Source organism: Lactuca saligna, chromosome 9 (assembly GCF_052625555.1).
Source record: "Lactuca saligna cultivar CGN05327 chromosome 9, ASM5262555v1, whole genome shotgun sequence".
Classification (NCBI taxonomy): Eukaryota; Viridiplantae; Streptophyta; class Magnoliopsida; order Asterales; family Asteraceae; genus Lactuca; species Lactuca saligna.
Genome location: NC_136425.1, coordinates 143,375,406 through 143,447,494, shown reverse-complemented (window position 1 = coordinate 143,447,494; position 72,089 = coordinate 143,375,406). Strand labels below are relative to the sequence as shown.

Here is a 72,089-nt window from a genome sequence, read left to right as displayed (position 1 = left end):
CCCCTTATCATCATTCCTCTGAGGGTAAAAGACCATTTTACCCTTCCTTGACTCAAAGTCTTCATGTTGACCGAAACCCTAAAAGTCAACAAAAGTCAACCTTTTGAGTACGCGGGGCGTACTGCTTGCTGTACGCGGGGCGTACATCGCCAACCCATGGATCGGGGTTTCCACCCAGTACACTGCGCGTACTGGGAGTTACGCCCAGTGTAACCATCAGACTTTAGCAAACATCATTTCTGGTCTTAATCGGTTAAGCCATTACTCCAACTTCTAGATCCGGCTTTATTTATGCATTTATATCCATAAAGTCGAGACCTGTAAGCCTTGGCATGGCTGTAAAGGCTCCAACACTCCTTAACATCATTCTATTCCAACTCAAGGACCTAGATCTCATGCATGGTGCAACATTCACGTCCAAGATATCATTTTTATGAGTCTACAACTCTAATAGACCAGAAATATGATGGATCTAAGCTTATGGAGACCATTTGCTCAAAAAGTCTCCACCTTTGGGACTAAAACCCTAGAAAATGGTACTTGAAGCATATTACATGAACTAAATGTCAAGATCTGAACTTTTTACCATATAATGAAGCTTCAAACTTTGCAAAGCTCAGATCCACACTTGAACACCACTTCTAGCCTTCCTAATGAGATCTTCTTCTCCTTTGCTACCTTGAAATGACACCACCAAGCTTAGAATACTCACAAATGGCCTAAGAACGGATGCACACTTGAACACCACAGGAAGTAAGGCTACCCTACCTACCCTAGCAATTACCCTGAAAGGTCTAATATACCGGGGTCCCAACTTGCCCCTCTTCCTGAATCGTATCACTCCTTTCCAAGGAGAGACCTTTAGGAGCACAAGGTCACCAACCTGAAACTCGAGCTCGGACCAACGCCTGTCCGCATAACTCTTCTAGCGACTCTGCATGGTCAACAATCTCTGCCTGACCTGTTGTATCTGCTCGGTCGTCTGAAGTACAATCTCCGTGCTACCCATCACCCGCTGCCCCACCTCTCCCCAGCAGATGGGGGTGCGACACCTCCTCCCATACAACAGCTCAAAGGGTGGCATGCCAATGCTCGAATGATGGCTGTTGTTGTACGAAAACTCTTCTAGGGGTAAATAGGTGTCCCAACTCCCTCCAAAATCCAAAACACATGCTCGAAGCATATCCTCAAGCGTCTGAATCGTCCGCTCGCTCTGTCCGTCCGTCTGCGGGTGGTATGCGGTACTGAAATGCAGCTTCGTACCCAGCTCCTCATGAAACTTCTTCCAAAACCTGGAAGTAAATAGTACATTCAATCTGAAACGATCGACATCGGAACCCCATGCCGCGATACCACCTCCCTCACATATAATTCTGCCAACTTCTCCGCAGAAGAGCTCTCAATGATGGCTAGAAAATGAGCGCTCTTCGTCAATCTATCCACAATCACCCAAATCACATCGACCCCCCTCGCAGTCCTCGGAAATTTGGTGATAAAATCCATGGTAATCTGTTCCCACTTCCATTCGGGAATCTCCAGCGGCTGCAATTTACCGTGCGGACGCTGGTGCTCGGCCTTAACCTGACGATAAGTCAGGCACCTCTTGACAAACCATGCAATATCCCTCTTCATACAGGGCCACCAATACTCCTTATTTAGGTCCAAATACATCTTATTAGCCCCGGGATGAATCGAGAATTTCAATCGATGCGCTTCCTCCATCCAAACAGTACGCGTACCGCCCACAAACGGTACCCAAATCCGACCCTGAAAAGTCATGAGTCCCCATCCATCCGTAACGAATTCCGATACCTGACTGACAACCCGCTCCCTTTTCTGGTTTTCTGGTCTCGCAGCCTCAGCCTGAGCTCCTCTGATGGTGTCCAAAATCGGAGTCATCACCTTCAACCTCATACAAATGTCTCGAATCGGGGTGCTTTCCGCCCTACGGCTCAACGCATCGGCCACTACATTCGCCTTGCCCGGGTGGTACAGGATCTCACAATCATAATCCTTCACCACATCCAACCATCTCCTCTGTCGCATATTCAGATTTGGCTGGTCCATCAAGTACTTCAGACACTTGTGGTCCGTGTATATGGTACACCGAACCCCATAAAGATAGTGCCGCCAGATCTTGAGGGCAAACACCACAGCCCCCAATTCCAGGTTGTGGGTGGGATATCTCGACTCATGAGGCTTCAGCTGCCTCGAAGCATACGCTATAACTGTTGGGTTATGAGTATTCTAACACTCCTAAGTGTACATGCAACCATAAATACCTTGGATCTATGTTTTCTCTATTATACATGCAAATATGAACATCCAAGGTATTATCCTAATCTAGCATACAAAACTATCAATATAACAAGATAGAATACATACCTCTTTGATGTAGAATGTCTTCATGAAGCTTGAGTGCCTAGTGCCCCAAGTGTGACACCTCAAATGGTTCACACAACACCAAATACACTTGGAATAACTTGAGAGAATTCTACACTTCATGAAAATCGGCTAGCCCTTTGTTACTCTCACTAGTGGCCGATTTTCCTCAAGAATAAGATGCTTATATAGTTATACAATTAGGGTAAACTCTAATTGTCATGACTTTCCATTTCCTTGGATCCATGGGTTCAAATACACCATGGAGCATCATATGGGTTTTGGCCCAACTAGATAATCCATGGAGCATTAGCCCACTATATAAGTATGGATGATTTGTACAATCAACCCATATATTTAATTAGTCTTCTTTTGATCACTTAATTAATCCTAGATTAATTCTTGATCAATACTAATTAAATAATCTTATTATTCTTATTATTAATATACTAGAACTTATAATATATTAATAACCATAAGTGTCTTATTTCTCTCATTATAGTCTATCCAAGTGCATGATGCCATGCAACCCAAATGGACCATGCCGGGTCGGGTCAAGTCTTACCAATTATAGTTATGGACTTAGACATTAATCCAACAGTCTCCCACTTGGATAAGTCTAAAACTATTATTGCGTATGACTTCAGGAACCAACTGGCAATCGTAGCTCTCAAAAGCTTCTGTTGAACTTTGACCTTGTCGATAAACGCTGACCTTTGTCAATGACTTTGTCCATTAGATAAGGGATCATATATTCCTCCATTCTAGATATCATATGGACTGACACATGGATTATAATCATTCTCTCTGTCCATTTGTTGTTTCCCGATTTCCGATTTATGACGACTGACTAATTGAACAAATCAAATCAGTCCTGGCCCGGCTGAGCACTTCCATTTGTCATCATCAAATCATCGAGGGGCCCACAGATATCGCTTTTATCCCGAAGGTAAAAGGAATGGATAAACTTCGACTCATATGGTTTGTTCTACTACTTTTTGAATCATACACAAAGACACGTTTTATAACATCGAGTTACCAATGCGTTTTCGTGCAATCAATGTACAACCAACTCATAGTAACAACTCATATCTCTAGGTTTGAAGAATATAAGATATTATCGTCTCATGATCACTCGTGATAAAATCCATGAAGTGATTCTAATGAGTGCGGGTTGAATCCAATACTCATAACTTATGAGCACTCATGAGTGTTGTAGTCCTTTGTCCAACACCTTAGACCTCTACAAGCCAACCCATGACAGTCTTAATTCATATCTACTTCCAACATATGACCGACTGTGGATGGTTTGAATAACTTAGTCATTCCAGAAGAATAACCTAGTTTATTCGGGAAGTCAAAACATGCAAAGTGAAACACAATAATAATTGAATCCAATATGGTATCAAAACCTATGAACATAAATAAAACACCTTTTATTTATCACCATATGATTACACATTATTCATTGTATACTGTTTCAGCTATCAACTTTATTCTTGAATTTAAAACAATAGTTGTCCCATTCTCCAAGCATGTACACTATGTTTTTCTAAACACTAGTCATGCCACACACCAAGTATGCATACTATGTTTGTCTATGATCTTTACTTTGTGAACTAGATCAATTGAACATAACTTCAATGATTCTCTTTTCACACTCCCAAATCCTTACTGCAAATTCAAGAATTCCAAATTCATGTCATTTACTGAAATCTGTTAGATTCTAAACTTATATGCATTGATCCTCTTGTACTGATTATGCACAAAGTCAGAAAGACTTGGCAACAATCATTACAGAGTATTCCAAAGGAGATCAATTCCTTGGAAATATCCTTCTTGCATTAAGTTTCCTTAATCTTACACAGATTGAAATTTCTGACTTTGAAACATTTCCAGATTCATTTTGACTATCACTTCTGAACAAGAGTTGCCTCCTTATAGATTATGTCAATATGGTCCTTCCAGAATTATCACTATACTTCCAATTGTCCTTGAGAAACCAATCTTTGGTAAACCTTAGATTGTCCTCGACAATTGTTTAATCCTTTTAGTCATATCCAGTTCTAAACCTTTTCCCTTCTTAATGCCCCAGGCATTTGGAAACTTTTAGAAAGGATGAATATAGCACATGTAATCGATCCTATATCCGAAGCATATGGGACACGATTCATGATGTCTCACATAAAGACTAAACCAGTCTTTTGCTATAACATTTCCATTTCTATTTTCCAAGTTCTCATAATTCAGATTATGAAAAGAGATGCCGTAATCATAATCGAATTTTAGAACGCAAATAATGGACCCATATACAGAATTTCCTTATGTTGAGCCATTCCAACATGAAATTCATATATATCCTTGACTAAATGATTAAAACCTCACGATCTAAGCTTATAGATTTGAGATGAAGTATAATTTCCTCTCCCTTAATTATAGCAAAACAACTCTTTCCCAGTTGAAACTTTTTTTTTCTATAATTAACATTCCTAACTTGCAATACTTATCATAATTATCATGCTCCCACTAACATGATGATTATTAGCATAACACTTATGCTCCCACTAGCTTTGACATGTACTCAGAAAGCTCGACTTCTAGAAATCAATACTTTATTGACTTTCTTACCAAGGTTCGGATTTCTGATACTGGATTGTTTTGATAGAACTTTATCAAAATCATACACCTTCGCTTAGATAGCACACTTGTGTTTCTAAACAATTATGAAGAGGGATGCCGTAATCATAATGGTTAGACCTTTTTGCCACTTCTCACAAGTCCAGGTTAGTGTGCCGGTAAACCACACAGGCTCCACTAACGACTTTGAGAATGCAAATATCACAATTGCTATCTAACTAAAATCTACTTAGTGAAAGTGTTTCCTCACCATCATTTTCATGAATCGGAGAGAAACCTTATGACACTTAGATTTAATGGTGTATGTGCTCTTATCCATGTGAATTGTCAAAACCATACTCACAAGACAAAGATAATGACAAATCCAAAACCATATGGATTGAACTCAATCTTAATTTCTTGCCACCTGGCAGCTCAAGGGCCTGCCATTGCTTCCAAGTTGTTGTGCAACCAATTGAGAACTCTAAGAACTCAACTTTAACTAGAATGGGCACAGACTATGTCAGCACGATAGGTTATAAACCTCAAGTCGTGTGCTAGTGAAGAACTTTAGGTTTTATTCTTGATTAGTTCTTGAGACTTTCAAGACCTTTAAGACTCCCACTGTCCTCTTGACATATAATACTTCCTTGTCAAACATCCAAGAGATAGTGCGGATTCTAATCAAGACAAACACTTCACACAATTGGCCTTAGTTAGTCTTTGTTTTATCCAAAACATCACAACTTACCAATTTCAAATGTACAAGAGTAGAAAACTTTTACTCTTACATTTGACACATGTTTTTAAACCTTCTTAAAGACATGTCACTCAAATTACAATCTTGGAGTATGACTCTAAGACTTGTATTGGAACGAAGTATGACTCATCTTCTTGATTTAACCATTTCAACAATTCAAGATCCCTTCTTCTTAGTCATAAGAATGCACTAAGATTTTCCTTAGAGAACTAATTTTGATATGGTTTCTTAATCATTAAGATGATCACAAAGTTGATACTAAAGTACTCTCCCATCTTTTTAGATTTGAGAAACTTTTATCCTTCTGCCTAATTTGATTATTCTTATTCGCTCTGTCATACATTGGAACCTTTTTCCGATGTCTCAGAGTTACACTTAAGTATGTAAGTATAATCATATTTACTGAGCTTTAGTAAACTATGACGAATAGTCTTATCGATCTTTTGTGGTGGACTTAATCAGTGCACATGACTATGTAATCGATCCCTTAGTCCATTACTTGACTCACACATCCATTTGAACAAGTAATTAGTCTTAATTTTTCCAATACTTGAAAGTTCTCATTCATCATGCTATACAACTTGCATGATTCCAAGTCCTGGTCCAATTGAGATTTTGGATGATGAGAATCTTTCCTTATTTGGTAAATTTAGACATTACCACAAATGAAAGAATCAATTTCATATTTCCACTCTTGCTATTAATGGAATCATATAAGCAACAACTTTTCCTCAAATGCCATTGTAAGGATATTTTAAAATAACTAAAATCAAAAATTTTCTTTTATTTTAAAACTTTGCGGAAAAACTTATCCTTACAATCCATATGAAAACTTGTTTTTATCTATTCCTAAGCAAGATCTCATAACTCCTAAGAAGTAGCTCAAGAATCCGATTTTCAAACTACGCGATAGAAATCCATCTATGCGATCAGATTCAGCATATTCTTTCTTTAAGTTCCTTTACTTTTCTTTGATTCTTAAAACATTACCATGTGACCCAGTCACATCATGTATCAGGAATCTCAGAATAGAAACTTAACAGAGTTAGATAGTGGACTTTACCTGAAGTAGAGTCAAACTTATTGACTTTAACATCCTTAGGTAAATTAGGCAGCTTCGCAACTAATGACCCTTCCTTTGGCAATATAAACATATGGACCCTTTGATAATGGTACACGGGACTATCACAAACTTAGCTTTTCTCTTTACCATTTGGTCAACCTAGTTGACTATGGTCAATCCCTTTCCTTGGGAAGAGAATATTTTTTTCTGTATTTCCAGTGTCACCATTGTCAATGTCCATAAAGTTTCAGGAAGTTGATCTTAACAAATAGATAAGATCATTAAGGATCTTGTCATAGTCTGTTTCATAGGTGTCCCAAAGGAACTCACTATGTGACTTAGAAAGTGATTGAACCACCAACTTTCTCAAGACTTTGACACCCAACTCTCCCGGCTTGTCAATATGTGACTACATCTCCAAGATGTGAACACCTAGACCTTCACTTGCCAATAGGGTTCGAGTGACCTTAAACTTTTCAAGAACTTGTGGGGTAGGGAGAATAATTGGACGAGGTGAAAGAAGTATGATTTCCATGGAACATCATCTTCATTTAGGAAAGCTTGTTTCAAGAGATTTGGGAAGATCATAAATGTCTAAACCAGACATCTTTTGGGAGATATTCAAGATAGTTGATCTTAAAGTCCTTAATGTGACACCCAATATGAAATATTAAGGCTAGGACCCAACAAACTATTTTATAACTTAGAAGAGGTATGCCGTAATCCAAGCTATAAAACAATTTGAAGGTAGGTGAATGACGATTCACCAATTTCCACCAAGATAAACGAAATGTATTATTAGGTTTTAATTGGTTTTTGAAACTCCTAGATCTTTTGAGATTCATTGAACTGTTCAATGGCATGTTTCAATCTCAAGTGTGCCCTTCAGGTTTTGTGACTGGGATGCCGAGGATCACAAAACAAGGTGTGAAGTAACCATGCAAATTACTTGGTACCCTTAAGTGTTTACCCCTTAATCGATGTGCCGGTTAACCACACACGCTCCATCGATACTATGATAAATATTAAGTCACCCTTTACCTACCTTGTTAAGTCCAAGTTAGTGTGCCGGTTAACCACACACGCTCCACTAACGACTTAGACAAAGTGTAAAGTGTAATTTCATGGATTAGCACCTTATTCACATTTTCCTAAGTAACTAAGATTGGGTATTATTAAGAGTTTAGTTACTTAGTATTTATCATTAATACTTTTAATGAAGGGGGAATTATAGTCCTGTCAAACCCGTTCGGCTAACGACCCTCCACCAGTCAAGCAAGTGGTGGGTGAGAGTGGACACCCATTAAGTTGCCATTTTATAGGCAACAACCTTATACCCACCTTATAGACCGGCTTCGTGAATGAGGTGTACTAGCGGTAAGACTGACTTTACTCTTATACAAATATATATTATTAACTTATAATATTATAAAGTATAAGGGTTGAATTTAAACTTTTAAAATTCTAAGGGCTAACTTGGAATTAAAGTATTCATAAGAGAAAACTTTACAAATTCCAAAACTTGAGGGCAAGTTTTGAAACTATTCAAAACTAATTAATTCCATAACTTATGTGTTTAAAGTAGTTTTAATCCAAAAACTATTCAAGTTCCATAAGTTATGGAAGACTTTAAACTAATAAAAGAATTAACTTTTCTTTATTTTATAACTTATGGAATTAATTAAGGTTACACTTTTTTTATTTATTATTTAATGAAGAGACTCTTGGTCCTCCATAACTTGAGGACAAATTATGGAGTCATAACTCCAATTAATTAGAACTATACTCTTCATTTTTGTAACCTTTGCCAACTTTTATGAGTTTTATGAAACTTAAATGTGACTTTTCATATAACTTGAGGACAAGTTACAAAAACACATTTTAAAATCAACTCTTAGATTAATTTGGATTGAAAACAACTATTTCATTCAACTTTTCTATTAATCTAAGCAACTCATAAGAACAAGATAATTCAAATCAAACTTTTTTCATGTAATTAGTCTAACCTTTAAACTAATACAAAACATGAATCTATTGACAATTATCTTTGAAATTGGATTAGCATGAACATTACCACATTAAAAACAAGTTTATAAGTTCAAAAACACCTTAGGGTAATGTTCCTAGTCCAATTCCATCCAAAAGGATCGAATTTATGCTGTCTGGGGGTCCAACTCGTCGAGTGCACTAACTACCTCAGCGAGTTGGATGCTTTTTGCCTTGGACTCGTCGAGTCCCTTCATGGATTCGGCGAGTCTGCTGGGTAGACAGCAACAAAACTCGATTTTTCAGCTTGTATTGCAAGTATAACAAGAAAACAAGCCTAGGCTCTGATACCACTGTTGGGTTATGAGCATTCTAACACTCCTAAGTGTACATGCAACCCTAAATACTTTGGATCTATGTTTTCTCTATTATACATGCAAATATGAACATCCAAGGTATTATCCTAATCTAGCATACAAAACTATCAATATAACAAGATAGAATACATACCTCTTTGATGTAGAATGTCTTCATGAAGCTTGAGTGCCTAGTGCCCCAAGTGTGACACCTCAAATGGTTCACACAACACCAAATACACTTGGAATAACTTGAGAGAATTCTACACTTCATGAAAATCGGCTAGCCCTTTGTTACTTTCACTAGTGGCCGATTTTCCTCAAGAATAAGATGCTTATATAGTTATACAATTAGGGTAAACTCTAATTGTCATGAATTTCCATTTCCTTGGATCCATGGGTTCAAATACACCATGGAGCATCATATGGGTTTTGGCCCAACTAGATAATCCATGGAGCATTAGCCCACTATATAAGTATGGATGATTTGTACAATCAACCCATATATTTAATTAGTCTTCTTTTGATCACTTAATTAATCCTAGATTAATTCTTGATCAATACTAATTAAATAATCTTATTATTCTTATTATTAATATACTAGAACTTATAATATATTAATAACCATAAGTGTTTTATTTCTCTCATTATAGTCTATCCAAGTGCATGATGCCATGCAACCCAAATGGACCATGCCGGGTCGAGTCAAGTCTTACCAATTATAGTTATGGACTTAGACATTAATCCAATAATAACGTGTCCCCTCTACATAAGCACCGCCCCTAATCCAGATATAGATGCATCACAGTATACCACAAAATCCTCCATCCCTTCCAGAAGTGCAAGCACCGGGGCCTCGCACAATTTTTGACGAAGGGTCTCGAATGAGGACTGCTGCTCCAGTCCCCATGAAAATGCAACACCCTTCCGGGTCATCTTTGTAAGCGGCACAACGATCTTGGAGAAATCCTTGATAAACCTTCGATAATAGCCAGCCAATCCCAGAAAGTTCCTGATCTCAGTGGGTGATCTCGGCACTTCCCATCTCATCACCGCCTCGATCTTGGCCGGATCGACCAATATCCCTTTCTGGTTAACAAGGTGCCCTAGGAACTGGACCTCTCGTAACCAGAAATCACACTTGGAGAATTTGGCATACAGCCTCTCCGATCTCAATACTCCAAGAATTTCCCTCAAATGCTCCTCATGCTGCTCCCTAGACCTTGAATATACCAAAATATCATCAATGAATACGATCACCGACCGATCCAGCATCGGCCTGCACACCCTGTTCATAAGATCCATGAACGTAGTCGGGGCATTGGTGAGCCCAAAAGGCATCATCACAAACTCGTAATGTCCATAACGAGTTTTGAATGTAGTCTTCTGAATATCTTCATTTCGAACCCTCATCTGATGATAATCGGACCTCAAGTCTATCTTAGAGAACCAAGATGCCCCCTGCAACTGATCAAACAAATCATCGATCCTAGGTAACGGATACCGGTTCTTAACCGTCAACTTGTTCAACTCCCGGTAATCGATACACATCCGCTGTGAACCATCCTTTTTCTTGACACATAGAATCGGCGCTCCCCAAGGTGAGCTACTCGGTCGAATAAACCCCTTTCCCAACAGCCATTAAAGCTGCAAGGATAACTCCTGCATTTCTGGTGGAGCGAGGCGATAAGGCACCTTGGCGATGAGCGCCGCTCCCAGAACCAGATCGATACGGAACTCCACTTGCCTTTCCGGAGGCACACCTGGTAATTCTTCGGGGAACACATCCGAAAACTCGCATACTACTGGAACCTCATCAACCGAATTTGGCCTCCCCGCGACCACTCAAGTGTCCATCACATAGGCTATGAATCCGCTGCAGCCCTGCTGCAAACTCTGTCTCGCCCTAGCAGCCGAACAAAACGTTGACCCACACTGGGTCCCCTCGCCATACACAGTAAGCACTCCCCCACTAGGGTCTTGTATAGTCACCAGCTGTCTCTTGCAGTCAATGACTGCCCCAAACTTACTCAACCAGTCCATGCCCACGATGACGCACACATCCCCCATCGCTATAGGAATCAAGTCTATAGGGAACTTGACACCAAAAATCTCGAGCACACATCCTCGAATCACGTCAGTGGCGTATATCGATTTCTCATCCGCTATAGAAACCCGCAGGGGTCGACTCATCACCTCCCGATCAATATCGATGTGCTGGCTAAAAGCCAAAGATACAAAAGACCGACTCGCACCCGAGTCAAATAATACCAAGGCAGGTACAGAATTCACAAGAAAAGTACCTACGCATATCATAATATAAGCACAATATCTCAGCATAAAAGTAAATACACGAAAGAATACATACCAGCTACGACATCGGGCACCACGCGGACCTCCTCTACAGTCAACTGGAAAGCTCTCCCACAAGCCTTCGGAGCCTCGACTTTCATTGGCCGAGTCTTGGTAACCCTAGCAGCAGGCGCAGATCCCTGGTGAAACTGAGGGCACTCGGCCTTCTGATGGCCGGTCTGGTTGCAATGAAAGCAAACCATAAATCCCTTGGGGAAATCCCTAGCAATATGCCCCTCCTTGCCACACTTGTAGCAAGCACCTGATCGACATGCCCCCTCATGACCCTTGCCGCACTTTCCGCAAGTGCGGCCCTTCTGACATCGCCCTCTCATGAAACTTCCGAGTGATCACAGTAACCGAATCATTACCCTACTTGAGGGTCAAGAACTCCTGAACCAACCGTTCCCTCTCCACCGGGGGAACATACTCGTCTCTGAACATATAAGTAAATCTCTCCCAAGTCACGGCTGAAATCTCCGCAAGACCGAAGTTCGCTGTCACGAACTTCCACAAATCCTTTGCTCCCACGCGAAGCTGGTTCAAAGCGAACCGTACCCTCAGATGCTCCGGACATGAACAAGTGTAGAAGCATCCCTCAATATCAACAATCCATATCATCGTAGCGATCGGATCCTGCGTCCCGTCAAACTCAGGTGGCTTCGTGTTGCTGAACTCCCAGAATAGCAACGAGTCACCTCCCTGTGGCCTGGCAGTGGCCACAGCTGCGGTAGCTGCAGCGGCTGCAGCCTCAGTCACCACGGCGTACCGCTCATCAAAAGTCTCCATCAGTGTGGTCTTGATAGACCCAAACATCTCCGGAATCTCGACCCGGATCGCCGCAGCCACCTCCTCGTGAATCATCTAACGAAGCTCCTCGTCACTCACACCGCTCGTACCAGGTCTGTGGCGTGGTCCAACCATAATGCCTCTGAAATACAACATAAAAATAGCAGAGACTCCATCGAGCATAATCGCACTCGATAATGCAACCCTACTTGGTCTCCGATACCCAAGGATTCTTACTTGGGTTGCCCAGTGACCCGGTGTCTTCAGTAGTACGGGCCCAATACTACCGACTACACCGCATCAGCATTCACCCAATGTCCTCTTCCCCGAACCCCGGATCATGAGTACTCTATTCTTGCTATGCATTGGCTACCCACTCGCTCTCAAGTATCTCATAGCAGCAGGTTTCCCTAGACTAAGGCATCACAAATCAGGCCACTCTAGTCCTAATATGAATACCTAGTCTACTATCATACGTATCATATCATAACATATCTCATAACATATATTGTAAGGGTATTTTGGGGATTTTACCGTTCGGATGCTGGCTGACCGTACACACTGCTTCTCCTTTGGTTGTTTCGAAATCTCTTATCAAATTTTTTATTGCTTTTATTAATTAGAATTTTTCCTCAAATCCCCGGTTTGAGTTCAGTTACGCCCGAAGGTGTATCCGAATCCCTCAAACCAAGGCTCTGATACCAACTTGTAATAACGTAAATTTCAAAACAAATTTTTTCATTTTTGCAAACGTCAAAAACCATCATTTAATATTCCAAATTCAAACGTGAACAATGTTATCATAACAAAATACATCCCATGATCATAAAAACAGTTCCTCCGTCAGTGTGTACAATCACACCGGCGCCTTCCCACGGTCCTCGCTAGTACCTGAAACACATAACACAACAACTGTAAGCATAAATGCTTAGTGAGTTCCCCAAAATACTACTTACACACATACGCCTTTCCAGGCCCTGACCTTCCGGTCCATGTGTCTCAGGGGACTTTCATCCCGACTCGGTAAACCTTCCGGTCCTACCTGCGTCAACCTTACAGTCCACATCATAACGCCTTCCGGCCCATAACATATACGCCTTCCGGCCCATAACATAATGCCTTCCGGACCATATCAAGCATACATAGCACATATAACGATTAACTTATCATATACAATGCATATAACTCATAACATATCCGACCTTCCGGTCACTCAATAAAAACCCTTCCGGGTACAATATAGTGAGAAAACTCACCTCGTGGAAAGTCTACAATCTCGTATACAGGCTAACTCCAAGTCCCAACGACGAATCTACCTCGCCTAAACATAATAAATATCATTTACATTAATAAAGACTTCCACAACTAGACTTTACCCCTTATCATCATTCTTCCGAGGGTAAAAGACCATTTTACCCTTCCTTGACTCAAAGTCTTCATGTTGACCAAAACCCTAAAACTCAACAAAGTCAACCTTTTGAGTATGCGGGGCATACTGCTTGCTGTACGCGGGGCGTACATCGCCAACCCATGGATCGGGGTTTCCACCCAGTACGCTGCGCGTACTGGGAGTTACGCCCAGCGTAACCATCAGACTTTATATCCATAAAGTCGAGACCTTTAAGCCTTGGCATGGCTGTAAAGGCTCCAAAACTCCTTAACATCATTCTATTCCAACTCAAGGACCTAGATCTCATGCATGGTGCAACATTCATGTCCAAGATATCATTTTTATGAGTCTACAACTCCAATAGACCAGAAATATGATGGATCTAAGCTTATGGAGACCATTTGCTCAAAATATCTCCTACCCTTTGGGACTAAAACCCTAGAAAATGGTACTTGAAGCATATTACTTGAACTAAATGTCAAGATCCAAACTTTTTACCTTATAATGAAGCTTCAACCTTTGCAAAGCTCAGATCCACACTTGAACACCACTTCTAGCCTTCCCAATGAGCTCTTCTTCTCCTTTGCTACCTTGAAATGGCACCACCAAGCTTAGAATACTCACAAATGGCCTAAGAATGGATGCACACTCTCTTTAGGGTTTCTTTCTGAGGGATGGTGGTTGAGAAGTCGAGCAACACATTCCTTTTAGAGCCCTCCGAATGAATTAGGGTTTTTAGGTCTGGACCGGTTACGCCCAATGTAACCTTGGATACGCCCAGCGTACCCGAGGGTGAACGCGTCCAAATGAAGCGCGCGAGTACGCGCAACGTACTCCTTGTATGCCCAGCGTACTCGCCTAACATGCAAACCCTAAAATGTCAATATATCAAAGATGAAGGGCTAAATAGAAGGGTACCTGGATTTCGGGCTGTTACTCCCACAACCAAACAAGGCACAGGAAGTAAGGCAGAAAGCACACATCCAACTGCCTATCGGATATTAATTATATATCACCCAGATGTATAAACTAAGGTATTATAGAATTAACCACTAAAGGTCCCTTAGGTTGTATTGGTTTAATAAAATAAATTAAACCTTTTACTGAAAAGTTTCTAGTTTAGCCTACTAAATGTTCTATCTGAAAAGTATGTTTTTGTACTCGAAAGCGGTATACTGAATTTGTATGTTATGACTTAACCCATACTTCTTACTCCCTATGATTTCTAGGTGTATATATATATATATATATATATATATATATATATATATAGCTAAGATCGAATAGATAGTAGACTAGGAGAATCTGCTCTAAGCCCACAACCAAACAAGGAACACGAAATGAAGCGGAAAGCACACATCCTACTGTCTATCGGACCCGATTAATATATATCCTGATTTATTTACCGAGGAATCATAAAGTTAGCATTATAGGCCCCCTTCTAACTGAATGTACTAACACTCGACTGTTCTGTTTGCCTTTTGTAATGATGTATGTTTTCCCAAGTTTAAGACTATCTTTACTAGAAAATAGCTTACATTACCTTTTCTGTGAGAAGATCACTATATGAATGTAATGGGAAAATGAAAGTGTACATTATTGTTGTATAAAGTAATTACTGAAGCACTAACTACCTTAAAACCAATTTGTTAATTAAGGTTAAAATGTGAGGTGCTTATAACCATACTGATCGACGAGTGTTTAACACGACGACCTGCTGGCACCAAAGTTGATGTGACATTTGTCACCCCTTGGCTTGCCGGCCAAACTGTAGCGAACAATCGGGATGCGCGATTGTCAGTCCCGTATAGATCTATACACACAATGCCCACTCTCCCTCCAGGAGACTCTGGTTACAAAATGCGATGTAACAAGTATATTGCTATGTCGTGAAGTAGTGGTTTCACATTATTGTTATCTTGTTCTTGTTATCGTATGTTCCTTCCTGTTCTTGTTATAATATGTTCCTCCCTGATCTATTTATAGTATGTTCTGAACCCCTAAACTATACCTATTATAGTTTACTAGTATGTTTGTTTTGTACTGTCCCTGATTTTTAGAATAGACTTGATTATCTACCGAGTTATGCTCGTACTTTAAAAACAGAGTTTTATAAACAACAAAGTAACATAACTTAAAAGAGTTTTTGAATTGATTTGATCACTTACCAAAGCATAAGAAATCATTTAATGTTGATAAAGAGGCCAGACCTAGGGACTTAAGGAGCTTATATATGGTGAAACACCCTAAAATTAGGGTTTCATTAAACCCTCGTACGCCCAACATACAAGGCCTCAGTCCCGTGATCAAAACCCACTTAGTACGCTAAGAGTACCAAGTGGTACGCCCCAAGTACTAACCCCAAGGACCAAAATTGCAATAATTAAATACAAACGTTCTAGAAAGGAACATACCCAAATCCAAGTATTAGAATTCTCCCCCACTTGAATCAAACTTCGTCATCGAAGTTTGCTACCCCAAATAATTCCACATAGTGCTCTCTCATCTTATCTTTTGGCTCCCAAGTCCACTCCGAATCCTTGTGGTGTTGCCATTGCACCTTCGCCAACTCTACAACCTTGTTCTTCAAGGTTTTCATCTTCCGATCTAGACTCACCACCGTTCTCTCAATATAATTCCAGCAACCATCCACCTGAATATCGTCCATTGGTACCACCGCAAAATCATCCACTAAGCACTTCCGCAACTGAGAGACATGAAATGTGCTATGAAACTAAATAAGCTCATTCGGAAGATCCAAACGATAAGCAACCCGACCCACCCTGACCAAAACCCTAAAAACACCAATATACTTGGGGCCCAACTTGCCCCGCTTCCTGAACCGGATAATACTTTTCCAAGGTGACACTTTCAGGAGAACCATATCCCCCACTTGGAACTCTATGTATGATCGGCACCTGTCAACATAACTCTTCTACCAACTCTGCGCTATCTGGATCCTGATCTGAACCTACTGAATCAGCTCAGTGGTCTTAAGTACCACCTCGGTACTCCTCATAACCTGCTGATGGACCTCGCCCCAACAAATCAGGGTCCTACACTTCCTCTTGTAGAGCATCTTGAAAGGAGGGCGATCAATGTTGGTGTGATAACTATTTTTATACGGAAAATCCACAGACGGAAGATACGTATCCCAACTCCCATCAAAATACAATACACATGCCCACAACATTTCCTCTAGGGTTTGAATAGTCCGCTCGCTCTGACCATCAGTCAGCGGATGGAATGATGTGTTGAAAAGAAGACGAGTGCCCAACTCATCATGGAACCTCTTCCAAAACCTGGAAGTAAAATAAACATCTCTACCTGAAACCAACAAAACTGGCACCCCATGGTGCGCCACAACCTCCCTGATATAAATCTCAGTCAACTTCTCTGCAGAAATACTCTCCTGAATCGGAATCAAATACACGCTCTTGGTCAACCGATCCACGATAACCCATATCAAATCCACTCCAGATGCAGTCCGCGGTAACTTCGTGATGAAATCCATAGTAATATTCTCCCATATCCATACGGGAATCTCCAACAACTACATCTTGCCATGAGTTCTCTGATGCTTGGCCTTGACTTTCCTACAAGTCAAACAGCGTTCCACATACCAATAATCATGACGAAGATCCATATACATCTTCGTTGCCTCGAGATGAATGTAGAACTTAGATTTGTGCGCCTCCTCCATAAAAACATTGGACACACTGCCCAAATACAAAACCTAAACCCGTCGATGCAGAGTCAGCAACCCACGATTATCATAATCAAAGGAAGCCACCTGAACCACAATATGCTCACTCTTCTGATGATCTTCTTTCATAGTCTCAACCTGAGCCTCACAAATCCACTGCAACAATGGAGTTATCATTTTCATCCTCGAACATAAGTCTCTGATCGGAGTTGTGACCGCCTTACGGCTGAGAGCATCGACCACCACATTGGGCTTCCCCGGGTGATCAATGATATCACAATCATTATCCTTCACCACATCCAACCACCGGCGTAGCTTCATATTCAGATTCGGCTGATCCATTAATTACCTCAGGCTCTTGTGATTCATGTAAATTGTACAACGGACCCCATAGAGGTAATGCCGCAAAATCTTGAGGGAGAAAACCACAACCCCAACTCCAAATCATGGGTCGGATAATTTGCCTGATGAGGCTTCAACTGACTTGAAGCATAAACGATCATGTGACCCCTCTTCATCAACATTGTCCCCAATCCTGTGGTCGACGCATCAAAATAAACCACAAAATCCTTGACACCCTCCGATAGGGTCAGAATCGGTGCCTCGCACTACCGCTGTCTCAAAATTTCAAAAGATTTATGCTTCTCAGGCCCCCTAAAAAAAGTAACCGTCTTCTTTGTCAACAGAGTAAAAGGAATAGCTATCTTGGATAAATCCTAGATGAATCTCCAATAAAAACCCGCCAAACCAAGGAAACTTCGAATCTCAAATGGAGACCTCGGAACCTGCCACTACATCACGGCCTCAACCTTAGCCGAATCGACCAGAATACCCTTTTGGTTGATAAGGCAACCTAGAAACTGCACCTCGCACTACCAGAACTCCTCAATGTCTCTAATACTTCCCTCAAGTGCTCCTCGTGCCTCTCCTGAGTCTTGGAATAAACCAAGATATCATCAATAAATAAAATCACAGACAGATCCAACATCTGCCTGTACATGCGGTTCATGAGATCCATGAACGCGGTTGGAGCCTTGGTGAGCCTAAAAGGCATCACCACAAACTCGTAATGACCATAACAAGTCCGAAAAATTATCTTCTGCACGTCCTCATCAGTAACCCCCATTTCATGAGAAACCGACTGCAAATCAATCTTGGAAAACCAAGATGCACCTTGAATCTGGTCAAAAAGATCATCAATCCTCGGGAGTGGATAACATTTCTTCACCGTTACTTTATTCATCTCTGGGTAGTCAATGCACATATGATGACACCTATCCTTCTTCTTCACAAACAAGATTGGTGCTCCCCATGGCGAACTACTCCGTCTGATGAATCCCTTGTCTAACAGCTCCTGTAGCAGTGTAGACAACTCTTGCATCTCGGGAGGAGCCAACCGATATGGTCCTTTGGTTATTAGAGCCGCACCTGGAACCAGATCAATCCTGAACTAAACCTGTCTCTTTGGAGGCACCCCATGCAAATCCTCCGGAAACATATTTTTGTAATCCCACACAATAGGCACATCATCCATGGTCGCCTAACCCTTATCCTGGGTATCCATAACATAGGCGACAAATCCAGAACAACCCTGTTGAAAATAACAATTGACCCTCACTGTTGAACACAAAATCGGCCCATGTTGAGATCTCTCCCCATGAACCACTAACTCTTCCCCACTTGGGGTCCGAACCTGAACTAACTGCTGCTCACAATCGATCACTACCCCATTGGGGTTCAACCAATCCATACCCACAATAACCTTGTTCCCACGCAAAAGAATAAGAACCAAATCGGCCGGATACTGCTCACTGAATAAATGAAGAGTACAACCCCGATGAACCCTCACAACCTAAACATATCAATCATTTACAATCTATACATCTAACGGAAAATCCAGCTCCCCGGAGCTCCAACAAACCTCTTTCTAAGTGCAAACAACACAAAGGATCAGGTAGCCCCCAAATCAAACAATACCAATGCAGAAATAACGTTCACTAGGAACGATCCTAAAATAAAACACATAAATATGGCAGACAAAATAATATAAATAAAGAGATAAGGAGAATATACATACCTGTCACCACGTCGGGAGTTGCACGAGCCTCCTCGGCTGTCAGTTGAAAATCCTTGCTCTTTACCACAAGTGCATCTGCCCAGCCTTGGTGACCATTAGTAATCTGAAGAGTTGTAGGAGCAGGTGCTGACATCGGTCCTGCTGTAGCCAAACTTGGACAATAGGCCTTCTTGTGGCCCCTCTGATTGTAATGGAAGCAAATCAGATCAGATACCGGGATGGAGGTGGTAGTGACAGTGCAATCCCTACTAATATGACTAGTCCGACTACACTTGAAGCAGCCAAACCCACCTACCTTGCACGCCCCATCGTGTATCCTGCCACACTTGCCACAACGGCCCCGACACTACTGGCCTTTCCCTATCGCATCAACAACATTGGGCCTCCTGTCCGAACCCCCAGATACCCAAACCTCATCCGGCTTCTTCTTCTTCTTCTCCATCTCGAGATCAATCTCTCTCTAGCCCTCACTATCATACCATGTATCGTCTTGCGGCTGGATCGACTCATAAACTGCCGAATGTTACTACTCAACATCTCATGATATCTAGACTTCTTCATCTCCTCATTTACTACATACTGCAGAATCAAAAATGCCCTCTCCCGGAACATCGAGGTGATCACAGCCACCGTCTCAATAGTTTGGAGGAGATCCTACAACTCCAGCACCAACTGTTGCACCTCAATCATTAGTGCGAACTCAACCCTGAACCTGGTCAGAAAATCATCCCAGGTCATTGAATCAACAACCTCATCACCCACAGTGTGCTCGACCTCTGGCAACTAATCCCATGCCATGTCCTTCAGAAGACGGGATACAAGTCTGACCTTTGCCCCCTCGGGGCAACTGTTGATGTAGAAGGCGTTAGCAATATCCGCTAACCACCTCCTGCTTGATATCGGGTCCTTTGCCACGTGATAGTTAGGAGCTCTACATGCCTGGAACTCCCTCAAGGTCAATGAATGCGCCCCTAGAAAGGCCACCATCTCAGAACGAAATGAACTCAACCGCTCATCTAAAATCTCTAGAATACGCTTCTTGACCGTGCCAAAGATCACAGGAGTCTGATCAAGAATGCAACGCGTCATCTCAGATGAGATGAACTCCCTACTACGATTATCTAGCTGCCCGACTCTAGAACCTGAGCCAGAGCCCTCTCCAGCACCAGAACTACCAACAAGTCTACCCCACAATGTCACCATACTGAAAATAGACCATATAAACCATCATAATAAGCATTAGAATATATCGAGGGGTCACAATCTCTACTAGCTTCCTGGTTTCATTGTAACTCTCCTTGAATCGAGTACGGATCCTTTGCTTCTAGTAGTACGGGCCCATACTACCTTCCACATCTATCCGTACTTTAATCAAGGATTGGCTTGAATCCGCCAAGTCACCTTATATCCATACAATAAAACCTCATCAAAATAAGGCTCCCAGCACTAGATCTCATCTTAGGTTCTCCTAGGGCAAACTCCACAGTACTCTCCGCCATCAGCTGCAAAAGGAACTTCCGCTAACTTCCTCTAACTAGCTCATAAATACAATTACATAGCATTAAAACCAGATAATTCTTCGAATGAAAGGTCTCACACTACAACGATTGGACTCAGACAAGAGCTGCACAATAGATTTAAAACCTAACCTTCTGAAATTATTTAGTTCCCATAATATGTAACTTAGCATATCTGCTCACTAATTAGCTGAAGCTAGTGAGAACTCCCAAAAAGCACAAAGCAAGCAACATTTGAGGATTAGGTAATCAGAACCAAGCATCACCTAATCAGGTCATCCTATCACTGAGTGTTCAATACTAGCATGCAAGTCTACAAGCTCATACAATAGGAATACAAAGGCATATCTCCTAGCATTCTACCATGCAAATATTGAGCAGATCCTTATCCCTAACTACCATGTGATTCACAGATTCATAGATCAAATCATCTCAGATAACATGTATGGGTATTTTGAGAAAACTTACTTGAGCTCGGTTGATTGCATGCACCATACCCTTTCTTGTATTAGAAAACTTGTTTTCCTTTTTAAAACAATTCTTTTTGAAAAACATTACCAAATCCTCAGTTTGAGTTCAGACACACCTGAGAATATGTCAGAATCCCTCACACCAAGGCTCTAATACCAACTTGTAACATCCCAAAAATAAGACCCAAAAATTTCATTTTAAATTTAATAAAACCAATATCCCTAATACATCATCATAAAATCTAGATAAAACAAATGTATCAATCAACATATCGAATCAGAGTAAATCATAAAATGCAGAACGAGTTGGTGTGTGGTCTACAATTATCACAAGCTCTTCCCTTTGGAACCAGAAGTACCTAAAACATAAACTGAAAACCATAAGCACAAAGCTTAGTGAGTTCTCCAACATACCACATACCATACATACATAACACATAACGGGCCCCGCCCAATGAATGTAACAGGCCACGCCGACACTCGCTTAACGGGCCCCGCCCAATGAGTATAATGGGCCACCCCAAACTTGCATAACGGGCCCCACCGACATATAATTCATATAAGCATAACAGGTAATAGCATACAGAATAACCATTAGGCCCCACCTAGTAAGCATACAAGCACATCCACATACAAGAGTCACACAAACATCTAGTATTCTAACATAACAGATCATGGGCCGACATTGGTGTCTTCGAGTTGCTAAACATGGTGAAGAAACTCACCTCGAACTGCTGAATCACACTGATAAAACTCTGGCTGCTGGTCTGACAATCCCCGAGTTATCAATACCAATAACATCCAATCAATAATTGGTCCCCAAATTATACCAAGAGTCTATAATAGGGTAAAAGACCCTTTTTACCCTTTACCCAGCTTGGCCCAAACCAATTTGTCCAAAGGCCCAATATTTTAAAATAATCAACCAAGGCCCACTATGGCCAAATTTTCCAAATTGGTCCCAAACCCTTCATGGGCCTTAACCCAAGGTCCAAAAATATTCTTAGCCCCAAAAGAATATTCTGATGGCCTAAAATAAAGCCCTAGACTCCTAAAGTCCAAAATGAAGTCGAAAACCGCAAAGCCGATCTTGCACAGCCCACTGCTAAGTATGCTGGGCGTACTCAACCTGTACGCTAATCGTACTTGCTGTAGGGCTTGTATGCGACGCTTACGGGCTTGCACGCTCATCGTACTCTCCTGAATGGCCAAATTTCCATTTCATGCTCTTAACCGATTAAGACCTCAACCCAAACTCAGATCTGACTTCCTTAAGATGGTTTATCATGTAAAGTTCCCAAAGTTACTGGCATGCATGCCTTAATGAGACCCTAGAGCTCAAAAGAGCTTAATAAATGACTTAATGCGTGCATGAGACCATAAACCCCATAAAGTTTGCACCTTTAAGCATGAGGAACTCTCTAAACATCCAGATCTATAAGATTTAGGTACTAAAACGATCTTAACCCATCAAGACCAACCAAAAAGGGACAAGGAAGCACAAAACCATCACATTAAGAGATCTAAGCAAGGAGAAGAAAGGTATGAACTTTATACCTCAAAATTCACCCAAAGATGGAGCTAAATCTGTATCTCTATGCTTCCCTCCAATGAATGAGTCTTCCAACATTTTCTTCAAACACTTCAAGGAGCACAAACTACCAAAAATTAAGGCCAATGCTCAAGAACACTCAAAGCGGCTATTAGGGTTTGAGATTAGGGTCTTAGGACAATAGAGTGTGATAAAGAGGCCATCCCTAGGGACTTAAGTAGCTTATATAGGGTGAAACCGCCTAAAATTAGGGTTTCATTAAACCCTCGTACACCCATCGTAATGTTTGTACACCCAATGTATGAGGCCTCTGTCCCGCAATCAAAACCCACTTAGTGCGCTAAGTCGTACCATGTGGTACTCCTTGTGTACTAACCCCAAGGACCAAAATTGCAATAATTAAATACAAATGGGCTAAAAAGGGAACATACCCAAATCTAAGTGTTACATAAATCCTCCAATCGAAGCTAAATTTTTACAATGATTAAATCATTAGGATCACTTTGTTGTGAACTTTCCAAATACACTTGCCATTATTAAAAGTGATATAAATCTTTTGGTCACTCATTTTTACCCTATTATTATTATTATTATTATTATTATTATTATTATTATTATTATTATTATTATTATTATTATCTAACTGATCATATTTTTCTAAAATATGAAAAGTTCTATTATCATCATTTGATGATGCTAATCTCTAGTGACGATTGGTGACGGGAATTTCCCAATTGTCACACCGTTGCCCCATGGAGGATGTTGGTTTTGATTTTGTGTTTGGTTTACACCGAACTCAAAGACAAAAAGATTTGGCGATGGTGGTTGTTGATAGGTTTTCTAAAATGGCTCATTTTGTGCCATGCGCTAAAACATATGATGCAAGTTGAATTGCATAGTTGTATTTTTCTGAAGTTGTCAAGCTACATGGAGTTCCAAAGACTATAACCTCGAATTGGGATGTAATGTTCATTACCCATTCTTGGTGCACACTTTGGAAAATCGTGGGTTGAAGTTTGCAATTTAGTATCTCCCACCACCCTAAAACGGATGGTCAAATAAAAATCACAAATCGGAATTTAGGAAATTTGTTATGAAGTCTTATCGATGATAACCCAAAGTAGTGGGATCTCCCCCTTACTCAAGCTGAGTTTGCATACAACCTTTCCACTAATCACACAACAAGGTTGAGTCGATTCATAATAGTTTATGGTTGAAACCTGCTCACTCCACTTGGTTTAACACACATTCCTCTGGTTGACCATGTGTTAAAGTAGAATATCAATCCCGCCAGATTAAAACCCTCCACCAAAAGGTACATGATCAAATTATTAAGCATAACACTAAGTATCAGAACTGTTAAAAAAGCATAGGAAGCGAGTTGTCTACAAGGAAGGTGATCGGGTTTGGATTCATCTAAGGAAGGAGCGTTTTCCAGCTAGTCGTTTTGGAGACTTTAATCCCCATGCTGATGGACCTTCTCGAGTGCTTAAGAAGATCAATGATAATGTCTACCAAAATGAACTACCTAGTCACCATAATGTTTCACCAACCTTCAATGTCGTTTATTTATTGTAACGTCTGAAATTCTAGATTATTTTTTTTCTTTTTTAAAATAGAATAAACACCCGTTTTCATAAAGTTACATTCAAGTTAAACCATTTGTTCATGAACCATAATTCAAAATTAGAGTTATAAGGAAAACAATGTGGAATCTCGGATCATAAAACTATTGATGTGTATGTGTACAGTACCGCCTTCGCAATCCGATAAGTACCTGAAAAACATTTGTAACGCCCCATTTCTAGTATGTAATTTAAATAAGTATTTTCATTTCTTAAGGGGTGCTCGATGAGTCCGTAGCTTGACTTGTCGAGTAAAGATGGGATGATCACGCAAATGGAGCTGGCTACTCGACGAGTCCATATGCTAGGACTCGGCGAGTCCGCCTATCTGGATGAAGCCCTAATTTTAAGGGTTTGCACCCTATTTAAACATCTTATTGCACCCCAACTTCGCCTTCATCACCCTCAGAGCATTTCTTACCAAACCCTAGCCCCCTTAAAGAGTGTGTAAGTGATTATTGCTTTGTGAAGGAACTTTTGGTGCATTTTGGAGCAAGTAGAAGAAACAGAAGGTTGAAGAGTTCAAGGAAGAGGAGGTAGATCCAGAACACACTCCTTTGTGGTCATCTTTTCTGGTAATAAAGTCTCCACTTTGCTTATTGATCTTATAGATCTAGTTTGTCCCCAAATTGTTGATATTAAGCTCAAAAACCCCAAATCCTTTGTAATAAAGCCTTATGATCGAGTTATACTTCAGATCTAGCCTCTCTTGAACTCCAAGAGCTCATTGTACCCACCTTTATGCAATATTGGCCTTGTTATAAACCCTAAGTGGTTAGTATTTGATGAGTTTGGGTATTTTAGCCTCATACCCTAGTGCATGCACGTAAAGTTGGAAACTTTACATGTAAAACCAGTCCTAGAAGCTCAAATCTATGTTTTGGAAGCACTGGAATCGATTAGAATTGACTGTATAGTAATAGCATGCTTGGGACTCGAAAAGTTGTTCTTCAACTCGGCGAGTTGCTCTTCAGACTCGACGATTTGTTCATACGACTCAGCGAGTCTCAGACTGGACGTGTTCATATGTTGAAGGAGAACTCGACAAGTTGTTCATACAACTCTGCAAGTCGGATGAAGTTAGACTCGATGTTAGCATCGAGGAAGAACTCGCCGAGTCTTTTCCAAACTCAAATAGTAGAAGCGGGTAGAGGTCTAGTATGGATGATAGGGACTCGGCGAGTTAACGGCCCAACTCGGTGAGTCTGGTCAATAGGAAGTTGACTTTGACGAGGAAGTTGACTTTGACTTGCCCAGGGGTAAATAGTCATTTTACCCCGAGATTAGTTATCAGTATTTGATTTAATGTTTATGGAATTTGTAGCCGGGGAGTTCCAGAACAGCGGTCAGGCAATTTCAGACTTAGCATCTCGGCAGTCAGCGATACGAGGTGAGTTTCCTTCCAGTAGGAACGGGTCTACGACCACAATGCCGACCCGTCTTGTTAGTAGTAGATCCGGACTTCGGTCCGATGCAGTAGTTCAGTGTGCTTGATGTCTTTGTGATTCAAGCATATCTTTATGCTATGTGTTCCAGACTTCGGTCCGATGCAGTATGTAGTATATGTGCTTATGTTAGTTGATATGTTTATGTTATGTTATGCTCAGTCAGTTTCCGGAATTCGTCCGATGCAAGGGACACGGTCCCAGTTAGTTCTGGACTTCGGTCCGATGCAGAGGGAAAGGCCCTGGTTAGTTTCGGACTTCGGTTTGATGCAGTTTCTGGACTTCGGTCTGATGCAGTGGGCAAGGCCCAATAATTGATTGTGTGTTATTGTATGGTATATGGTAGTCTGGGGGAACTCACTAAGATTCGTGCTTACAGTTTCAGTTTTGGTTTTAGGTACTTCCGCTAGCAAAGGGAAGAGCTCGAGTTGATGGCATCGTACACACCATAGCTTCAGTTTATCCTGGGAGTTTATTTCGGACATTGTTATGATTGATATAGTTTTGTTTTGACATAGTGTTATAACATTTGAGTTACTCGTTCCATGATTTTATTATATATGATATTCGAGGATTTGGTTTTTAGTTATATTAAAAGAAAAATTTTGGGTCTTATTTTGGGTCTTTTCAAGTTGGTATCAGAGCCATGGTTTGAGGGATTCAGGCATACTTCCGAGTGCGTCTGAACTCAAACTAAGGAAATAGTGAAAGATTTTTAAAAGAGAAACGTTTTCAAAAAGAAATTTTGAAAAGAACTTAGAAAGAAAAAGAGTTTTCTCAAAAAGGGGTGTGGTGCATGCGATCAGCCGAGCTCAAGTAAGTACTCTGAAACTACCCATACAAGCTTATGTTATGATTATCAATTTCAGTTTCATTAGAACAACATGCTAGAATAGGACTGAGGATCTAGGAGGATGCCTTATGTGCCTGCTATATGTGTTTAAGCTTTATGAGAATTTCATGCTAGTATTGAGTAGACAGCAGTAGGATAGCCTAGTTAGGTGATGCCTGATAGTATGATCTTAGCATTGTATGCTAGTGCAGATTAGTCAGAATGATAGCCAAAGTGGTATATGCTTGATTATGTACTCAATGCTCGAATGTTGCGTGCTTTGTGCTTTTAGGAGTTCTAGTTGTCTTTCACTAACTAGTAAACGAATATGCTAAGTTACATATTGCAAGGACTAAATAATTTCAGAAGGTTAGGTCTAGCTCTATTTCGCAGCTCTTGTTTGAGTCCAACCGTTATAGGGTAGGATCCCTCATTCGAAGAATTATCTAGTCTGAGTGATATGAAATAGTATTCGTGAGCTAGTTAGGGAAAGAAAGTGGGGACTTCGTATGCAGCTATTGGCGGAGAGTGGGTTGGTGACCACCCTAGGGATAGCCTAGGATGAGATTAGCATGAGATCAGCAGCAGTAGTAGTAGAAGGGACTTGGTACAGTCGAGGCATTTATTGGGGAAGGTACAGATAGATGTGGAAAGTAGTAGGGGCCCATACTACTGAAAGCAGAGGATCTATACTTGAATCAAGGAAGGCTAAGGCGAAACCAGGGAACTTGTAGTAATAGTGATCCCTCAAGATATATCAGTATTTCTGACGTTGTCATTATGTGTTTCAGAATGGTGGTTTTATGCCCTACACTAGCAGTCGGCAGTTCAGGTGCCGGTGAGGGATCAGGACCAGGCTCAGGAGCCGAGCATTTGGATGATCAGACCAGGGAGTTCCTCTCTTCAGAGATTACCCGCATCATACTCGAGCAGACTCTTATGATCTTTGGTTCGATCAAGGAGGGTATTTTGGAGCTGATGGATGAGAGGTTGAGCACCTTTCGTGCTGAGGTGGCGACCATGATGGGGTCGTGCACGCTCACTTTCAGGGAGTTCAGAGCCTGTGGAGCTCCTGACTATCATGGGGCGTGGGACCCCATAGCGAGTACCAGGTGGTTGGTGGATGTCGCCAATGCTTTCCGCACCAGCATATGTCCCGAGGGGGACAAGGTCAGACTAGCATCATGTCTTCTGAAGGACAGGGCACAAGATTGGTGGGAGGGGATTGGACATGTCATTGGGGATGACGCAGCTCTTGATGCGATGACTTGGGCTGATTTTACTACCAGGTTCATAGCCGAGTTTGCACCGGGTATTTCAGGATCTTACTCAGACTATAGAGATAGTGGCGGAGATTACCGCCAAGTTTAGGGAGAGAGCTCTTTTTGTACCTCGGTATGCAGCTGATGAGGAAATGAAGAAAGCTCGTTATCATGCGATGTTGCGGAGTGATAGTTTCCAGTTTGTGAGCCGGTCCAGCTGTAAAACGTTGGATGACATGATTGCTAGGGCTTGTGAGAGAGAGATTGATTTAGATATGGATAAGAAGAGGAAGCCAGAGACAGTATCTGGCACAGGGAGTTCGGGCAAAAAGCCCAAGGTATCAGATCACAGATCTAGAGGACAGCAGAGCCACAGTCGGTGTGGCAAGTGTGGGAGATTGCACGATGAGGCGTGCAAGGCAGGGAGTCCCGGTTGCTACAAGTGCAGCCGGATCGGGCATATGAGCAGAGATTGTATAGTTACTCCCACCGTTACCGCAACATCTGATCTGATTTGCTTCCATTGCATTCAGTGGGGACATAAAAAGTCCTAGTGTCCGATTTTGATAGCAGTAGCAGCAGGGAAGGTGGTAGCACCTACCCCTGCAACATTGAGGATTACAGACGGCCGTCAAGGCTGAAGTGAGGCACCAGTGGCAAAGAGTAGAGCTTTTCAGATGATAGCAGAAGAGGCGCGAGCGACTCCTGATGTGGTGACAGGTATGTATTTTCCCATCATCTCTTTATTAATGTTGATTGTTTCTTATAGTTATATGTTTTTATATAGGGTCGTTCTTAGTGAACGGCATATCAGCTACAGTCTTGTTTGATTCGGGGGCTACCCAATCGTTTGTTTCGCTTGCGCTTAGCAAGAGGTTTAACAGAGCTTCGGGGGAGCTGGATTGTCCACTTGAGGTTGAGATAGCTGATGACAGGACCATTAGGGTCGCGAGAGTTCATAGGGGGTGTTCGCTTCAGTTATTTGATGAGCAGTTTTCAGTGGATTTGGTTCCTATTCCCATGCGAGGGAATAAGGTTATAGTGGGTATGGATTGGCTGAGCCCCAATGGGGCACTGATTGATTGTGAGATACTGTTAGTGAGGGTCCGCACCCTTGGTGGGGTAGAGTTAGTGATTCAGGGCGAGAGGCCACATCACGAACCGATTCTTTGCTCGGCAGCGAGAGCTCGATGCTACTTCCAGCAGGGTTGTGCGAGGTATGTCGCCTATGTTTTGGATGCCCAGGAGAAGGGCAAGGCGACTGTTGACGATGTACCGGTAGTGTGAGACTACCCGGACGTATTCCCGGAGGATTTGCCTGGGATACCTCCTGAGAGACAGGTTGAGTTTCAGATTGATCTGGTTCCGGGTGCGACTCCAATAGCCAAGGCGCCGTATCGGTTGGCTCCTCCAGAGATGCAGGAATTGTCAACGCAGCAGCAGGAGCTGCTAGACAAGGGTTTCATCAGACCGAACAGTTCACCATGGGAGCCCCGATCATGTTTGTGAAGAAGAAGGATGGGTCGCACCGTATGTGTATAGATTACTGGGAGTTGAATAAGGTAATGGTGAAGAACCGTTACCCACTCCCGAGGATAGATGACTTGTTCAATCAGCTTCAGGGAGCATCTTGGTTTTCCAAGATTGATCTGCGCTCCGGTTATCATCAGATGCGGGTCAGAGATGAGGATGTTCAGAAGACAGCTTTTAGGACCCGTTATGATCATTATGAGATTGTGGTGATGCCGTTTGGGCTCACCAACACTCCAGCCGCGTTCATGGATCTCATGAACTGCGTATGCAGGCCGATGCTGGATCAGTCTGTGATAGTGTTCATCGACGATATCTTGGTTTATTCCAAGACTTAGGAGCAGCATGAGGAACACCAGAGGTAGGTGCTAGAGACTTTGAGGAGGGATAGACTTTTTGCGAAGTTCTCCAAGTGCGAGTTTTGGTTGTGCGAGATGCAGTTCCTTGGACACCTCGTCAACCAGAAGGGGATATTGGTGGATCCGGCCAAGATAGAGGCCGTGATGCGGTGGGAGGTCCCGAGGTCTCCATCTGAGATTTGGAGCTTCCTAGGGTTGGTAAGGTACTACATGAGATTCATCCAGGATTTCTCCAAGATAGCAGTTCCACTTACCCGACTGACTAGGAAGTCGGTGGTGTTCGTTGGGGGCCTGAGTAGCAGACAACATTTGAGACCCTCAGACAGCGATTGTGCGAGGCACCAATTCTCACCCTGCCAGAGGGAGTGGATGATTTTGTAGTCTATTATGATGCTTCGATCACAGGGATAGGAGCAGTGTTGATGCAGCGAGGGCGTGTGATAGCTTATGCCTCTAGACAGCTGAAGCCTCACGAGGCTAACTATCCGACGCACGACTTAGAGCTGGGGGTAGTGGTGTTTGCCCTCAAGATTTGGAGACATTACCTCTATAGGGTCCGTTGTACCATTTACACGGACCACAAGAGTCTGAGGTACCTCATGGACCAGCCGAATTTGAACATGAGGCAACGCCGATGGTTAGATGTGGTGAAGGACTACGATTGTGAAATCCTTTATCATCTGGGAAAGGCCAACGTTGTGGCTGATGCCCTGAGCCGCAAGGCGGTGATGGCACCGATTAGAAATATATGTCTGAGGATGTCGGTGATTACTCCATTGCTGGAGCAGATTAAAGAGGCACATGTTGAAGGCCTGAAAGAGGAGAGGCAGAAGTGTGAGAGGATTGTGGACCAAGTAGCTTCTTTCGACTATGACAGTCGAGGATTATTGACGCTTCATGGGAGAGTCTGGGTGTCGTATTTGGGAGGATTACGGTAGGTGTTGATGGATGAGGCCCACAAGTCTCGATTCTCCATCCATCCAGGGGCGACGAAGATGTATAGAGATCTTCGACCCGATTATTGGTGGCCTAACATGAAGCGGGACGTAGCCTGGTACGTAGAGAGATGCCTGACTTGCAGAAAGGTCAAGGAAGAACACCAGAGACCCCATGGCAAGATGCAGTTGTTAGACATTCATGTGTGGAAACGGGAGGATATCCCCAGGGATTTCATCACTAAGCTTCTCAGGTCTCGATTCTCCATCCATCCAAGGGCGACGAAGATGTATAGAGATCTTTGACCCGATTATTGGTGGCCCAGCAAGAAGCGGGACGTAGCCTGGTATGTAGAGAGATACCTGACCTGCAGGAAGGTCAAGGAAGAACAACAGAGACCCCATGGCAAGATGCAGTCGTTAGACATTCCTGTGTGGAAATGGGAGGATATCACCAGGGATTTCATCACTAAGCTTCCCAAGACCGCATGGGGATTTAATTCGATTTGGGTCATAGTAGATCGGCTAACCAAGAGCACGCACTTCATACCAATCCAGGAGAGTATATCGGCTGAGAAGCTAGCCGATATTTATGTGCGCAAGGTAGTAGCACGACATGGGGTGCCTATATCAGTAGTATCAGATCGAGACGTCCGATTCACTTTCAGGTTTTGGAAGCGGTTTCATGACGAGATGGGGACTCATCTTCATTTTAGCACCGCTTTCCATCCTCAGACGGATGGGCAGAGTGAGAGGACGATTCAGACTCTCGAGGACATGCTTCGGGCATGTGTCCTAGACTTTGGTGGTAGATAGGATACGTATCTTCCGCTAGCGGAATTTTTGTATAACTACAGTTACCACGCTAGTATTGACCGCCCGCCTTTCAAGATGCTCAACGGGACGAAGTGTATGACCCTGATTTGTTGGGGCGAGGTCGGTCAGCGATTCATCGGGAGCACCGAGGTGGTGCTCAAGACCACAAAGTTGATCCAGCAGGTCCGTAGCATATTGCAGACTGTGCAGAGTCGACAGAAGAGTTACGCCGACAGGAGGCATTCGGACTTGGAGTTTTAGGTGGGCGATATGGTCCTCATGAAGGTATCACCCTGGAAGGGTGTTATCAGGTTCCGAAAGAGGGGCAAGCTGGGTTCCAGGTTCATTGGTCCTTTTAGAGTTTTGGCCCGGGTGGGTCGGGTTGCTTATCGATTGGATCTTCCGGCAGAGCTTAGCCAAATCCACAACACTTTCCATGTTTCTTAGTTGAGGAAGTGTTTGGTGGACGAATCTGCATTTGTACCTTTGGAGGATATTCAGGTAGATAGTAGCTTGAATTATATCGAGAGACCAGTTGCGATGTTAGATCGGAAGACGAAGACCTTGAGGAACAAGGTGGTTCAGTTAGTGAAGGTGCAGTGGCAGCAACGAAAGGGATCAGAGTGGACGTGGGAAACCGAGGGGGATATGAGGGAGCATTATCCAGAGTTATTTTCAGATTCAGCAGCAGCAACAACAGACTTTGAGGACGAAGTCTAAGATAAGTGGGGGAGAGTTGTAACGCCCCATTTTTTGGTATGTAATTTAAATAAGTATTTTCATTTCTTAAGGGGTGCTCGACGAGTTCGTATCCCGACTCGTCAAGTAGAGACGGGATGATCACGCAAATGGAGCTGGCTACTCGATGAGTCCACATGCTGGGACTCGGCGTGTCCACCTGTCTGGATGAAGCCCTAATTTTAAGGGTTTGTACCCTATTTAAACATCTTATTGCACCCCAACTTCGCCTCCATCACCCTCAGAACATTTCTTACCAAACCCTAGCCCCCTTAAAGAGTGTGTGAGTGATTGTTGCTTTGTGAAGGAACTTTTGGTGCATTTTGGAGCAAGTAGAAGAAGGAGAAGGTTGAAGAGTTCAAGGAAGAGGAGGTAGATCCAGAACACACTCCTTTGTGGTCATCTTTTCTGGTAATAAAGTCTCCACCTTGCTTATTGATCTTATAGATCTAGTTTGTCCCCAAATTGTTGATATTAAGCTCAAAAACCCCAAATCCTTTGTAATAAAGCCTTATGATCAAGTTATACCTCAGATCTAGCCTTTCTTGAACTCCAGGAGCTCATTGTAGCCACCTTTATGCAATATTGGCCTTGTTCCAAACCCTAAGTGCTTAGTATTTGATGAGTTTGGGTATTTTAGCCTCATACCCTAGTGCATGCACGTAAAGTTGGAAACTTTACGTGTAAAACCAGTCCTAGAAGCTCAAATCTATGTTTTGGAAGCACTGGAATCGATTAGAATCGACTGTATAGTAATAGCATGCTTGGGACTCGACGAGTTGTTCTTCAACTCGGCGAGTTGTTCTTCAGACTCGACGATTTGTTCATACGACTCGGCGAGTCACAGACTGGACGTGTTCATATGTTGAAGGAGAACTCGACGAGTTGTTCATACAACTCTGCAAGTCGGATGAAGTTAGACTCGTTGTTAGCATCGAGGAACTCGTCGAGTCTTTGCCAAACTCGACGAGTAGAAGTGGGTAGAGGTCTAGTATGGATGATAGGGACTCAGCGAGTTGACGGCCCAACTCGGTGAGTCCGGTTAACAGGAAGTTGACTTTGACCAGGAAGTTAACCTTGACCAGGAAGTTGACTTTAATCAAAAGGTATGTCATCTAACTAGGCTTTTGTAGTATAGTTGCTTCATATTATGCTAGTTAGGATAAAACCTGGGAATATTGAATATTTTCATGTATAATAGAGAAAACATAGATCTAAGGTTTTTAGGGTTGCATGTATACCATAGGAGTGTTAGAATGCTCAAAACCCATCAGAGGTATCAGAGCCTAGGCTTGTTTTCAATTATACTTGATGCTACATGTTTTTCCAAAGTTGAAATTCTGCCATTTTTTGCATCTGACTTCTCACCACGATGTGGCAGTCTTTACCACGGCATGGTGATGCCCCCGTATGCAAAATTTTGGGGTTTTACTTGGCATTGGATGAGGATCATTAACCTAAGCTATTTTTTGAACTTGTAAACCTGTTTTGATGTGGTAATGTTCATGCTAATCCAATTTCAAAGATATTTGTCAATAGATTCATGTTTTGTATTAGTTTAATGGTTAGGCAAATTTCATGAAAATTGTTTGACTCGAATTATCTTGTTCTTATGAGTTGTTTTAGATTAATAGAAAAGTTATGTGATAATATGTTTTCAATCCAAATTGATCTAAAAGTTGTTCATAATATGTGTTTTTGTAACTTGTCCTCAAGTTATATGAAAAGTCACATTTATGATTATTAAAACTCTTAGGATTTCCATAAGTTATAAAAAATGAAGAGCCTCATTTTGTAAATGCATTAAAGTCTTCCATAACTTGTCCTCAAGTTATGGAACTCGAAGAGTTTTTCATTAAAAACTACTTTAAACACATAAATTATGGAATACAAAAGTTTTTGAATTATTCAAAACTTGCCCTCAAGTTTTGGAATTTGTAAAGTCTCACACACACTTTAATTCCAAAGCCTAGAATTTTAAAAGTTAAAATTCAACCCTTATACTTTATAGTATTATAAGTTAATAATATATATGTATATATATATATATATATATATATATATATATATATATATATATATATAAGGACAAAGTCAGTCTTACCGTTAGTAGGCCTCATTCACGAAGCCGGTCTATAGGGGGTATAAGGTTACTGCCTATAGAATGCCAGTTTAATGGGTGTCCACACTCACCCTCCGCTTCCTTGACTGGTGGAGGGTCGTTAGCTGAATGGGTAGGACAAGGACTATAATTTTCATTATAAGTATAATGATAAATATAAAGTAACTAAAACTTTTATAAATTCCCAATCTTAGTTACTTTAGGAAAATGTGAATTTGGTGCTAACCCATGAAATTACACTTTGCACTTTACTTAAGTCGTTAGTGGAGCGTGTGTGGTTAACTGACACACTAACCTGGATTTAACAAGGTAGGAAAAGGGTAACTTAATGTTTATCATAGGATCGGTGGAGCGCGTGTGGTTAACCGGCATATCGATTAAGTGATAAATATTAAGGGTACCAAGTATATTTGCATGGTTATTCACACCTTGTTTTGTGATCCTCGGCATCCCAGTCACAAAACTTGAAAGGGCACAATCAAGATTGAAACATGCCATTAAAAATTTCAATGAATCTCAAAAAGCTAGGAGTTTCAAATCCAATTAAAACCTAATAATATATTTCGTTTTTCATGGTGGAAACTGGTGAATCTTCATTCGCCTACCTTCAAATATTTTATAGCTTGGATTACGACATCCCTCTTCCAAGTTATAAAATATTGTGTTGGGTCTTAGCCTTAATATTTCATATTGGGTGTTATATTAAGGACTTTAAATCAACTAACTTGAATTTCTCCCATTATAGATGTCTGGTTTAGACAACTATGATCTTCCCAAATCTCTTGGAACAAACTTTCCTAATGAAGATGATGTTCCGTGGTTGGATAATGGAAATCATACTTCTCTTCCTCCACCTCCTCCAATTATTATCCCTATCCCATAAGTTCTTGAAGAGTTCAAGTTCACTAAAGCCCTATTGGCAAGCAAGGTCTATGTGTGCTCACATCTAGGAGATAAAGTCACATATTGACAAGCCGGGAGAGTTGGGTGTCAAAGTCTTGAGGAAGTTGGATGTTCAATCACTTCTTAAGTCACATAGCGAGTTCTTTAAGGACTACTATGTAACAGACTATGACATGACCCTTAATGATCTTATCGATTTGCTTGGTGCTACTGAATCAGCAATGATTTGGAGCACTGGTAAAGAAAATTTGATTAGAAGATCAACTTCCCAAAATATCATGGACATTGAAAATGGTAACATTGGATATCCAGAAAAGCTTTCTCTTCCCAATGGAAAGGGATCGACCATAGTCAGCTCGGTTGACCAAATGGTAAAGAGAAAGGATAAGTCTGAGATAGTCCCGTGTACCATTCCTAAAGGGTCCATATGTTTCTATTGCCAAAGGAAGGGGAATTGGTTGCGAAGCTTCCCTAACTACTTGAAAGATCTGAGAGATGGTCAAGTTAAAAAGTTTGACTCTACTTCAGGTAAGTCCACTATCTAACTCTCTTAAGTTCCTATTTGAAGATTCTTAATACATTTTGTTGTATGGCAGGATCAAGCAAAGGGAAGGAAACTTAAAGGAAGAGTATGCTGAATCTGATTGCGAAGATGGATTTCTATCGCATGGTTCGAAGATCAGATTCTTGAGCTACTACTTAGGAGTTATGATAGATTGCTAGAAAATATGTAATAGCATAGTTTCCATTTAAAGTTGCATTATAAAGAAAAGTTTTCTGCATTTTATAAATAAATAAAATTTTGTTTTATTTTATTTTATATCTCCTTGTCATTTTATGGAAAATTGATGTGTGTATGTTTCTAGCAATATTGGAAATATGAATTTGATTCTTTCATTTGTGGTAATGTCTAAATTTACCAAATAAGGAAAGATTCTCATTACCCAAGTTTTCAATTGGACCGAAACTTGGAATCATGCAAGTTGTATAGTATGATGAATGAGAATTTTTATCTTTGGAAAATTAAGACTAATTCCTTGTTCACATGTATATGTGAGTCAAGTGAAGGACTAAGGGATCGAGTACACATTCGTGTGCACTGGTCAAATCCACCACACGTGGGTGTGAAACGAATCAACTGCACGCGCCCAAATCATATTTTTGTACCGTTTGAAATTCCTTGTGCCCTTGTTTAGTTACAACTGAAACTTAAAACCACATACCAAACAGCAATAAGAATGTTGGAAAAATTAATTTTCGTGCATAAGAGTGTGAAAGATAAAGAAATAAATCAAAGGTGTTTGAGATGTGAGTGATGTCTATGAAGAAGACATAAGGCGGAGGATTCCGAGCAAGAATTACTTCCTTCAAAGCCAAGAGAGACTTGAAGTGCTTGTGTGGTTTCCCGAGAAATACGATCAATTGTCTGTCAATAAACAATGAAAGGCATCTTTTGATCATAGGTTGTTGGGTGGCTGTCCTCTAACCGAACATCAAGTCTCAACATAAAACTGAGTATTGGCAGAGGTACCTGTAAGACCGATGTGATCTATTGAACAGGTAGGTGGGAATTATCTTGTGACAAGCATGGGATAAACAGAAATCTCAAAAAAAATAAACTGGACCTCTTTGGGAAGAAATGTCTGAGGTATAGACGATTTCATAAAAGATCACGCAAAAAGAAAATGAGATTTCCAAGTAACAACTTGAGTATATCACTCATCGTCAATTCATTTTAGGTATTAGATTTTGGGTTTCACTTAGAACGTGGTAATCGAATCCAAGATCATAAACACAAATGTTGTGTAACCATAAGCTTCAGTGGTAAAGACCGAAAGCATCAAGGGTTACGTTAGGGAATCGAAGGTAAATGTAGAATTTTAGGAGGTGGTTAAGAAACCGAATGTACCTTCTCCTACAGAAGTGTGACAAAGCAGAGCAACTCTTGTCTCAAATGAGAAGAGTAAGGTAGCTCTAGACCGAGTGTTGGAAAATAGCCTAATTGGAAAGAAACGATAGGTATTGATCGAATCATTAAGGCTTACTCAAGGTCATAGAGGCTTGTGACAACATACAACAGCATGCTTCTAGGGACTTCTAACTAGTCTGAGAGAAAAATGAAACATACCTGGTTGAACACTACCGAAGGTGATACTTGTATTTACCTGTGCAAAGCTTACACCAACCAGAACTAGCGAGTAGTGGAAATAAGTAAGAAACTGAATAAAAACGAAAATGAAAATATTTTTGTATTTTAAGATTTTTCTAAAAGAGAAAGATAAAATGCTTTTGTGATTTTGAAATTTTTCTGAAAAAGAAATAAAAACAGAAAGATAAAATGTTTTTGCGATTTTGAAATTTTTCTGAAAAAGAAATAAAAACAGAAAGATAAATTGTACAACAGAAAAAATGATGAAGCAGAGATAGACCGAGCGATCTGTGTATTTCGGTGACATTAAAATTTCTGAACAGAGAGGAACCGAGCGGTCTGTCTATTTTGGTGTCATTAAAATTTCAGAACAGAGAGGGACCGAGCGGTCTGTCTATTTCGGTTCCATTAAATCGCCAGAACAGAGAGGGACCGAGCGGTCTGTCTATTTCGGTTCCGTTAAATCTTAGTTAGAGATTTGAGGATTTGGGACCGACTCGCCTACCATCATACCTAAGCCTTGTAGAATTTTGTTGAAAGTCGCTTCAGGAAGAGCTTTGGTAAAGACATCGGCCAACTCATCAGTGGTTCGAACAAAGTGTACTTCAACGTTTCCATCTTCCACGTGATCTTTGATGAAGTGATACCTCAGTGCTATGTGTTTGGTCTTGGAGTGTTGCACTGGGTTATGAAAAATCCTAATTGCACTTTCAGAGTCACAATATAGTGAGATCTTTTTCATATTGAGTCCATAGTCTCGGAGTTGACTTTGGATCCAAATCACTTGAGAGGTACAGGAAGCAACGACAATGTATTCGGCTTCAGCTGTAGACAAGGATACACACGTTTGTTTCTTGGACTGCCAGCTAACCAACTTCCCATCGAGGAATTGGCAACCGCCAGTGGTGCTTTTCCTGTCGAGGCCACATCCACCAAGGTCTGCATCTGAGTAGGCTTGAACGAAGAAGCCTGAGTTAGAAGGGTACCACAGACCTAAAGAGGTAGTTCTCTTGAGATATCGTAATATGTTATTTACTGCAAGCATGTGAGGCTCCCTAGGATTTGCCTGAAACCTAGCACAGTAACAAACAGAAAACATTATGTCCGGCCTGCTAGCAGTAAGATACATCAGAGAGCCTATCATTTGACGATAAAGCGTAAGATCAACAGCCGGTTTATCCAGGGATAGAGTGAGTTTAGTGCCGAACGCCATTGGAACTTTGACCTTTGAATCTCCCATCATGCCAAATTTTGCTAAGAGGGTTTTCGTGTAAGCTTCCTGGTTGATAAAGATGCCTATAGGTCCCTATCTAATATTTAAACCAAGGAAAAAGTTAATGGGACCCATCGAGCTCATTTCAAATTTAGTCTCCATCAGCTTTCTGAATTCAGCTGTTAGGCTAGGATTCGTTGAGCCAAAGATGATATCATCGACATAAATTTGAACGATCATCAGGTGGTTACCTTCCTTTTTGCGAAAGAAGGTTGGGTCAACCGACCCTTGTTTGAATTTGGACATTGTTAAAAATTTAGTCAGTGTTTCATACCAAGCTCTCGGTGCTTGTTTCAGACCATACACGGCTTTATCCAAAATGTAACAATGATCGGGATACTTTTCATTCACGATTCCAGGAGGTTGCTCCACATACACAGTTTCTTCGAGTTCGCCATTGAGAAATGCACACTTGACGTCCATTTGAAAGACCTCAAAATTTTTGTGAGCAGCATAGGCGAGAAATATTCTTACTGATTCCAGCCTAGCTACAGGAGCGAAAGTCTCTTCATAGTCAATGCCTTCCTCCTGACAGTATCCTTTTACGACCAGACGTGCTTTGTTTCTTATAACGTTCCCTTCCTTGTCAAGTTTGTTCCTAAAGACCCATTTGAGACCAACAACCGAGGCATCTGGAGGAGTTGGAATAAGACGCCAAACTTTGTTCCTTTCAAATTCATTCAGTTCGTCTTGCATAGCTTGAACCCAATCGGAGTGATCAAGAGCAGTGTTAACTATCTTTGGTTCAACTTTTGATACGAATGAGTTAAACATGCAAAATTCGACTTTTGAGAACAAGGAAGCTTGTTTTGCCTTGAGTTGTAATCGAGTCAGAACTGTTTCTGAGACATTACCAACAACTTGAGAGACAGGATGATTTCTGGTCCATTTGGTGAGAGGAGGGAAGTTTGGATCAAAAGATGGATCTAATTCAGCATTTATCATTTCTTCTGGTTCGGACAGACTGTCGAAGTCGTATGACATATCAGCATGCTCCTCCTCGAAAAATGATCTTACAGGAATGTCTTGTGAATCTTGAGCTACAGTGGTTTCTTGTGGTGTTGAGCTTTCGGGCGTTGATGCACCTTCGGTTGGTAAGGCACTTTCGGTTGGTAAGGCGCTTTTGGTTGGTAAGGCAATTTCGGTTGAAGGTTGAGATCTAAGCTCCCCCTCAACTTGTGAACTTGGCTGGGATGATGATGGTGGATCCTCCCCCTCGACTAATGGTGGATACTCCCCCTCGACTGACGCATTGTGTTGGGGAGAGTCTTTTGAACCTGATTCTTCTTCATTCATTCTTCTTGCAGCATCGTCAACAAGTTGCTTCAAGTGATCTACTCTGTTGTCTGTTGCACTGGCTTCAGAAAGAGTGGCCTTCTCTGGTTCATCAAAAAGCTCCATGAAATTCTCGAATAGATTGGCGATCGAGGCTGTGACTTGGCCAGTTTGAGGAAAGATTTCTCTAGATGTGTCTTCGTTGGCCTTTAGCTTTTTAACATAGCTATCATCAAAATTCATGTAGTAAGTTTCTTCTATTTTCCTTGAATGCTTGTTTAACACCCTGTATGCTTTGGAAGTAAGAGAATAGCCCAGAAATATCCCTTCGTCAGCTTTGACATCAAACTTGTTGCGGTGTTCTTTAGAATTGAAAATGAAACACCTGGAACGAAACACATGGAAAAACTTCACATTTGGTTTTCTGTTGTTGATGATCTCATAAGGAGTGAGAGTGAAGCGCTTGTTAAGATACGACCTGTTCTGTGTAAAACAAGCAGCAGAAATAGCATCGGCCAAAAAATATAAAGGTAATGAAGCAAAAATTAGCATGGTTCGGGCAGCTTCACATAGGGATCGGTTTCGTCTTTCGACAATTCCATTCTGTTGAGGTGTGTAGGGAGCTGAGAAGTTGTGACTGATTCCCTTTTCTTCCAGAAATTCTTCAAATTCTTTATTTTTGAACTCCAACCCATTGTCGCTTCTGATGTTGCGAACGACCTTCTTCAGCTGTACTTCAATCTGCTTGATGAACACTTCTAGCTTGTGAGTCGCTTCAGATTTAAGCTTCAGAAAGAACACCCATGTAAAACGTGAAAAGTCATCAACAATAAAAAGAATATACTTGCTACCACCAATGCTTTCTATAGAAGATGGACCACATAAATCAATATGAAGTAATTCTAGTGGTTCAACAACTTTAGTGTTTATTATAGATGGATGACTTTGACGACTCTGCTTCCCCATTTCACATGCAGCACACAGATGATCTCTATCATACTTGAGCAAAGGAAGACCTCTAACGTGACCTCCAGTAACAAGTTTGTTGATATCTTTGAAGTTGAGATGAGAGAGTCTTTGGTGCCATAGCCAGCTTTCGTCAGATTGTGCTTTGGATAATAAGCAGATGGCTGGGTTACCTTTGATGGGTTTGAGATTTAAAGGAAACATTTCGCCTTTACGCTCCGACTTGAGAATAACTCTTTTCGACTTCTTCTCAATTATCTCAGAACCCTCATCTTCGAATGAGACTTGAAGACCGGTACCTCCAACAAGCTGAGATACACTTATGAGGTTATGTTGCAATCCTTCCACATATGCAACCTTTCTTATTGTGAAATCACCATTGGTAATCATTCCATAGCCTTTTATGGTGCCGAAGGAGTTGTTCCCAAATTTGACATTTCCACCATTTGAAAGAGATCTGAATTCCCTTAGCTCTTCCTTCCTTCCTGTCATGTGACGCGAGCAACCACTATCAATGTACCATTCTTCGTCAAACTGCTCGTCACTGATAACCTGCAAAAATTAAGCAGATTTAGGAACCCAGAGCTTCTTGGGTCCACGTGAGCTTTTTACAGGAACAGGAATAGTAAGAGAGATGTCAACTAAATATGTTCTTTTTATTAGTGTTGTTTCATCTTTCCTTTTGATGGTGAAAACTTTGATTTTATTTGGATTTGATGCTTATGGTATTGATTCTGGTTCAACATCTGAAACCCTCTGTTTTCCTTTTTGTTCAGCTGATGACTGAGATTTTTGAGAAGGAACAGAGTGGAATTTAGGACGAGAAGAGACAGAAGATTTTGAGGAGTTAGAAGAGTTAGAATGAGATAGCTTAGATCGGTATGACTTCTTGGTTGAAGATTCTAAGTGACTCTTTTGCTTTTGATTAACAGTAGGACCAACCCTAGAGTTTTGATCTCTTTTGATTTCCGAACCAAACCTGTGCTTTCGGTTGAAATCATTTTCTGAACCGAACCTATGCTTTCGGTTTGCATTGTGCTCTGAACCGAACCTCTGCTTTCGGTTGCTGTTTTGCTCAGAACCGAGCCTCTGCTTTCGGTTGTCATTGCTCTCTATCGATCCAACAGGATTTTTCTCTGGTTTTAAATTCCTGTCTTGATGTGAGAAATAGGCATTTTGCGATTGCCAAAATTGTTTTCTTTCTGAGAGATTCTTCCTGTATCTCTGATTTCTTTCTCGTTTTTGATTTCTCATCTGCTTTGGTTGATGATGGATGTTAGCTTTATGTTTTTGGTTTTCGTTGGCTGATCCACTTTGAACTGATGTAGTTTCACTTGGGGATGTGACTTCTTTTACAGGAATTTCTTTCTCTTGAGGGATATATTTTGTTCCACTGGTACTCGCCACGTTGAAGCTATCAGGTTTATTCAAAGGTTCTGGTACGTATCTGCCTTTGCTTTTCCATGAAGTCCTTTCAGACAGACCTGCCGTTTCATCAGCATTGTCAATGGGAGCTGACCAGAAGAACTCGTCACAGCCATCAACATTGTCTTCGTTCACAATAGCTGTGAGTTCAGCAGTCTGATGTTCGGTTACACCTGTGACTTTGTACACCTGATTTGGAGTGGTTCTAACTTTTTGGTATACGACTGCCTTCTCTACAAGAATCGGGGACTTTTGTTGGGACAAGCGAGCGAACTCCACAGAATTTTCTGAAATGAGATTTTTGTGGTTCTCGGGTTCATTCTTGACAAATTCTGAACAATCAACTGTGTCCTCTATAGAAATTTCACTCATATTATCGTCCTCATTAAGCTCAGATGCATTTTCAACATCAATTTTATTTTCTGAGCTTAAGTTGACATTCAATGAGTCAAATTTTTGTATGGTTTCGGTTCTTAGCTTCAGTTTATCATTTTCGTCCAAAAGGTTTTTGAGCATGTTCTTGTGGTCCTTGGATTTTATGAAAGATTCTATTTTGTCCAGTCCATACATATATGTTGGATTAACATCCTCAGACGAAATAATACTCTCACAATTATATGCTTCAGCATCAATTTCATCTTCCTTAAACTCAAGAAAGGGTAAAATCATGCGATGAATCTTTTGCCCTATTTCACAATTCAAATGAAGCTGAGTAATATTTGTATAAAGACGTTTGGCAATCAAACAAAAAACATTTCGTTGTTTCAAAAGCTTTAAATTGTCTCTTTGCAAATAAATGTTTTCATCTTTTATTTTGATTAACTCTGACTCCTTCAGTTCGATCCACATCCGCCGTTCCTCACTCTTCGAAGACACCCTGCTTAATTGGTCAGTTAGGTTAGAATTGGTGACCCGAGTTTGAGTTAAACTACTATCTAGATGAGAGATTCTTGAATTAACACTTTTTAATTCCTTTTCATATGAGCATTGTGGGACTTTAAATGAGACAAAAACTGATTGTACCTTCTTGATCAGTTCATCAAGTTCGTTGAACTGCACGCTGAGTGGTTTGGCAGTACAGCACAGATTCTGTTGTTCCTTTGTGTCATCATTCCCACCATCAGTGTTGTATCCCCTCATCTGAGAAACATCGGACACCATCAAGCATCTTCCTCCACTGCTCTCTTCTTTCGCTACATAAGCCTTTCCATGTGAAGGCTTCCTCACTTCATCATCTTCGGAGTCGGTTGACCAGACCTCCACGCCACCGAACTCATCATCAGCTACCGAACCCTGCACAATTAAAGCATTCATAGGAGGGTTAGCAGCAGATTTCTTCATCCTTAATTCATCAAGCTTTTTCATCAACACAGCTTCTTCATCATTTTCCTTGTCCTTTTCTGCCATCTTTTTGAGGACGCAGTCTTTTGCATAGTGGTTCTTTCCTCCACAATAAAAGCAGCTCACTCCAGAATCTCCTTCAGCCTTCGGTTCCTTCTTTGACTCTACAGCCTTCGGTTCATCTTTGACCTTTTCAGAGCTATAACTCCCTTGCCAGTTTCGGTTCCTGTTAGTGGGGAATCTCTTCTTGATGAATCTCTTGGGGTTTGACACCATCATAGCATAGTCCTCAGACGTGAGATCATAATCATCCAAGTTGAGATCTTCGTCCTTTATCACCGCTTTGCTTTTCGACAGGAGGTCCAATGAACCAAGACCTGAAACCACGTTTTTCTCCTGTAATACGATCTTTTCTTGAGATTTTAGGATCCCCACCAGTTTTACCAAAGAATAGGATTTGAATTGCTCGTGCGCTTTAAATGTGGACACGACTGCTCTCCACTCAGATCTGAGTCCGTTCAAAAACGTAACCTTCTGTTCAATAAACTTCCTTTTGATGTCATGTTTGATCATCTTGCTAAGAAGATGATTGAAGCGATCGATCGTTTGAGTTACCGTTTCTTCTGTTCCTTGCTTGAACTCACCAAACTCAGACAAGAGTAAGGTTTGAATGGAGTTTTCAAGATCTTCGTCTGTAGAGTACAGTTCACGTAGCCTGTCCATATCTCTTTTGCAGTCGTGCATGAACTTACCAGCCTAAAAGTATCGGATTGAAGAGCAAATCTGATCAATCTTAACGCTTTGATATTGCACTGGAATTTAACTTTTTCGTCTTGCGCTACATCTTTAACATCTTTCAGAAGATCGTTATACTCCTTTTGAGTTTTAATAATCCTTGAAGTTGCTGAATGAGAAAAAGGTCCAGAGATGATTGCTTCCCAGATGAGGTATCCATTATCCTCAGATCCTATGACATAATCTTCAAAGTGATTCGCCTAGACTTCATAATCATGGGTGTACAGGATGGGAATCTTCGTTGTTGATCCAATGTTGTTTGAAATATTGATGGGATTGGATTGCGACTCGTCCATAATTGATCGAATAACCTGTTCAAAGATCAGACTTGTAATATATCAAATTAGGGCAAAAACAATAAATATCGAGATATGTCAATTATGAGATGACGGCTCAATAAATATCAATGAATGCGGAATAACCCTAATCGAAGCTTTTTCACAGAAAAGAAGTGTAACGATTACACAGCCTCCTGCTCTGATACCAATTGATAAGTTTAAAAAATAAACTTGAAGATCGATTAGATCTATAAAACAGGTAGAGAAATAACCAGATAAACAATAAGAACAAGCAAATGGATCAAAAGGTGTCGAATGATTACTAAAAATCCTCAGAAGAGCTCGATAAAGAACATCAACTGTAGAGGATTTTAGGGTTTACAATAATCAATGAGAATGACGACAGACGCCGTATACGCATACATGCATGCATATATTTATATTAAAACCCTAACAGTTTATCTAAGAAAAAGGAGGCTAATCTAGATAAACATGGATTGACAAGCCCAAACCGGTTGTAAAACAAAAGGGCCCAAGACGCAACACATTAATCTTCAACACTACTCTTGTACATTTGAAATTGGTAAGTTGTGATGTTTTGGATAAAACAAAGACCAACTAAGGCCAATTGTGTGAAGTGTTTGACTTGATAAGAATCCGCACTATCTCTTGAATACTTGTTTGTCAAGGAATGGTTATTGGCAAGAGAGTCTTATATGTCAAGAGGACAGTGGGAGTCTAAAAGATCCTGAAAGAATTTCAAGATCCAATCAAGGATAAAACTTGTAGTTTCACACTAGCTCACGACTTGAGGTTTATAACCTATCGTGTTGACATATCCCTATTTTTGTGCCCATTCCAGTTAAAGTTGGCTTTGCATATGAGTTCTGAGAGTTTTCAATTGCTTGCATAACACACTTGGAAGCAATGGTAGGCCCTTGTGTTGCCAGGTGGCAAGAAGTTAAGACTGCACAAGTTCAGTCCATATGAGTTTGGATTTGTCATTAACCGTATCTTGTGATTATGGTTTTGACAAATTCACATGGATTGGAACACATACACCATAAAATCTAAGTGTCACAAGGTTTGTCTCCGATTCATGAAAATGATGGTGAGGAAACGCTTTCACTAAGTAGATTTTAAGTAGATAGCAATTGTGATATTTGCATTCTCAAAGTCGTTAGTGGAGCGTGTGTGGTTAACCGATACGCTAACATGGACTTGTGAGGAATAGCAAAGGTCTAAACAATTGATACTATGATCACGACATCCCTTTTCATAGTTCTGAAATTGTTTAGACACACACGTGTGCTATCTAAGGAAAGGTGTATGATTTTGATAAAGTTTTTATCAAAGAATCTCGTATCAGAAATCTGAACTTTGGTAAGAAATTCAATAAAGTATTGATTTCTAGAAGTCCAGCTGATTTCTGGGTACATGTCAAAGCTAGTGGGAGCATAAGTGTTATGCTGATAACTCTCATGTTAGTGGGAGCATGATAATTATAATAAGTGTTGCAAGTTAGTAATGTTAATTATAGAAAACAAAAGTTTCAATTGGGAAAAGTTGTTTTGGTATAATTAAGGGAGAGGAAATTATACTTCATTTCAAATCTAAAAGCTTAAATCATGATATTTTAATCAAATTTAGTCAAGTATATATATATATATATATATATATATATATATATATATATATATATATATATGTATATATATATATATATGAATGTTATGTTGGAATGGTTCAACATAAGGAAATTCTATATATGGGAACATTATTTGCGTTCTAAAATTTGATTATGATTATGGCATCCCTTTTCATAATCTGAATTTTGAGAATATGACAAATAGAAATAAAAAAATTGTAGCAAAAGACTGGTCTAGAATCATGTCTTTATGTGAGACATCATGAATCGTGTCCCGTATGCTTCAGGTGTAGGATCGATTGCATGTGCTATAATATTTATCCTCTCTATATTTTTCCAAATGGCTGGGAGCATTAAGAGGGAAAAAGTACTAGAATTGGATATGACTAATTTGCTTAAGCAATTGTCGAGGACAATCTAAGGTTTACCAAAGATTGGTTGCTCAGGGACAATTGGAAGTATAGTGTTAACTTTTGAAGGACCATATTGACATATTCTAAAAAGAGGCAACTCTTGTTCAGAAGTGATAGTCAAAATGGGAATATGGAGATGTCTCTATAGGTGGAAGTTATTTTATATGTGTAATGTAACGACCCAATTTTTACGTCCGAAAATTTCATTTTAAAATATTACTTTAGAAAACATTAATAAATAAAAACATTGTTTGATCACACCATAACACATCGCAACCATGTTCTAAAAGGTCAAACCATACATCCCATCAAAATATCAGAGTACAATCCCAGTAAATCTCGTAAATGCGGAAACCGAAGAGTGTGTGTATGACGTGCTGCTACCGCGCCGGCTCCTTCCCCTTCGATGCAGAGGTACCTGAAAACAAAACTGTAAACGTAAGCACAAAGCTTAGTGAGTTCCCCCAACGTACCACATATCATACAAACACATAACATACATACTGCCAGGCTATTCTGGGGTGCCTGACTACCCGGTACGGCCATTCTGGGGTGCCGACCTACCCATACGGCCATTCTGGGGTGCCGTCTTACCCGTGTCAAGCCATTCTGGGGTGCTGACTACCCATGTCAAGCCATTCTGGGGTGCTGACTACCCATCGGTCCTAACAACCGATCCTCGGGGACTGGTCCCCTCCCGCTACCTCTATCGCATATCATAATAGATCAACATACAAGCATACCATCACATACAGTCAGATAATTCTGGGGTGTCTGACTACCCAGCGGTCCTAACGACCGTACTCTACTACTATTGCATATAACGTATCATGATAGCATGTAACATAACAGGTAATAGCAAACCTAGATGATATCACAAAGACAATCATCTATCATACATCTCCTACTGGTGGGCCGGTAGTGTGGCCTTAGACCCACCACTACTGGAAGGTAACTCACCTCAAAGTAGCTGCTGAACTGATCGGGAACTAACTGGCTGCTGCTGCTCCGGGAGTCCTCCGGCTGCAATTCCCACAACATAATCAATCAAACACTGCTAACTGTCCTTTAGATAAAATGACCATTTTATCCCCGGTCCAGCTCTAAGCCAATGCTAGAGTCAACTTTCAGTTGACCCGACTCGCCGAGTGGATCTCCACTCGCCGAGTCCCTAGTAAACCATTGTCCTAGGTCCCTGGTTCTACTCGTCGAGTCGGGCTATGACTCGACGAGTTCACCTTTTAACTGTCATTCAACTCCTTCATCCTACTCGTCGAGTTGTATGAACAACTCGTCGAGTTCATCTTCATCCGAAGAACACTTTATGCTAAGACTCGCCGAGTTGTATGAACAACTCGCCGAGTCTGTTCTTGATCTATGAAGATTGCCTTGGACTCGCCGAGTCAGGGCATTGACTCGCCGAGTCCTAACATGGGTGAGTTCAGCTCCCAACTCACCGAGTCACCCCCTGTGACTCACGGCTCGACTCGACACATCACGAAGGGACCAAATCGGTGACTCGCGACCAGACTCGCCGAGTCACCTATACGACTCGCCGAGTCGTCGCCATGCATCCACCAAATACACAGATTTACTCGATTTCAGTCCATGCCATTCATAGATCTGGGCTTCTAGGACACAAATCACACGTAAAGTTTCCAACTTTACGTGTGGATATTCACTAATGTGGATTTTAGGGTGCAAAATGCCTCAAAAGGGTAGATCTAGGATGAACAAGCCACATGGGGCCATAAAGCTAACAGATCTGAGCTCCTGGAGCTTAATCTTGCCTAGATCTAAATGTTAATCCACTTATTACGAGACAATAAGCACAAACAAGCTTGAAGAATTGCTCAAGGGTGTCCCAAATGAAATCCTAAGCATAGAAACAGGGGAAAAACGAGATATACCTCAAGGAAAATGTTGAAATGACACAAAGATGGCTGATCTCCTTCTCTTCTTCTTGATCTACTCCTCTTTCTCCTCAAAACCTTCAAGAATACACCAAGAACACTTCAATCTCTCAAGGAAACAAGGGAAAACGATGTTGGGGGAGTTCTGGGGGTGAATGGGGACGAGTTGGGGCGTAATGAGGGTTTAAATAGGGTGCAAACCCTTGGAAACTTAGGGTTTCATCCAGCAGCGGTGACTCGCCGAGTCGCCCACTTAAACATGTTCTGAGTCTCGTCCCTACTCGGCAAGTCGGACCTTATGACTCGCCGAGTCCAAGGCTAAATTAGGGCAATGCTCAAATAAAATTCACATACCGGAAACCAGGTGCTACATGTAAGATTAGGAAACTTAATGCAAAAAGGATGTTCAAAGCAATGTACTTTGAATATAAGACTTCGTTTCCATGGAGTTGATCTCCATTGGAATACTCTGTAATGTATGTTGACAAGTCTTTGTGACTCTGTGCCTAATCATTACAAGATGATCAATGCATATAAGTTTAGAATCTAACAAATTTCGGTAAATGGTAGGAATTTGGAATTCTTACATTTACGGTAAGGATTTGGGATTGTGAAATGAGAATAATTGGAATAATGTTTAATCGGTCTATTTCACAAAGTAAAGATCATAGACAAACTTAGTGTGCATACTTGGTGTATGGCATAACTAATGTTTGGACAAACATAGTGTGCATACTTGGTGTATGGCATGACTATTATTTGGATAAACATAGTGTGCATGCTTAGATCATGGCATGACTAGTGTTTTGATTCAAGTATAAAGTTAATTAGTTGCAACATTATACAATTAATAATGTGTAATCAATATGGTGATAAATAAAAAGTGTTCTATTTATATTCATAAGTTCTGAGACCATATTGGATTCAATTATTCTTGTGTTTCACTTTGCATGTTTTGACTTCCAGAACAACTAGGTCATTCTTCCCGAATGACTAAGTTATCTAACCATCCACAGTCGGTCATATGTTGGAAGTAGATATGAATCAAGACTGTCATGAAGTTGGCTTGTAGATGTCTAAGATGTTGGACATAACAAGAGTTGTTACAACACTCATGAGTGCTCATAAGTTTTGAGTATTGGATTCAACTCACGCTCATTTGACTCACTTCATGGATTTTATCACGAGTGATCATGAGACGATAATATCTTATATTCTTCAAACATAGAGATATGAGTTGTTTCCTATGAGTTAGTTATGCTTTGATTGTACGAAAACGCATCGGTAACTCGATGTTATAAAACGTACCTTTGTGTATGATTCAACAAGTAGTAGAACAATCATATGAGTCAAAGTTTATCCATTCTTTTTACCCTTGGTGGGATAAAAGCGATATTTGTGGGCTCCTCAATGATTTAGTGATGACACCCCTAAGAGCTTGTTCAATTAGTTGGTTATCATAAATTGGAAATCGGGAAACAACAAATGGACAGAGACAATGATTATAATCCATGTATTAGTCCATATGATATCTAGAATGGAGGAATATATGATCCCTTATCTAATGGACAAGTCATTTGACTAATTCAGAGTTCGACAACGGCTTTAAGAGCTACGATTGCTAGTCGGGTTTTGGAGTCATATGCAATAATAGTTTTAGACTTATCTCAGTGGGAGACTGTTGGATTAGATGTCTAAGCCCATAACTATTATTGGTATGTATTCGACCCGGGAGTAGCATGGTCCATTTGGGTTACACTTCACCAGAACAATTTATATGGATAGTCTTTTGAGAATAGTATGTTTATGATTTATATTAATATATTATAAGATCTAATATATTAATATGAAATCATATTATTTAATTAGTATTGATCAAGAATTAATTTAGAATTAATTTAGTGATAAAAAAGGAGCTAATTAAAATACGGACTCTTATATATATATATATATATATATATATATATATATATATATATATATATATATAACATGGGCCAAGTTCATTTAGGTTGGGCTAAGCTTGCATGGATAGTCCATGGAGTTTTAAACCTATGGATCCTTTGGAAATGAAAGGTCATGGGTATTAGGGTTTACATGAATGTAACCCTAATCATCCATACTATATAAAGAGGTCTTTAGCACATGAAATGGCACTAGTGTGTGAGAAAACAAGAGTGGGCCAATTTCTAGTGTGCTTACTATTCTCTCAAGTTTTCCAAGGTGTTCTTGGTGATTTGTGATTCCACTTGAGACTTCCACACTATTGGGGCTAAGCTCTTAAAGTTCAAGACTTCAAGCTTCGTCAAAAGGTATGTCATATAACTAGGCTTTTGTACTATAGTTGCTTCATATTATGCTAGTTAGGATAAAACCTTGGAATATTGAATATTTGCATGTATAATAGAGAAAACATAAATCCAAGGTTTATAGGGTTGCATGTACACCACAGGAGTGTTAGAATGCTCAAAACCTATCAGTCTTGGCCATGCATATCCAATGTTGTGGTAGCCACACAACAAAAACAGTCACAAGACTGCTTACTACCACGTCGTGGTGACCAAGCCACCACTTTGTGACACATGTCCGGGGTAACTTAATGGACTAAGCTCTTAATATGTAAATCCACTCATTTAAACTTTCTGGAAGTCTTTCTTACACCTAAATGCAACATACAAATCCTTTCTTTGTGGACATGCATGTCCAATACATCTCTTTCCCAAAACTTGGTCAAAAAGGTTAACAAATGGGTCAAAATCTGATACATGACATCAAAACTACTTGCGAGTCCAGATCTGAAACATATAATTTCTTAGGACCTTAGAGAGAAATAAAGTTGCAAAATTTATTCCCAACTCTCACCCAAAACTCATTAGTATGGACTAAAACTCATAATACTTCAAGATCTAATGATAAGATACCAAAAAGCAAGGAACTTTGTGACTTAAAAAGGTCCAAAAGATAGATGAAAGATGAGATCTTCAATTACCAAGCTTCAAGGATCAATCTTGGAAGCAACTCCCTTCTAAAAATCACCAAAAATATCACAAAATGGATGAGAGAAGAGATTGGGAGACTTAAATTGGTGAAAAGGAGGCTAGGGTTTCTCTCAAGAGGCTCTAGATATGATAGAGGCTAAGAAAATGCCCTAAAAACATGGATCCATCCTTTAAATATGTTGAAAACCCTAAAATTCTTGGGCTTGGGTTGCACAACAGCCACCTTGATTACATACTTGAATTCCTGACAAGTCATCATTATCCCACCGTTCCCATGAGCGTAACAGTGGCCAACCTAAAATCCTGCATGCCATCCACACTCCCATGCACTCAAGTGTATTACCTTATGAAAAATCATTTGAGAGTCCTACAACAGACTCCATCATTGATAACTTCACTCGCCCGAAACCATTCTCAAAATCGAACAATGATCCACTAAGGAGAAGCCCACGAAGGAACTATTGTTGTACTACCATGACTTTTCGTTCAAGTCCACTTCCTACTAAGGCTCGACCAAAACCTATCGGCTACTAAGCCACCAGAACAATGCCATACTGCTTAAACACTCAACCATAGCAAACAACAAAGGAACCAACACACGGGTCTCCACTACACAACTGTCAGGCCCAACTCACATAAGTTAAATCCATGATGATTCATGATACACCATGAAACCATCTAACCATTGGGATGAGAAGCTCCTGGTTCTTCACCGTTCTTGCTATCAGCCATCCACGGGTATGAAGACTCCCGCCCAACACCTAGTGGGCCTATAAGGACAGGACCATCATCCTATCGACCTGCAAGAACCCAATCAACATCCCACTCAATACTTACCAAAAGATAATATGAGCCATACAATTCTATAACATACAATCCTTCCACAGTCCAGGTTGCCACTAACGGATCATCAAACGTAACGTCTCCTTACTCGATTAGAAAATAGGATAGACAGTTAAACGCTTGTTTCAAATCGAAAGCTATAAATCAGATAAGAATCATGTTGCAAAGTCAGACCAAGTGTTCTTAGTCTCTCTTACTTAGTCCACATCAATGTTCTAAATAACGTTAAACGTGACTTGGCGGCAATGTCAAGCCTCAAGCTTTTTCAAGCTGTGGTGAAGTGAGTCATGTCGTTTGTAAGGTGTGACTTAAGGCGTTAATTTTGTATATAATTAATAAATTTTATATATTTTCTACTATTATTCATTTTTATATACAGATATGACTTAAGACGACATTTTGTTAAAGCTTGGTGGCAAATACAAACCTTGGAGCCATGAAGAACTTTTTAGAACCTTGGTCCACATACACCCCTCACGACAATATTTATTGAACTGCCAACATTTCACACTTCCAAGGAGAAAACACGCTACTCCTTTGGCTGAAAAACATCTAGCGAATAAAAAGTCCATTCGTGACATCATAATAAGAAGCAATGGTGAGGAAATCAACAATCTTCAATCTTCCATGGTCAATAAACATCATTGAGCTCTAGGATATGTAACAATGTAGAAAAACTCCAAAGGGAATAATCAACACAAGCTATCTAAAGTAATAAAAAAAAAATGACTTTTTAGTGAAAACCCATGAAAAATGCCCCTTTCGTAAATAAGAACTCGAAATCAGTTCCGTGCTTCCCAAATCCTTTTAATAACTCCCCCTCGACATCATATTGGTCTACAAAATAATTATGAAGAGCGTTCGCTAAAGACATGAAGATCCAAAAGCATCATGTAACAAATCAAGATCAAGATTTTCAATCAAACTTGATCAAGAAGAGCCAAAGTCGAGAGACATAAAACCATATAGTCAATCACAGCAACTAAACTCCATATATGCTCATCGAGACACCAAAAATACCCGACTTCAATAAATCATTTTCATGTTTCACTAAAAATCATCATGCTGAATAGTCATAATCTTCTTTTGAATGTCCGTATCAAATTCTCCCCCTTTCTATAATCGAAATTTGATTATAAAACCTTCAAATAAGCATGAGATTGTGCTCAAATCGGATATATCAATGCTGTACTCCCCATTGACAAGTGGAATAAAATGAAACTCCAAATTCGAAAAATAGAAAATATGACAGTTTTCGAAATTTTGACTTTCTTTTACTTGAATGGGAATCAAATATGTAGTGTTCACGTTAAATAATCTTGCAAAAAAAAATCAGATCTGATCATCCCGAACATCAACTCCAAAATTGGCAATTATTTTGTTAATCGGGCCAAAACTGTCGGTTTATCTGAAACTCGAGGGACCAAATGTGAACATTTTGTTTCTTCCCCACTTAAGAATCAGATCGTCAATGGAGTATGAGTCATTTTAAAATTGGAAGAAATTAATAATCTTTGTAATTATCAGTGGTAAAAAGCAAGTTGGGACCGAAGATGCTTTAATACGAAAGAGATTTTTGAAATCTTGAGTACTAAATGATGCTTTTGAGATTGAACAAAAATGTCTTAGAAGCCGAAGAGCTTAAGCCTATATTTTGGTTTAATTCAAAAAAAATCATCCATAATCTATTATTATTATTATTATTATTATTATTATTATTATTATTATTATTATTATTATTATTTTTGCAATTTAACATTTAAAATCAATAAACACTTGCAAAATAACCATTGTAACCGGTTAATGTTAGTTTTAAGGGTTAAATTGCAAATAAAAAATCACGAATGGTTTTTTGTTAATAAGATTAAAATTTAAAGATTTTTCTTTTTATATATATTAAATTTATTTGAGGAAAATTTATATATATTTTTTTTAAAAACTCAAAATAAAGATAACTTTTTTTTATTAAAAAGCACAATAGATAACCTATATGTCATTTTGGACTTTTTGTGATTATCTTTAATAGATATCAATATTACAATCATAAATATATCATCTATATCTTATATAACTAAAGAAGACCTCGTTGATTTGTCGCAAGAAGTGCATTTTTAGGCAAAATGCTACTTCATTGTTGAATTTTCAGGTCTTGAGTGTAAAATGTTTACCATAAAACTACCGCTCACCGAAGATATTTTCACAATCGAAAGACACCTAAGAAATAAAAGATTTATCAGAAGGTGTTATTCCTAGATAAAATTCCATTATATACACTATATGGTTTAGAAATGTATTTCTTACGACAAATGAATAAGTCTTTTTTTGTGTTTACTAATGCCTCATAGTGAACACAAAATTTTATTGTGACATTTTATCAGGTTTTGCACCCTCTTAATCGATCACCATTTTATGACAAATCAACAAAACCGACACTAACCAATTACAAGGGTTAACTACAAGTATTTGTCAGTTTCAATGGTTAAATTATTAAAATAATAATAATAATAATAATAATAATAATAATTTTTTGTTCATAGAACCAAAATTATTATTATTATTTTTTTCAAAAAGTTAATTGCAAAGATACAGCGAATTGATTCCGAATTAATTTGATTAGCCACTGAATTCATCGTATCTGCCTTTTGCCAGAGTTCACAGAGGCTTGAAACGATTAATAACATCAACACAATACTGAAGTCAACTGAATTAATAACAAGAAACGAACATGTCAATTTCAAATCCTGAACCTCTCTTCGATTCCAGTTCATCGTAATAGACTTAGGGAAAGTAAAATCATTCTTTTATGAACCAACCTTCAACACAATCAGCAATCTTCATCATCAACATCCAATATTCAACCAATTTGTTAAAATTGACAATCAACTCATCAAATTATATGATATCAATCGACAACCAAAACCGGATAAAAACATTTACCTTCACATCGATTTCCAATATAATCACCAAAATCATTGAATTGAATATCCAGATCAAACAAATTTCGACAATATACGAACTCTAGAAAAATGATAAATTAATCGACAGCGGTGGATAAGAATTTGAGAAACAAATTTCGATTTGAGAATATGATATGAAGAATCGAATGAGTGGATGCTTCTCTGATTGAATCATGGATAATCAATATACGAACTGGACTCGAATTATTAACGCCAAAGCATTTCGAAATTGGGCCAAAGAAATTTTATATGAACAGTAACATACCGGAAATAGACTGGATCAAAAACAAAATTGGGCTGGAATTTTACGATTTGATCCAATAAGAATATGAACACAAAAAAGATCACACAAGTTTGGGATAAATTTGGGCTTTGAACAGTTAAACTCTTCATATCTGAAAAGCATAAAAATATGAACTATCTATTCCTAATAAATGAAACCTTTTCCGCCATGTGTCACTATACTTTACCATTTCATATGTAAGTTAAATTACCTTTTTACCCCAATAATATCTAATTGCATTGACCAATAAAAATCCATTTACATTAGGAACTAATAAAGAAGTAAATGGTAAAAAATATATTTGTTATATATAAATTGATATCCCTTAACATCAGCAGTTGGTTTAAATTTATATTTCAAATTTGAAATTTTTTATCAATATTTCCGGAAATTATCTTTAATATGTAAAACAATAATATACTTACCCATTTTATTTAGTCACTGTATATTATATTCAATTCAATGAAACTCAATAACTATATACTATTTATCACAGAAATCGTCTCATGTGTATCAAAAATCTTCTTCTCTAGTTTTTTTGCTTTTGTAGTTTTGTATTTGTGTGTGTATGTGTTATTGTGTCATTGTGGTTGACTGTTTGTTTCTATTGTTTTTTGTTACTACCGCTGTTCTTTTTTTTTTTCCTTCACCACAGAAACATTCTACATCACAAAAAACAGTTACCTTATTACCTTATAATTCCTAATTTCTAATTAATTCTTTATTTGTTGTCTATTCTAAAAAGAGTTTTCATTGTAGGAACCCACAAAATAATATTTATAAATAATTTTGGGTACTTTTCGAAATCGAGTTTCCAACTTAAAATTTGATATTTTATGCCTATTATTTTTTTTACCAATTATTCATTAACAATTAAACATATAATCATAGTAAAACTTATAACAAATACACTAAGGGTTTAAATTTCAGCTTCATAATAATAATGATTGAAGTTAAGTTTAGTTATTTATTTTCCTTAATTATCCAAATACACTAGGGGTTTAAATTTCAGCTTTCTACATAAAGTATTAGGGTCTGTTCGGGACCAGTTTTTCCCACGTTAAACTCCTCATTTTTCAAAACTGTTTCACATGTTGAGAGATCAAGTTATTAGATTTAAAAGTATTATTTGCACACCTTCCAAATATTTTTCTATGATTTATGGAGAAGTTTACAAAACTTCCTCGCATAACAGTTTAATCCGGATTAGTCTGGATAAATGGTCGTTTTTACCCTAGCTAGACGTATTTCTGGATTATGGTCGAAACTAATGAAGTGTATATGACTCAATTATGAAACTTTGTGCCCTAATTTCGATCAAAAATGGTTTTCCATGACTGAGATAGGATATTTCAAAGACAGGGACTTATTAGGAAAAAAAATCCTGTAATCACAGTTTTGGCTTTTTAGGGTTAATTAGCTTCTTAACCCCTTAAGACCCAATCCAAAAGGGAAAACTGCAATAAAGTCCCTACATATTTGCCTCATAATCGATTTAGTCCCTATATTTATTTTTTATTCAATTAAGTTCCAAATACCGGTAATCGTATTCAATTTAACCCTTTGAAACGGTCAACAAGTCATCCAACTTTTAAAAATTACATTTTTGGCTCAAATTTCAAAATTTATTACAAATTTGGTCCAAAATTTATACTTTTGGCCCCGATTTTAAATTTTGTTACAAATTTTGTCCAAACTTTACCCTTTTTGCCTAAATTTTAGAATTTTATTATGAATTCATCATAACTTTAGTTTTTATTACAACTTTTTTTTCTCAAAAAATTGTTTCTAATATGTTTTTCCTTTATAAAATCATATTTATATAAAAAAAACGTATTTTCACATAAAAATCTTATATTTTCTATATAAAAAACTTTTTTTACAAAATTTTTGTATATGAAGTATCTAGTTATAAAAATATATATTTTTAAGTATATAAATATATACAAATCCGTTTTTATAAAAAATGTATACAAACACCTATCACCTATATATATATATATATATATATATATATATATATATATATATATATATATATATATATATATATATATATATATATATATATGCACACAAATAGGTGTGTATCTATATTTTTTTTTATAAAATCGTGTTTGTTCATATTTTTTTTTTATAAAAACGTGTTTGGCTAATTTTTTATATAATACTTTTTTGTATACATTTTATAAAATCGTGTGTGTATACATTTTATAAAAGCGTGTTTAAATCATTTTTTATATAATACGTGTTTGTATATATTTTATAAAATCGTGTTTGTATACATTTTATAAAATGTATACAAACACGTATCATAAAAATTATTTAAACAAGTTTTTTAAAAAAATGTAAACAAACACGATTTTATATAAAAAATCTAGATAAAATAGGTGTTTGTATACATTTTTTTGTAAAAAGGGTAAAGTTTGGACCAAATTTATAACGAAATTTAAAATCCGGGCCAAAACTGTAAATTTTGGACCAAATTTGTAATAAATTTTGAAATCTGGGCCAATAATGTAATTTTTGAAAGTTGGATGACCTGTTGACCGGGTCAAATGATTAAATTGAATACAATTACTGGTATTTGAGACTTAATTAAATAATATATATATATATATATATATATATATATATATATATATATATATATATATATATATATATATATATATATATATATATAGGGACTAAATCGATTATGAGGCCAATATGTAGGGATTTTATTGCAGTTTTCCCAATCCAAAATGACTTATAACCTGGAAAATGAGTACTTCACAGGAGTGACAAATCATTGAGTCCAAAGTTTCATCCCAACTTCAATTATGACTCAATATAATTTTTAATGAGGAACGAAAGTATAATGCCCCTTTTGGTAACATTATCAAGTTAGGGTTTGATTTCTCAACAAACTCTAGCTTCTCCATCTCGAAACCCAACCACCCATGGCCAACCTAGCACGGTGGTTGTTGGTAAACGGGAATGGCAGCCATGGCCAAGGCCATTGTGATTCTCGGCTATACCCAAAAAAGAACAACAGATAAGAAGAACAAAGGACTTTAATCATTCAACATGATCCCCCCTTGATTCCTACTTCTTTCTTGACCTTTCTACCCTTCCTTCTTCCTTGGATCGACACCCACTGCAACCTCCTTCTAGATCATATCCCACTCTCTTTCTCTTTCTCTTCTAGGGAAAATCATGGCACCCACACACATACTGAAACTAAGTTTGTATGTGTAGGTTTTGGGCTTAAAAAAAGTTATACATCCATATACACGTGATTTCTATGAATTGGGCAAAAAGTAATTGGATGTAATCCCAAACCATATGATCCCGTCAAATTTCATCGGCTAAAACCTTGAATGTCAGTTATAGCCCTCAATCACTGCCATAATGACGAAACATACCCTAAAACTAAAAAGCTTTACATAAATAGTTTTCTACTTTAGCACAAAAACCCTTACTAAAAAATCTTTAGATTTCTTTTAATTAATTTTTTCCCTATATATATATATATATATATATATATATATATATATATATATATATATATATATATATATATATATATATATATATATATATATATATATTTGTTTTTATTTATTTTTTGTTTACAAGAAAATTGAATACTTGAAAAATAGGGTGTTACAACTCTCCCCCACTTGAATCAGTCTTTGTCCTTGAAGTCACTACTAGAAAACGTTTTTGTATTATATGCTTGCAACTCCACTTTCAGCTATTAGGTCCACCTGGGACATTTATAATGTGGTCATTGATCTTTTACTAACTCAACTCCTTGTGCACGATGTCTTCATCCCTCCTTTAAGGATAGCAACCAACTTCTCTATATAATTGAGTTGCTCACCAAATTGAAACATGTCATTCATCTTATGCATAACATTTGTGCTCCCTAGTATTCGATAGTCGATCTTACTCCACACATAGGCGTCTTGCACTTCTTACTACATAATAGGATGGATGACGAAACACCAATACAATATTGGAAGTATGCTAAATCGCAACCGAGTACCCATTTACTCTTTAAACCTTTCATACAACCGGGACATGGATTGTACATACTTATTAGAGACCATACAAATTGACATCATGTGCCTAGCTATAACATCCCTATAGTAGATATCTTCTCATTACCTCCGACGTAGGAACATATACCAGACCTTAGTATGTCAAATAACCCCGAATTTCCAGATCAATAGTCACAATCTTTCCTGAACTCCCAGGTCCAAATGACATTCTTATCCTGAAATGTCACTCCCTGCCACTTTTCATCAAATCCAATAGAGGAGTAAACGTCTTCATTCATAGACACAACTCACGACGTGGCCTACTAGTTGACTCCCGACTAAGATCATTAACAACTACATCTACTTTACCAGGATGGTAAAGTATCTCTCCATCATAACCCTTAACCATGTCTGGTAACACAATCTAACTCCTTGTAAAACTCTCATAAATCTCAAATTTATAATCTGAAATTCCATATACCGACCCTCTAAGGCCGATGATCATTCTTACTCCTTCATGCACAAACCAACTAATCCATTAAAAATAATTTCACCACACCCAAAAGAAGCAATATCTCGATCAACACTTCTTTAACATCTCGACATGTCCAATGGTTACGACACTCATCCATAAAACTCCCAACACTCAAGCTATCTTCTTGATAAATCAACAACACCCACTACACGAATGAGGCATACACTATACACTAGCTAGCGAACTTCCATCGATATGCCTAATTTACACTCCTAGATTGTTCCACATCATACCCAAGGTCTTATATCTTGCGTTGAACCATACACCCATGTACCCTCATCATTTAATTGTTGAACAATCACACTAACTAGTATAACACGCATACAATACCTACCAACTGTAATCTCACAAACCATTATTATGGGTTTATTAACATGTAACCATCCTCCCACAGTCTTGTAGGTTTCTGATTTCCATTCTCTCGGATCATGACAACTTTTCGGTCTTGCTATAATCCAAAACGAGGTTGTCTGGCTTAAGACCAACACCTTAATAAGCCTATAGGTATAAAACCATGATACCACAAACTTTAAGGAACCCAAACATCATCTCACACCTAATAACAGTAGAATCCATGAACAAAATGAAATATCGAACTCTAGGAACCTAGATATATCTGGTGTTTGGACCATGTGTTAAAGCAAAAAGTGACCCTCTTAAACTTAGTCATCCGCAATCCTGATGTGTGTGAAATACACTAGTTTTAATCCTACTAACTTAGACACAAAATAAACACACGAAAGGCAGTGTAACTATCGATTAGTAATATCGTTCAAGCAAGTAGGATATCGAACACAGGGAACGGTAAACAATTAAAATAAATGCTAATATTATCTAAATAAAACAAGTAATAGAAAGGGGGTTTTCTCTAGTTTTGCAAGACTAGAAACTTAAGCAATCAAATAACACTTAAACGAAGGCAATTAACAACTAAAGAGAATAGAAGATAACTAGATTCAATAATAAAAGAGACTTCTGTTCAGATTCGACTCACTTATTCCTATGGTTGATTTTATGGCAAGTGCAATGGATTAATTTTTTATTGGCTACCGATTAATGTGATTAGGTTCATGTTCACTATTACTAATCCTTAGAAAACAAATCAATTCAAATAGTGGCCAGTTGGTTAAATTAATGAGTTTCCTAGTTTATTGATTCGGGTTAAGTAAGACTTGTAGTTTAGCTAATTAAATTACTAATTCAATTAACTTCTTTTATGGTTGTTCGTCACACAAGCTCACACATTGACTTACCTATTTTCTAGTTAACCCCTAGTTTTATGTTCACTATTCCTAGGCATATAATATTGTTTTCACATAAATTATATGAGACAAGCATTTAAGAGATGTTCATGCAACTTAATAGACTTGATAATTAACAGAAAGTAGTTATTGTCAACACATAAGGATCTTTAACAAGCTTAACAAAACAAAATTCACCAAATCAAACTAATCCAAGCCATAAAATCAAACCGTATTCATAAATTCATCTAGTCTAAACATAAGTAATGAGTTTTTAGCTAATATCTACAACAAATAACAAACTAAAAATGAAATCTAATGATTGAAACATGGTTCATGCAAAAGATTAAGATAAAAGTAATGTGTTATTGCCTTTGATCTTCTTCCAAATTGATATCTAAGTTGAAATCTCGAAAACCACAGCTCTAAGAACCCTCCGGCCTCCAAAAATCGTCCAAAGCTTCCCTAATTAATTAGGGTTTGAATGAGAAGTGTTTATATATATAAATTCTGAAAACAGAGCCAAATCGATGCGTTTGTGACCCAACTCGTCGAGTTGGTCATTAAAATCCCGTGTTTGGCAAGTTAGCATCGAGAATCGCGAACTTTCTGATCAACTCATCGAGTCCTCTTGGAACCAACATTTTCTCAAAACATGAAAGTCGTCCGAAATTGTGTCTAGTTTTTAGAACATTTTGAATCTCGTCAATCGGAGTTACGGTTCATGAGATATGGCCAAAACACTGACGTAGGGTCAAGTTGTCCAACAACATCCTTCTTTCTTCAAAATCCTAGATCCAAGCTTCAAATTGGTAAATCCGCTTCCTTTTCCATCCCAACATGTCATTGTTGCTGAAAAATTAAATTATAAACTAATTAAGCACCCTTTGTTCATTAAGTTATATAAAATCAACATAAAGTATTAAGATAATATATAAATTATATGACTAAATATGTCCATATCAAATCCTTTCTGTCTACCGGAATCTGCTTCTTCACTACCGCAATTCTTGTCTCTACCGCAATATCTCCCCTACTACCGCAATCCAGATGAGAACCAAAGTGAACCTCAATGAAGACTTAGCTTTTGCATTAACTTGTGATAACATATTTTAATCAACTAGACATTGTATGGTCTTTTTAGTTAGTAGTTTATTAATAGTTTATCTTGATTGTAAGTCTTCAAGGCTTTATAAATAGAGTGCTCTCACTTTGTATCAAACACCACTTCTACAATTTCTAATCACATATGAATTCTCTTATCTACTTCTTATCACCTCTCATATCTCATATCTCCATCTTACTTACTGATCATCATCGAAGATCTTTACTTTAAACTGATCTCACTTACTAACTCGTGTTTGAATGCAAACCGTGTTTCGTATCAGTTTGGTGTTTACTTGATATAACTTGTAATTTGCATTTCCTTTACATTTCAGCACTTTACATTTCCACAACTAACAAATATAACAAATCTAACTTATTATTGCTGAGCTTACATGATCCTTTGAGATTAACTTATTCCACAATTATCAACTTGTACTTATGTTTGTTCAAGTGCTTACCAAAGTTCTTCTCTCAAAAATTGGTATCAGAGCCAAAGTGGTTACTTTTTAAACAAAACTTTGATTTTGAAAAGCCTTCTATACCACTAAAGCTCATTTCTTTTCAAAACAAAAATCTTAAAAAAAACAGAGGAAATGGCACAAGCTTTATCACTTAACGTTTCCAACAGTGTTGGAGGTTCTAACCGAGCCCCAATACTTGTTGCAAGAGAATATCACCACTGGTCTCAAAGAATGGAGAGATATCTAAAACGACTTGGTAAAGATGTATGGAGATCTGTATAAGAAGGTCCTCATGTTGCTATTCTCACTCTTGTTCAAGCTGATGGTGCTCAAGCTAGACTCCGTGGAGGTCAAGTTGTGATGAATTGTCCCACTAAAGATGATATTGATAAAATGGAAAGTGATGTTGTTGCTTTTTATGAAATCTCATGTGGAGTGGCCCCAGATAACTTTGACATCATTATCAACTGCAATTTAGCCAAAGAAATTTGTGATGTTCTTAAAAACTTGTATGAAGGTTCCGAGTAAGCTCAAGACAAGAAACTCACCACTATCCTCAACGATTTCAATAACTTCAAAGCTCATCCAGGTGAAGTAATCATGAAACAAACTGTAACATCCCAATTTTCAAGAACAAAAATTTTGTTTTTAATTAAGTAACTTATAAAACAGTTTACTGAAAAACATCTTAGATCCTTATCATTTCATAAAACATAGTCACGTGTCTCAAACCATACATAAAATAGTAATAATGTTAGAGTACAATCCCAAGAATCTCATAAGGCGAAAATCCTATGTGTGTGAGTGATGCGTTGCTACCGTACTAACTCCTTCCCCTTCGATGAAGAGTTACCTGAAACAAAACTGAAAACTGTAAGGACGGAGCTTAGTGATTCCCCCCATCATACCACATACCATACAACATACATACTGCCAGACAATTATGGGGTGCCCGACCTACCCTGCCAAGCATTTCTGGGGTGCTCGTCCTACCCATGTCAAGCAATTCTGGGGTGCTTGACCTACCCTGCCAGGAAATTATGGGGTGTCCAACCTACCCTCAGGTCCTTACGACCGTGTCACGGGGACTATTCCCCTTAATGCTACTATCACATATCATCATATCATGCTAGCACATAAAACATATCAGGTAGTAGCAACCTATATATTATATCAATTTAGTATATGAATTATTATATCAAATTTAACAACAACGTTATTGTTATATATATATATATATATATATATATATATATATATATATATATATATATATATATATATAAATTTCAACTATATAGGTGTTTCTGCGCAATGCGCGAGCATTCGCCTAGTCATTATCATTATCATTATCATATCATATTATATTATAAAGTAAGCATTTTTCTTTTCACAACGTTTATTTGAAACTCCCATGCAATTTTCCTTTCACCACATTCATTTGAAACTCCCATGACTTTTCAATTTCTTTCTAATAATAATTATAAGTTGGTTAGTAAGGTTAAATAAAGATGAATCCTAAAGTGTAATCATATATAAGCTAAATTTGAATATTAAAAAAATATGTTTACTTCTACTTATAAAGTTATGTTTTTTTAACTTTTAACATATTATACTTAATTTATTAGTCATAATGTATTGTTGAATGTAAACCATTGTCATTATAAAGATACAATTTTGGAACAATTTGTATAAAATCCTTAAATTATTGATTTAAATATAACATTACAGGTTCACCTTAAATATAAATTTTAGTTTAACTTAAACAACCCAAAAAATATTTTGTAAATAGTTAAAAGTGATAAATTGTAGTGTCTTTCTAATAATGATTATAAATTGGTTAATAAGGTTAAATAAATATCAAACCTAAAGTGTAATCATAAATAAACTATCAATTTTAAAATAATATCTTTACTTCTACTTATAAAGTTATGTCTTTAACTTTTAACATATTATATTTAATTTATTAGATTTAAAATGTTGTTGTATGTAAACCATTATCAGTTTAAATCTACAACTTTCAAACAGTTTTGTCACACCCCGAAAACCAAAGGCGGAAACGTCTCCGGGGTTGACTACCACGTTGTGTATCAAATCCAATGTACATAGTATTCACAGTAAACAAACATTACATTACATATATATGAAAGTTTACATGTGTTTCAAAAGTAAAGTTATACAAATATACATATGCATCATATTAACAAAAGTTGAGACGAGTCTTCTACGCACTCCGTCTTCGCCAAAAGAGATCACTGGGTACCTGTCTAACTTGGACCTGAGAATACAAGCGGTTTGAAAATCAGCATAAAGCTGGTGAGTTCATAAGCGGTTTTGTTTTGTGAAAATGTATCGGTTTCCTTTAGTTTCCGGAAAGATTTGTTATCCAAGAAAATCCCATATTTTCTTATGTGAAGTTGGTTAAGTTATCGTTTGTTACCAATTCGATTATGTATTGTATTTACCCCAGGAAAATCCCATATTTTCCTAATTGTAAGATCAATAGTATATCACAAAGTATAGTTTAGCACACAAAACTATATAATGAAAATCTTGGGATCACTATCCCGAAAGACATATAAGTTAGTTTGAGATATTCGAAAATACGGTTCAAGATCATGGGACTATCATCCCGAACTAACACGAGATAAGTTAATGTATGTATATAAATATAGATTTGAAACCATGGGATCATTATCCCGAATAAGATACAAATTTTAGAACCCATGGGATCACTATCCCGTATAAGATATAGATTTAGAAAACCTTGGGATCACTATCCCGAATAGTTCATAGATTTAGAAACCATGGGATCACTATCCCGTATATAGATTTAGAAAACCATGGGATCACTATCCCGTATAAGTTATCGATATGAAACCTTGGGATCACTATCCCGTATAAGATATAGTTAAAAATCATGGGGAAAGACATCCCGTACAGATAGTAGACATAAAACCATGGGATCACTATCCCGAACTAGATACCAAATAGTTTAGTTAATACCATGGGATCACTATCCCGAAAGAGATATAAGAATAAACCATGGGATCATTATCCCGTATAGGACATAGATATAGAATAGTTTGATAATACCATGGGATCACTATCCCGAAAGAGATATAGAAACAATACCATGGGATCACAATCCCGAAGGAGACATAGAATATAGATACAAAACCATGGGATCACTATCCCGAACGAGATAAAGATTCTGAACCCAAACTGTGAATAAGCTGGTATTAATACATATTGTGAGTCGGGTAACCATACTGATACGACAACGTGACCTCCTTGACGTTTGTCAGACGTCGAACGATATCCAGAAATTTGTCACCCTAGGCGTGCCCGCCTAACTGTAGCTAGCAGTTAAGGTGTGGGATTGTCAGTCCCGAATAGATCTATTCACAAATTCCGCGCTCTCCCTCCAGGAGACTCTGGTTACACTTCCGGAGAGGATTTACTGATCATCCATAAAGGGTAGTGACTATCTCACAAGCTAGTACTAAACTATTCACAGGGTTCTTGTAAGATATTGACATACAGAAAGTTATGAAACATAGTACAATAAAGTATAGATACATACATGAAATCATCGGATAACATATTCAAATGATACGGAGATAAACTGAACAGACATAGTTTATCTAATAATTTAGTATAGATATCAGTATACGATAGAAAGAACAGTAAAGACCCCCAAATTATTCCCATAATAATTTGATTAGTTTGATTGTTTCTTAACTAAAATCCATTTAGTTGAAATCGAGTAGTCATTCCTTATGCTCAGCATAATACATAAGGAGTAAAAGAGTTTATAGATTTGTCATATATTGTTTGAAACACATCAATGTTGTGATTGGAAAGCGGTTATGGTTTGCTTGTATTCCCCCCCTGGAAACATTGAAAACAGTGAAAAAGCCGTAGGGGTATGAACTCACCGAACGAGGTACGAGACGGTTTGGATGCTAAGAGTTGAGCCGGGACTTGTAAACGCACGAGGTTCCTAATTATGAAGTAAAGATACACATTTGTATCTAATTAGGACTTAGATTGATTGTCGGATAGGGACAATTGCTTCAGGTCGCGATAACACTCCGATACAAGTGTTTGGTGGGACCCGGGTGGCGTTTAGGGACATGAATGGCACAAGGGACTTGGGAAATGAGTTGGGACATCAAAGGAACACCCCCTTTAAGGGAGTTTACGGCCAAAACACCCTTCCCCATGAGTTTACGGCCGTAAACTCATGATGGGTGTTTTATGGTACCTTTTGGACTTCCAACACTTAGGGAATGATTTCTAGACTTGGTTTAAGGACTTGGAATGATTCAAAACATCAATTTGACCCTCTTTGATGGGAGTTTACGGCCTAGCATGGCTCCAAGGCCGTAAACCCTTATTTGTCCAAGAAAATGATGTTTAATGATGCTAGAACAAATCACATGTGATTGGTAGAATTAATCCAAGGCCTAACATGAGTTTACATGTGATTTTTGAGGTGTTTGTGGAGTTTACGGCCAATGAAACCCCCTTCATGGCCGTAAACTCTAGTGCGTGATGCTACAAGGTGTTTCAAGGTCTAGAACATGCATGAATGGACTTCTAAAATTCATCTAAGGGCCTTAGGGGTGTGTAGTTTGCATTTTAACACCAAAAATTTTGGAGTTTACGGCCCAAGAACATGTCTTGGCCGTAAACTCTTAGAAACCCCATAAATGTTGTGTTTTTGGCCCTCAAAGTATTTTTGGTTGGTCCCTTGATTTATTCCAAGGCTTTTGGTGGTGTTGGATGGCTTTCTAACACCTTAGAATGAGATTTATGCCAAGTTTAGTGGAGTTTACGGCCAAAGAACTCTCCTTGGCCGTAAACTCACATAAGTCCCTCAAAATTAATGTTTCAAGTGTCCAAATGCAAGAATCAAAGTCCCATAATTCATATCTAAGCTATAGGGGTGATTTGGAAGGGTTTAAGGGCATAAAAACCCTCATTATATGAGTTTACGGCCCAAGAATATTCCTTGGCCGTAAACTCCTCTAAACATCACAAAATGCAAGTATTACATGTTTAGATTACTTATATTAAAGTCTCATAGCCATATCCAAGGTCCAAACTAGTCAAGGAAGGGTTTAAAGGCTCAAAACCCCACTTATTGTGAGTTTACGGCCCATGCATGATCCATGGCCGTAAACTCATGTATGTGGTCACAAATCATGTTTGATTCTCGAATTTGAAGGCTAAAGATGCTATAGATTAAGGCTAGGGAGGTACCTTAAGGATTTGAAGCCTTAAAATTGAGTTTTGGACACTAAATCTTTGGATTTTGGAGAGAGGTTAGAGAGAGAGTAGTGAGAGAAGGAAAAAGCTTCAAATGAAAGCTGAAACTCATTTATATAGTCCCTAAAATTTGCACGCGGTGGAATTCTACCCGATACCGACGCTAACCGCGGCTTTTGGTCGCACCCGATTAAGTTTCCGTCACCCGACGGGAACATTTTTAAAACTTATAAAATAATGATTTTGGGCGAATTACATAAGTCCCTGAGTGCTTTAGACACTCATTAGGATAAAATAAACATATAAGTTTATACAAATAATTTTTCAAAGAGAAATCGAAACGAATCCGATAACGGCGACTTCCCGGGTAGAACGGGTTTTGGCGACGAACAAATTTCGGGTTGTTACAAGTTTTGACAAAATACTTAAATTGATAATTTAAATATAACATTACAGTGTCAACTTAAATTTAAATTTCAGTTCCACTTAAAAAACCAAAGAATATTTTGTAAATAGTTAAAAGTGATAAATTGTAGTGATAAATACAAAAACTATATTGTAATATCAATTTAACTAAAATATTTTCTAAAGATATTTTTATAATCGTTAAAAATTTTCAAATATCTAACTTAAAATAACATACAATAACAATAATTAAAAATAACTTTATATAAATGATTATGTTGTTACCTTTAATATAAAAAAACAATGTTTGATGTTTTAAATAATTATAATGATAGAAATTAAAACATTAATAAATTTTAAAAAATTAATTAACAATAACAACAACTATAAATAACATTAAACCGTATATTATATTTAATTTGATTCATGTGTAACTTGCAGATAGAAGTCATTTAAAAGATTGAAATTATGCAGTTATAATAGATGTATATATTATCATTTAATTAAAAACAATCAATATATTATATCAATTTAGTATATGAATTATTATATCCAATTTAACAACAACGTTATTGTTATGTTTAAAAAAACATATATTTGTAAAGACTTCAATTATATAGGTGTTTCTGCGCAACACGCAGACATTCGCCTAGTCATACATGCTTATAAAGCTAGCATTTTTTCTTGAATCTCATGCATTTGAAACCCCCTTTTTTAACTTTCCCAAACCACATTCATTTGAAACCCCTTTTTTTAACTATCGTAACTCAAAAGTTTTCTTAATTATGATTTAACACTCAAAAGTTTTATAACTTATATTATGTTTAATTAGCATTTAGTGAAAAGTTTACTATAAAAAGGTCAATCTTTTATGTCTTTTGTGTTATATAAAATCTTACATGTAAGAAGGATTTAAAGATATTGTGATTCAAAAGTTTTCATATAGTTGAAACATTCACGATCCAAATATGATGATTTGAAGAAATGGGTTATGTCGCATCGATGGTAATTGTAATATGGTTTTTTTCTTTCAACCAAAACAAATAAAGCTTTTCTATTCTTTCTTTATATTCAGTTTCTCATTTAATCTTTATATATGATTTGTGTGTATTACTCAATCTTGAATGTGACTCTCCAAACATCAATGTTTTTCTTGGAATATCTTTCTGATTCTTCTTTTTCAAGAAAAATATTTTGATTGCAGGTTACTAAAGAATTGTCATCAAGTTTCTATTGTTGAATGGTGTTAAATGAAGAAAGAAGATTCCTAAAATGGATATAGGTTTTTTTGTTTGAGAAAAGTTGACGAATGTTAGTTTTTTCTTTTGATTTAAATGTATGTTTATGTAACATCTTTATTTATATATTCAACCACCCAATGCTCTTATTTATTTTATTGTAGTTTTTCTATTTTAATTATGTTTATTTTCTACTATTTTTTGTTGGGGTATCCTACACAACATATTTAAAAGATAACATAATTTTGAACATTTGATATGTAATTATGATAGATTTATCATGATATGTTCTTCATATGAAAGTAATTTATCTATATTACTACGACAAGAATTACATATGACATTCACGAAAATATATATATTATATGTGATTTATTTAACATGTATATGCACCTATGTATGATATAAATTTATAATTAAATATCTTTATGTTTAATAATTGAAGGGATTAAAATGATGAATTAAAACCAATTATTTAGACAAATATAATAATAATAATAATAATAATAATAATAATAATAATAATAATAATAATAATAATAATAATAATAATACATTTCCAAGTACCACATTCATTTGAAACTCACACTACAACTCAAGAGTTTTCTAATTTATGTATATTTATTAGTTACAACTCAAGAGTTTTTTTTTTTTTTTTTTTTTTTTTTTTTTTTTTTTTTTTTTATACTTATGATTATTAATTAGTAATCACTAATAACTTTTTATTTTTCTTTCCTTTATAAGGTTGTAAAGTTTTGCTCATTAAAAACATTAATATATATGAAGAGATTTGTGATTTAAATATGAAGAGTTAATATAAATGTTATAATAGATGTTTTAGTGTTTTTATGTTATTAAAAGTTATAGTGTTTATTTTTCATATTTTTTATTATTCGTTGTGTGTGTGTGTGCATATATATATATATATATATATATATATATATATATATATATATATATATATAATATCTTTTTTAATACAAATGTTATAATAGATGTTTTTCTATTTTTATGTTATTACAAGTTGCAGTTCATATTTTTGTTCATACATTTTGTTACCCGTTATATTATCATTCATTTGATATATAATTTACACAATTTTAAACGGTTTATAAAATTATCAAATAGTTGTATCTATCATAATGAATTTAAAATTAAACTATAATGTTTAATAAAACTAATATGTTAACTATATGTTTGCTTTACTACTAACATTTTGTTTCAAAGTAGAAATATTAAATTATAATTTGGTAAAAGTTATTATTTTAACTATATAATTCTATTATCGCGCAATGCATGAGGATTCGCCTATTATACTTATAAAGGAAACATTTTTCCTTTCACCACATTCATTTGAAACTTCCATGACTTTTCAATTTCTTTCTAATAATGACTATAAGTAGGTTAATAAGATTAAATAAATATAAAACCTAAAGTGTAATCATATATAAACTAAATTTCAATATTAAAAAATATATATATTTTTTTCACCTTATAAAGTTATGTTTTTAACTTTTAACATATTATACTTAGTTTATTAGGTCAAATATATTGTTGTATGTAAACCATTATAACTTAAAGCTGCAAATTTTGAACAATTTGTATAAAATACTTAAATTGTTATTTTAAATATAATCTTACATGATCAACTTA

General features: G+C 38.1%; 1 long non-coding RNA gene across 1 annotated transcript; it reads right to left on the bottom strand.

Moving 5' to 3' along the window:
* Positions 1-54,847: 54,847 nt before the first annotated feature.
* On the bottom strand, positions 54,848-56,031 carry LOC145018068 (uncharacterized). The gene is made up of 2 exons (XR_013666814.1): positions 55,839-56,031; positions 54,848-55,115 (listed from the first exon to the last, which is right to left on the bottom strand). It is a non-coding gene; the product is annotated as an uncharacterized LOC145018068 (long non-coding RNA).
* Between the last annotated feature and the right edge of the window lie 16,058 nt (positions 56,032-72,089).